Source organism: Nuphar pumila, chromosome 2 (assembly GCF_984573655.1).
Source record: "Nuphar pumila chromosome 2, dmNupPumi1.hap1.1, whole genome shotgun sequence".
Classification (NCBI taxonomy): Eukaryota; Viridiplantae; Streptophyta; class Magnoliopsida; order Nymphaeales; family Nymphaeaceae; genus Nuphar; species Nuphar pumila.
This window is the reverse complement of record NC_143250.1, coordinates 58,600,168-58,672,256: the sequence shown is the minus strand read 5'-3', so window position 1 is coordinate 58,672,256 and position 72,089 is coordinate 58,600,168. Positions and strand designations below refer to the sequence as shown.

The 72,089-nt window shown below is 35.2% G+C and overlaps 1 protein-coding gene across 1 annotated transcript; it reads right to left on the bottom strand.

Annotated features, from left to right (window-relative positions):
• Positions 1 to 36,809: 36,809 nt before the first annotated feature.
• Positions 36,810 to 64,813, bottom strand: LOC149845526 (guanine nucleotide-binding protein-like NSN1). Its single transcript, XM_089988236.1, has 9 exons — positions 64,795 to 64,813; positions 64,434 to 64,678; positions 63,533 to 63,644; positions 63,258 to 63,431; positions 61,729 to 61,946; positions 59,827 to 60,091; positions 58,950 to 59,129; positions 58,667 to 58,878; positions 36,810 to 36,977 (listed from the first exon to the last, which is right to left on the bottom strand). The coding sequence occupies exons 1-9, from the start codon at positions 64,811 to 64,813 to the stop codon at positions 36,810 to 36,812; spliced, it is 1,593 nt and encodes a 530-aa protein (XP_089844362.1).
• Positions 64,814 to 72,089: the final 7,276 nt, after the last annotated feature.

Here is a 72,089-nt window from a genome sequence, read left to right as displayed (position 1 = left end):
TAATGAAAATATGTTGGCTTTTCTAGGTTTATCCAGTAATATCTAGAAATTACTGGATTTTGCTAGATATAAGCCTTTTTGCCATAAAAATGATAAAGTATGAAATAAAATTGAATAAACATGAATATAAGATATGAAATTTCGAAATTGGGGTCAAAATGACCAAAATACCCCTAATAACAAGACTATGGTCTTGAAATTAGGGTTTTCAGAAAGATATTTTGATAAAATGCAAGTTTTGAAATTTGAATGGAATAAACTCAAACCAAATATGCTATGACATGATTAAAAATATGAAATTAGGGTTAGGGATTTCGAAATTTAGGTCAAATGACCAAATTGCCCCCGATAGTAAGACTATGGCCTTGAAATCAGGGTTTTTAGAAATAGATTTTGGTAAAAACTTAGGTTTTATGCCCTAAATGAAATCAAATGAGCACAAAATTAAACCTAAAGCATCCTAATATGATTATGAACATGATTAAACCCTAAAAATATATGCTTATGCACAAAAATCCAATAATATCACAAAAACTGTGATTTTAGCAGTGTTTTTGGATCTTTAAGGAACCCGGTTTTGCAATTTTATTAATTCAGAGATCAAATGGATTCCAAAATCCATAAAAATTGGTAACTGCACTTGTTATAACCCTAATGTCGAATTGGAATTATAAAAATAAATTTTTGACATTAAATTAAACCGAAAATTGCATTAAACCCTAAAAATATGCTATTTTTGACATAATTCACCAACCAGTCTCAGTCCAAGACCTGAACCAGGGGTCAAATCTCCATGGAAATTTATGAAATTTTACAGAGACTAACTAAGAAGAAAAACAGAGATTTCCCAATTTACAGATCTGAAAAATCTTCCCCGGTTAGGGAGAAACCCTTCCGGCAATCTGAGCTAAAATATATCACTCTTAACAGGGATTAAAACAGCTATTCCAGATTGAAAATACAGACATAAATAGCAATCTTAAACAAAAATCTCTGAAATTTTAGTGGTGAACAGTAGACAGAAAAATAATAATACTCATTTTTTACAGATCATGAATAGAATCTGTGGTTTGGGATTTATGACTAACACAAGTCTGATTAGGGTTTTGGTAAACCCTAACGAGTTTTAAATTTAAAAACAGATTCTCTAAAAGGGGAAAAATACTAAAAAGTGATCAAAAAATCCGAAAATTTCACATAAGACAGATCTACTCAATGTGAATCCATAGCACTTTACAGATCTAAAATCGGATATAAGATGAGAGAAATATCATCACAGCAAGTTACCTTCTTGATTTTAACCCCGATTTTAAAGCTTTAAAAACCCGATTTGATGTCTGATTTTTTTTTGACAGGGTTCCCGAGATCCAAAACCTCTGATTTTTCTACAGTAACTCAATAACTCATGCATGCATCACATATAAAAAAATCAGAAATAAACAATGAGAACTTCAATTCAGAATAACATCATATTTACTGTTCTAAACCTAAAACACACAGAAATTTAAGAAACTTGAAAAAACATGCATTAACTAATGTAAATAAATAAAATAAACCATAAAACAGTAAATAAAACTTATTTCTATGCTATAGAACGTAAAACAAACATGAATAAACTATGAAAATAAAATAAAAACAGGGAATCAATGGCTGGAATTTGATATCACCTTTAAAACATAGATTTAACCCATTAAAAAGGGTAAATCATATATTTTATTGGTTAATAATGTAAAGAAGCATATTAAAATCAATTCTAATGGATTAAAATCCCTGTAAATCACCCAAAACAGGGTTAGATCACCTTCTTGGATTGTTCTTGCTGATTCTTGATGGTTCTTGAGGTGAAACCATGGTTGATCTTCCATAAGGAGGGGTATCTAAGCCTAGATCTAGGTTTAAAACATTAAAATCATTAAATAAAATATGAAAAAGGCAAAGGAATTCATACCTTGGAGTTGCAGCAATGGAGGAAGGGCTGGAGAGGAGAGAGAAGCTCCAAGAATCCAAAGGAAAGCAAGTTGGGAAAATCGACCCCCCTATGGCTTTCTATTTATAAAAAAAATTTAGGTTAAAAATCAAATGTTTTAAAAAAATTGGACTCTTCTAAGGGGGGGCGATTTTGGGGTGTAAAGACTATCCTACCCCTAGTCTAAATTATCCTATTTAATACCTAATTAACCCCTAGACTCTCCTAAAAAATCCCCAAATGTAATGCCACTTGGCATTTTTTACATTTGGCTTTTTAAAACACCTTTAAAAACCTTTAAAAACACTAGTTTTAAAAACTAACTTTCAAAATGAGTTTTTTCAAAATGGTTTTGACTCTTCTAAACCTCTAACACTAACCAAGACATCAACTAACCCTAGTCTAGCCCTGACTGACTCGAATATGGCGCCACCCCGAGTGGGCCCTACTTGAGTTTTTCAAAAAGCGATTTTAAAACTTGAAATTGAAGGAGTTTTCAAAAGGATTTTCAAAAGCAATTTTAAAATTAGAACTTTTGAAATGGCATAGGGTCCTAACTAGGTTAGAACTCCTCTGGATATGGTGCCAACTGAGTGGGCCCACATCGAGTTTTGGAAATTTTGAAATAAACACTGAAAATGGCTTTGAAAAAGGGTTAAAATCGACATTTAAAATTCAAGATCTTTGAAAATAGGGTCTCAAGCGAACTGGAACTCCGAGTTAAAGTCCTGAACTCTTAGGACTCTGAGATTTTAAATTTTAAAATTCAAATGTAAAAATTTTTGAAAGATTTTATCAAGAAATGATGAAATAAGTCAGAAAACACAGTCAGGGTTAGACTCCTAACTCAACCGAAGTCTAAAATAGAGTCCTGAACTAACTGGACTCTGTAAAATGACCTAAATTTTGAAAATAATCGAAAAAGACTGAAAATGGAAGTAAAACAGACTTAAAAACCAGACTCCTGACCGGATTAGGACTCTGAGACAGAGTCCTGATCGGACTGAAACTTTCAAAGATTTGAGAAATTTGATGAATAGAGGAATTCAGAAGCGACACCACCTCAATGGGTCTCATCTGTGAATTGAAATCGATTAAAATTTGAATTTGAAATGAATCCAGATTGTTTTCTGAGAAAATATTTCGAAATATAAAGTCCTGGGGTTGGAAAATGACAGAGTATTGAATAAAAACCCTGGTTTTGAAATTGATTTTGAAATAAAGCTTTAAAATTCAAATCTGGATTGAATGTTTTGAAATAGGAGTGCTGGATCTCGAAAATGAGATGCAATGACATGCAATGCTATGCAGAATACATGCAATGACATGCAACGATCTGTAATGACACTGGATGAGGGTGAAAATTTGGGGTGTTTACAGCATAACATCGCATGAGCATTCCATATCACCTCACTGCACAGCATGTCATTTTGAGATCCGGAACTCCCGATTTTCAAAATTGTCAATCCAGATTTGATTTCTAAAAAAATTTCAAAATTGATTTTAAAACCCTGGGTTTTCAAAATCATCAATTCTTCCCATTTTACCCCCAGGACCCCGGATTACGAAAAGTTTTCTCAAGAAAACAATCTGGATGGTTTTGACATTTCAAAATTTCGCCAGTTGGAAAGAGGGGGACACAATTTCAAATTCATAAGACCTTATTTCAAATTTTTACAAAAAGACTCTGAATTTCCCTGCTTCTTTCAAAATTTCGCCCTGAAGAACCATCTTCTTCCAAGTTTTTGAAATCAAGCCAAATTTTGCTTCGTGTTTTCTAAACCAGCCTATTATTGTGAAAATTCCAAAATATCTCATTTGGCTCTTATTTCAAATAAAGGACGTGGGACCTGCCTCGAGGTGGTGTCACACTCAAATTCTCAAAATTTTTCCTTATTTCCAAAATAGTGCCCATTCGAAAGTGGCACCGATTTATAAAACCTTGTTTTTAACTCAATTTTAATAAAATAATTAGTGGGCCCACGTAAATGGCGCCCCACTAAGGCTCCTTGCCAAGAAAAGCAAAATTTCTTTTTTTTTTATCCCAAAAAGTTTTCAAATCTAGCTGAGGTGGCACCACCTTAAAAAAAAAAGGGGGAGAAAAGGAAAAATTCGTTCCTTTTAGTTATTACTTCTCAGCCCCCAAAAGGATGCCACCGTAAAAACCCCATTCTACCTAAGTTTTGAAACTCAAAAATATCCTTCAGAAAAGAATGTCGCCCTCTTCCAAAAAACATGGCGAGTTTTCAAAATTTTTCAAAAGTTCGTTTGAAGATTTTCAAATGTTTTCGAAATGCAGTTCGGATGATTTCAAAACACCCGATTTTTCTGTAAAAAGGGTGGAAAATTCTTTAAAAGAGGACCTTGTTGGGAGAAGAGGCCATGGGTGATTGCCTGGGCTCCGGCTTCTCCCATCTCCCAAAAACCCTCTGTTCTTCTTCCCTAACTGATCGCCCATTTCTTGAGACTAGGGTCGATTCCCCTCGTCTAGCAGAGGACCTCCTCCTCTCTTGGCTAACAGGAGACCATCGGCTTCCACCTTCTTGCAAGAAAGTTCCAAAGAACCCGCCAGGCATAAGAAAAAAAAAGCCCTCTTCTGGCTGCCGATTCTGAAGACTGAGGATCTATCTCAACACCTCAACCCGAGAGCCAGCATCTGGGGTGTGCAGTTGGTATATTCAGGTAACGAACTTCTCTTGTTATTTCATTCTATCGGCAGACCTCCTGAGAAATTATACCCTATCGTTGCCATTACATATGCCCAACTCTGCTCACTTAAACTTTGTTAAAACCCGATTTTTTTTTCTTACAGCAGCATAGGGTTACCCCATTACCTATGCCTGCAAACTTGGTAAATACGCATCATATTCATCTCATGTAAGATACAAAACTTAGTTCATCTGTTGAAGCGGCATACATACATGACGGTTTCATGCATTAAGGAGCGATGATGCCTCGCAATGGTGTCATCAGTTCCCTTCAAGATCATATTTCTTTGAAATCGGCATTCCTTTTTTTTTATATATATTTCACAGCACTAAAATGTCAGGGGATGGCGTCGGGTTTCAGTTCGTTATTTGTTTTATATCATGCCATCTCATAGCTCCATTCAGTTTAACTATTTCACAAATCTTCATTTTGGTTTTCCTGCAAATCCCATGAATGAGATATCCCAAGGTATCACTCTCTTACATCCTTTCTCTGCAAAACCTGTCATTGTCCATGCGGTCTCATATGTTTGAAGTTAATATTAAGTTTCCTGTATCCCATCGGTGGGTCCTTAAGAGAGGCATATCTGCATGTCATGGTCTAAAACGAGGTCCCTTTGGGATTCATCGTACAGAAATGGCGCCAGTAACCTGGGCGCAACATCGGCAACCACCCTAAATCCTAACCTTGATACCTTGTGATGCCTTGGTATATGTTGCAGTAACCATTAATGGTTTGTTTTTTTTTATCTGTTTTCTAGAACTCGCTAATTACAGATATTCGGTAGAATGTGTTATATACAGAGATATTGATATGCTTGCATAAATCTGTTTCAATTTTTTTTTCTTGTTAGTTCTTCCACCTGTAATCAAATTTATGAATGTCATTCAGATCCCCCCACCATTTCCTTATGTACAGGGTACTTAAATTTTAATAGTTCATTACCCCAACTGTTATGTTTAAAACCCCCCTCTTGACCTTATTATTTTACATCACCTGTAATGTTCAATGTTCACTAACCTGTTTCCCACCTTAGGTTGGAGCAATGGGTAGTTATAATTGTTTCTGTCATGACCTGAATCATCATTGATTGCAATAAGATTATCTCAATGTATATGAAAAGTTGGATCAATGTTCTAAGGTTTTAGCTGGATCCATTTGATATTTGGGTTCAATCAAGTGTTTGGAGGGTCCTGCGTATATCAGTCCCTAACTCCATATGTTAGGCATTGAAGCGGATATTCCCAGTTGTCGGAGGACTGGAACTCGGGATTTAGGTATGATTATAGCAGGCCGTCCCTTTGCAGAAAGACCCCTCATGTTCTTTTGTAACTGAGCTTTAAGCCTAAAATGGGTCATTATTCAGTATCTGTGTTCAGGTATGACCCTATCTTTGTTTTAAAAACGCTCTATGCACATCAAGGATATCAATCATCATACTGGCAGCTGCAGGGTGCTGTTACTATCACCCGTGGATCCCATGAAAGTCGTCAAACAGGGTCACTTATTTTTGCTTTCATAGCTCACTTGTATGAGCCCAGCCCAGCTTCTAAAGAAATTTTTTTTTCTCTCTTTGTGCTATCTCTGTTGTAGCATTGAACTTCTCTATATGGAAAAGATTGGGGCTGCTATCATTTACGTTAGTGAATGGGGGTGTTGATGGTTTTATCAACTGTCATCTCTTCTGCCATTGTTCTGAACATCATGGGCTGTGCCTTTTGCTTGTTACTACGTTCACTGCATAAGTGAAGTTCGTTGTATCATTATTTGTAAGTGAAACGGCTGTTGCTTTGATCCAGCAGTATCATTTGAATTGATTGCATTTAGGTAGCACATATAGTAAATCATTGGACTTTGTCCTTAGCACATTATGCAAGGCATCTATATGTTATATGTACAGGTGTGATCATGTCTCCTTTTCTCAATTATAAGGATATATATGTACATTTTCTATGCATTGTTTCTCATATGAGTATCATCTTAGGCCTCTATGTAGATGTAATTCCCATATTTACTTCAATGAAGATGTTTTCATACATAGACTTCATTCAATGTAATTTTAGGCCCACATACGTATAACCTCTCTTTAGTTCCAACATGACTTCTAGATACTTCCCTTTTCATCCCTGATCATAAACTTTCCTTTAGCTTTCTACTTTAATGTATGATCACCTATGTCTTGTCATTTACATCAGATTTTCAATTTTCTTTCTGTGTGTTGTATTTCTTGTCCCAATGCTCATTTGCAGGAGAATCTGGAGGATGCTAATTCTTTACATTATGTATTTTTTTTTATTTCCTTTATTTTGACTTATGTCAGAGATGTAACAATCAACCTTGGAATAATATTTACTTTTACTGCTTAGATTAGGCTGCATCTCATATAGTTTGATTTCAGCAATATCCTGATTTTATGATGCATATATCTCAATTTTTAAAATTCACCGTGGATGAACACGAATGGCACGTGCACCAACTCTTAGAGAGTTGATGAACTCGGTGGAATCCATATTTACGGCCCTAGTCGGAATATGGACGAGACCCAGATCCATCATCTTTCTACCAGTCACATTGAGCCTACACTCTTAGGCTATCTTAAAAATGCACATCATATTTCTAATTTTTCAAAGTATTGTGAATTAACTCAAATAAACTCTGAACATATTCATGGCCACAGTCAGAATATGTGAAGGATTTATTTTGGCTTAATCCACATTTTTCCAACAAATTTTTCAGAAATCTTTTCAAAGTGCATTCATTCATTCAAATCATCTGCATCATCTGTTTTTCTCAAGAAATTTTCACTTCATGGAAATCGATTTCTCAAGAAACTACGAAGATTTTCGAAGTTGGATTTCCCAAATTAAAGTTTTCCCGCGATTTTCCTTGAAAATATTATTTTCTTAAGATGCTTTCAAAAGGAATTTCCCATCTTTCTCAAGAATCCAAGTTGATTTTCAGACATTTCAAAAGATAAGATTCTCAGGAATTCAATTTCCTAAGTTTTGAATTTCCTTCCTCAAAGAGCTTTCCCATAAATTTTCTATCATTTTCCTAAGAAAATTCTCAAAGCCCGAGTTTTCCAGATAAGTGTTTTCCTTTTCAAATGTTCATCTTTTCTCAAGAATTCCTTCCATTTTTCGCGATATTCTCATTTCTTCATGGTTTTCCAAGTCTTTATAAATTTTCTCAAGGTTTTCCCCAAGATTCTCATTTCTTTATGGTTTTCCAAACTTTCCTGAGATTTCAAATCTTCTTCGTCTGAGTTTCCTAAGGGATTGATTTCCTGAGAAATGCTTTTCAACTTCAAATGTTTTCTAAGCATACATCATATTTTCCAACTTACATTTTCCAAAATCTCATAGCACATGCCTGAATTCTCTGTGCATTTAGGATAGAACACAATTTTGATGATTTAACTAAGTCAAGCACAATTTTGGTCCTTGGTTTGATTACCCCTGTTAAAGGCGGCAGGAACGGTCGAACCTCGTACCGACAGGTCGAGCCCCATCCCATGGGTTTTCCCGCTATTTTCAAAACGGAGGCGAGTATTTCAGAACATTTTCCAAAATCCGGTCAAGTTGGAATCGCGAAAGCGTTTCCCTCTTTCTCTTCCGCGAGGAAGGGAAGACGGGAAAAATTTCGCGACGATAACAAGTCTCTGCTCCCTCCCCTGCCTTGTTGTCTTTGTCCCTCTTGTGCAGGGAGCTGAGCTCCCTGCCTACCCTAGTATTTGGGGTCCAGTACCATTGCAGGTCTTACCGGACCCGTTCCTCGTGGTATTATGGCATATTGATCCTTTATAGCTTTGCAGGTTGCACCACGGAGCCTTTTTGTGCTATGCGGTCCGAGATAGTGATCACTTATGCTCACAAGTGTATAGACCCTCGCACCCCTTTTAGGTAGGGGTTTGCGTAAAAAGAAACAAGAACAATGAACTGCTAAAAACAAAGGACTTAACTAATAAATTAAAACATTTACCTATAGTATATATGTACGTCCTTTTCTGCACTTTACTTTTCCTGTACTTTACTTTTTCTGCACTTTACTTATTGTTGTCGTCGCACTATATATGCCAAGGCTTTCCTTTTAGTGTACCTTTCTTTATTGCCTTTTACTTCCAGGATGCGGTTTCGCGATCCTGGTCCCGTTTCCCTTCTATACTTTACTTTTCGTTGTTGTCGTGCTATAAGTGCCAAGGCTTTTCTTTTTGTACTTCTCTTTCTTGTCTTTTACTTCCAGGACACGGTTTCGCGATCCTAGTCCCTGATGATTTCATTTGTTGTTGCTTCTGCTATTTCATACATGTATATATGCCACTCTTCTTTTTAATGTTGTAGTCTCAACCCTACCGTGGATTGGTAGGGTTCGACAGTAGAGCTTAGCCTAGCATAAGAGTGCAGGTATCAATGTTCGAACACTGCAGTGAATTACAAAATGAGATACTGATTTTCCTAACTCGAGACAAGTGCCTCGTTGCACGAAGGGCTGTTGTTTCTTGAGTTTGGGCAAACGTTTGGTTCTTTTGGTACTATTACGGCACTAATATAGTTGGCACAATGCAATGAGTACTACGAGGCATATTAGGCCTCGATCGTGCAATGATACTGATTTAGAATACACCTAAAGGGTCTCTGGCGCCTTCACAGGCAAGATGCTCATTTGGGTCTAATGGACCAGGGCATGAAGAATGAGGCGGCGATTAAGAAACCCCTATCGTGCTCAATTCGACCTAGATTCGCCAAGAGAGTGAACAAAGGGTACCAACTCTGATGGACATGCCATTAATGGCTATTTATGGGCAAAAGACTTGGCTTCTCCGGTCAGCGGAGATTAGGGGAAAGAGGCTGCACTAGATAGCCTAACACTTCTGCAGAAGTTGGATGCATCCCTACTGGGCCTTTGGGGGCTTGCTCTCTCGACCACCGGTCGTACCCTTAGGATAGGATTCAGTCAGTCAACCGAGGTATCTTAAGATACATAGCATAATAAACCCTCGGATTGGTCTCGACTGTTTCGGCTCATGTGTCATGTACGTACCCACATGGTCGGTTAACAAGTGATAACTAAATTAAGCATGCTCATCATTCAGCTGTTGTTTTTACTTACTTGTGGTATTACGTGCTAGTATACTGGTGAGTTTCCTGTGCAGTATATCTTTTCTCATTGTTGCTATTGTGATATGCTTAACTGCTTTACCTGCTAGTTGTTCTTGTTCTTTTTGCACTCCTCCTAGTTTTTCGCGAGACTGACCCATTTTATGGGCAGGTGACGAGTGGCGGTGACAGGCAGTCAATGGTGTATGTGACGTGGCTCGAGGCTATATTTTTCCTTCTAGACTTCTAGCTGTCATTGCAGGGTTTTGAGTTTTGGGTTTTTGTTTTCACTGGGGGTTGGGCTTCCTGTTAATTTTCCTTGTACAGTGACTTTTTATTAAGAATTTAGTACTCTTTTCAGTTGTCTGTTATCTTTTGTCGTGGTCATGTTTGGATTGTCGAGCTAACATGCCTGAGATTTGCAAAAAGTTGACTTCCAAAATAAAAAGATACTTTTTGAAGGGTTTTCAAAACAACAGAGTTCAAACTTTCAGGGATTTTCCTCAGAAAACTTTAATTGCCAAGTTAAGAAATTTTGGGGCATTATATGCAGACAGCACACCACGAAGAAGAAGCACTCCTCAATGGTTGCTTCACCTGCACAACACAACCACAGTTAGGGGTTAGCACGAAAATGGAGGTTGGAGAAGAAGATAAGGCGAAAATGATAAAGAACAAGGGGCGATGAGGAAGAAGATGACGAAAAGGGGCAAAAATGCAATGGAAGGATGGAAGAGCAAGGGGAGGAAGGCTGGAGAAGAGGGATGAGAGGAGAGGGCATCTCCTGGTTGGCGCAATTCCCAAAGCAAGAACCCTCTCTTAGGGTTTCTTCTTCGATTTTATTGTGAACAACCACTTTTCTGGAAATTCCAGAAAAGAGATTAAAATGATCTTTTTAGCTGGGCGCTTCTGAGGGGGTATTCAGCAAATATTTTCTAAAAATTGTGAATGGGCTGAGGTGGGTTGGATCTTGGATTTTTAGCATTGATCCAGGGCCCAAATGGGCCATTTGGGTCCGTTTTTTACCTGGTTCACCCAAAATGTGATATCTCTCTCGTTTTAAATCTGATTTGAACGAAATTCAAATCGTAGTTCAATGACATCTATATGCATCTAAGTGTGGGTCTTAAACCTATAGATGATGTATTTATGCAATAAAAATAGATTATCATTACAAGTAATTTATGCAACATCAAATACCATCATGCTAGAATAATTGCTAGTCCCTAGCAATACACCCTACCTTTGCAATGAGGATACGGACTACCCGAATAAAATGCAGGCTCTTATAAACTAACTAACTCACTTTCGTAGAAATCACGGTTGCATTTAGCACATGCAACAAGCCCTTTAAACCCCTGGGTTACCCTAGTGGATGAGAAAGGTCTCGTGAGGGTTTGTAGAGATGCTACCCATAAACATCATAAATCATGTAGAAATTCAAAATTTTCTTTTAAAATGCTAGGCAATTCCAGAAATCATTTTTAGCAAACATTTTATGTAGTTTTCATTCTCAGAACACGATTAGAAATTTTCGTGCCTCTACGATAAAACTTTTCCTTTCACTCTTCTAAAAATTGCATTTATCTATGATTGTTTCTCAGAAAATAATGTATTGTCATGCTATTGTTCATTTTTCCTCACTTGTATCTTTTTCTGCACAGCCTTTCATTCTACTTCTAAGCAATGAATTTTTCTTTTCATTAAGCTCACATTTTCTTTTTCATTGGATTTTCAATTTTTCTAATTTTTCTTTTCTTTTCTTTTCTTTTCTTTTCTTTTCTTTCTTTTTATTCATTTTCTTTTCATTTGATAGCTTGTGTGTGGTCTGCTTTTGTGCCATGTGCAATGTTAATGCCTTCTTATACCACTATTTGTATGTCGAGGGCGTTAACTAAACACAAAAGTGACTTCCTTCATTTATCCCTTCGTCATGAGGTTTAGACATTTCAACTTGTATTTGGTCTTAGCTTTCGAGGTGCACGAAGTTTTCACTCTCCTTTTCGGGTGGAATTCAAATGCTTTAACTAACATCAGAACTCATCTTACTCGAGATTGTGAAATTATCCAAACAACCTAACGCAGGCTCTTTTCTTTTGAGCTCGGGCTTTTTTCTAAATGTTTTTCATTTACTTAGTAGTTTATTTCAGATTGTGCTTACTTATACTTTGTGATTCAAAATTATCTTTTCATATTCGAATACAGTCTTTTCTTTGAACTTCACATAAATACTCTCTTTTTAGCTTTGTTCAGAAAAAAAAATCCTCATGGGACTTCTAAAAATTTTTAATATGTCAGATTATGTCAAAAACATACATATATGCTAAAAAAAATTGAAATTGATCATGCATATATTTTAGGGATATTTCAGATAAAATTATGCATGATTTCATGAGAAAATGATTTAAAAACCCAATTTTATGCTAGTTCTGAGTAAATGAGTTAAAATTAGAAAATGCATGAAAAATAGCTTTATTTTACATTTTTAATGCATAATTTAGTTTTTGACATAATTGTAGTTGTTTAGTTTTTGAAAATAAAAAAAAATAGAGTTAAAATAGACTTAGTTTTGTATTTTCTAAAACATAGTCATTTTGAGTTGTTTTGTAAATAACTTTTTGAAGAGAGGTTTGAAATGCAATTTTAAAAAGATGGACTTATGGACAAAAGTTCAAAATTATAAATAGGCTACGTAGGGAGAAGAGAAGTTTGTCTTATCGTTATTGCCCAAGCCTTCTCTTCTTCCCCTTTCTCTCCACCCCTTCTTTCCTTTTCTTCTCCTTCTCCCTCTTTTTCCCTTCTTTTTCTCATCCTCTTTCTCGTGGAGAATTCTGGCAATGGTTGAAGCAAGAGAGAGGATTCCAATCTCTCTTCTCAACCCAAGCAAAGTGTAAGATTCTTCTTACTCTTCTTCTTAACCTCTTCTTTCTCTTCTTCTAATTCTCTTCTTCTTCTTTGAATTTTTGTTTTCATGTTTTAGAATTCATATTCCATTATAAAAAAACAAAAAAAAACATGTTGATTTACTGCATATAGATTTAGAAATTTCCAGTTTGCAAAATTCTCAAACTCTTTGAATCGTTTAAGTGTTTTTACTGTATTTGAATTTTTTTTGTTGTATTACGTTGATTTTTTTTATTGTTCCTACTATTTTTACTGTATTAGGATTGTTGTTTTTTACTGTATTAGCATCAATTCATTAACTCGTCAGAAAACAAAATTCTGATCAATTAAATTCATGCTTTGCTCTGTTCGAAATTCATTAGATCAAGCATCAAAAATCTGGATAGATTCTCATTTGTTTCCGGCGATTCTCGGTTTGAAAGCCTATTAATTGATTTCTGGAAGCAAGGGAAGGTCTGGAGAGAAATCCAGCTGGCGTGCATGAATCCTCTGTATCTGTCGGCTTGCTGGAATCCCCTGCTTAAGCCAGAATAAATTCACATTTATCGAGAAGAATCCAGTGGTTTCATTCTTGATCCACCATGAAATTCATTTCACAATTTACTGTTTCCGTCAATGATCGAAATTGTGAAGATCTCTGCCGATGCTATTATTGTTTTTCGATGACTCATTGTTGAAATTTCTTCAAGGGATGATCTGATTCTATCAAATATCGATCGAATGGTTGAAGTTTTTGATAAGCAATTTTTGTCTGAGTGTTTAGATTTCTGAGTGTCATGTACTTGAGCTCCGGCTGCTGTTTGAAATTTTGGTGGATGTCTTCTGCTATTTGAAATTCCAGTGATTATTTTTGAAAAAAAATCAATCGAATGTCTGAATTTGATGTGAATGTTAAGAGCCACTGATTTTTGAATCAGTGATCTACGGTTTTCTGTTCAAAGCAATGAGCTCTGAGCATTGTATTTTCATTGATTTCCGGCAAGGGGACTGTTCTCTGATCGCCATTTGAAGGCCAATTGATGTCTTCTTTTAAATCGTTGTAATTTTGAAAAGATTTTTATATGTAAAACATGTGAAAACCAGACATCAAATAATAAAAACCGGTTCTCACTAGTGGATGAGACCGGGTCGAACTATACTAAAAAAACTACTAATTAAGTGCTAGAAATATGAAAGAAATGATAAAAGACATCTAAATGACTAATTATAATTGAAAACCAATTCTAATTAAATCTACTAACCACTAACTAATTAGAAAACAATTAACTAACAATTACTTAACTAATAACTAATGCTTACTTAACAAAAACAAGAAAATGAACTGAATTTACACTCAACATGAAATCAAAAGAGACTTAAACAAAACATGAATTTATACTGAATTGAAAGCAAACTGAAATAGAAAGACAGGAAAATTAAATTTTCAGAAACAGTAGTTAAAAGAATTAAAAGAAGACAGGACAAATGTAAAAAACAAAACTAAAAAAACAAAGCTGAATGTAAAAACAAAACAGGAAATTAGAAAAAACAGAAAATAGAAAATTACTGAAAGACTAAAACAAGAACTTGGAGATTTGTAAAACAGGAAGTGCTGAATGAAGAAAAGGAAACTTAAGAATTTCAGAAAACAAAAAATGTGCAATGAATGAAAAACAGGAAAAAAATTAAGATAAAAGAAGAACAGTAAACAGAAATAAAGAAACATAAAATGAATGAAAAAAAAATTAATAACAATGAGAATGAAGAAATCAGAATTACAGGAAATCAGAATTTGCAGAAAATTAAAAAAATGAAAGAAAATCAAAAGCTAATAAGAAATTACCATGATAAAAACAGGAAATGTAACAATCAAGAAATTGCAGAACTGATGAATCTAAACTAAAAAAAACAGGAAATCATTAAAACAGGAAATGCACGAAAACATGCTGAAATGAAATAACAAAATTCAAGCAATTAACCTACCGAATGTTATAAACATAAACAGGGAAAATGACAGAGCAAAACAGTAAAAAAAACAAGAAACTCAAACGAAATTGCAGACAACGAAAAACAGGAAGCTAAAAAAAAAAATATAAAATCGGGAATGAAGAAATTGAATCATAACCTAATGCTAACATTTTTCCTTTTTTTTTCGTTTTTCAGAAATAACAAAGCACAACAATCACGATTTTTCTTTTCTTTTCTTTTCGTTTTTCTGTTTTTTTTTTCATTTTCGTTTTACAAAAATAGCAATAACATGAATTAGAAGCTGAAGAAGAAGAAGAAGCTGAAGAAGAGGAAGAAGAAGAAAATCTGAAGATGCAGATTGGAAGAAGAAGAAGAAGAAGAATTGGAATGCTTACCGTAACTGGAGTTGGAAGGATTAGAGGAGAAGTTGGCGGCCTCCACCACCATGCCGTCGCCGAAAGGAAGAGTCCACCACCACCGACTGCTGGAGTTTCATTAGAGGAAGAGGGAGAAGGGGAAGGTAGGGAAGGGAAGCACAAACCGGTTTGTTATTATAATTTTTTTTTTCAGTTTTTTCAGTTTTCAAAAATCACAAACCATGTAATGGTTTGTTTTTATTTTTTATTTTCAAAAATCTAAAATAAACTATTTAAAAGTTTTTATTTGCTAAAAAAACTGAAAACCTCATTTGATTATTATTTTTTTCTAAAAAAAATATACCTTTTCTAATCTATATATTTAATATTTTTCTTTTTTCTTTTCTATAAAGAAAACCAAAATTATTTTATTAACGAAATTGCAAAATAAAGCTACTTTTTCAAGCATTTTCTAATTTTAATTCATTTTAGCTCATTTACTCAAAACCAGCATAAAATTGGGTTTTAAATCATTTTTTTATGAAATCATGCATATTTTTTATCTAAAATAACCCTAAAATATATGCATGATCAAATACCCCCATGCTTATGTTTTGCTAGTCCTCGAGCAAACTAGAAAAATGCAAGAAATCAAACTATCACCTAACTCACTTTCGTAGGAATCACAGTTGCATTTAGCTCATGCAACAAGCCCTTTCAACCCCTGGATTACCCCAGTGGACGAGTAAGGTCTCGTGAGGGTTTACAGTGATGCTACCCACAAACATCTCTGCCATGTATGCATAATATTACACATCCTCACAAGTAGTAGGTAATTAAAGACTTTATTTTCACAAATATTTCCTGTTATTTCAAAGTCACAATATAATTAGATTCTTTTATATACCACCACAGAAAAGAATTTCTTTCACTTTTCTAAATATCACAATTATTCATGTTTTATTCTTAGAAAATCCAATAAAAACAAGTTATTATTTACTTATCCTCACTCATATGTTTTCTACACAGGTTTTCTCAATCACACTTCTAAGCATTGAACTTTTCTTTCTTTTTTTCAGCTCTTTTCTCAATTTTTTCATTTTTTCACGTTTTTTTCTTTTTGCGTATTCATTCGTCTCTTATAGCTTGCGTGTGGTCTGCTTTTATGCCTTGTGCAATGTCAATATCTTCTATACTTTTTCAATGCATACCAAAAGATATCAACTAAGACATAAAAGTGACTTCCTTCATTCACCCTTATAACATGAGAGTCAAACATTTCAACTTGTATCTGTTCTCAACTACTTAGGACCATGAAGTTTTCCACTCTCCTTTTCGAAATGGAATTAAAAGTTTCAACTTACATCTAAGTTCCATCTACTAAGGATTGTGGAATTATCCAAACAACCTAACGCATGCTTCTTTTTTTTCACTTTTTGAGCTCTTTTTTTACGCTTTTGTTCATTTGCTTAGTTTTTCAAAAATAGAACTGTGCATATTCATATTTATGATTCAAAATAAATTCTAACATGTATCTATCATCATTTCTTTGAAATCCGCATAAACAACCATAATTTTTAGATCTATGTCAGAAAAAATTTTCTTGGGGCTTAAAAATCCTCTAAAAACATCAGATTTGAAATAACATTCATATAAGTTCAAACTCTTTCTTTAAAAATCTACTTTTCATGAGAGATGTGTAAACATGTGCAAGAACGTAAACAGAAATATACAGGTGTGCAAACTACACCCTCCCCCATGCTTGAATGACACTGTCCCAGTGGCACTCCCCCATGCTTATATGAAACTAAGTGAATGCACATGAGAGGAAATAAATGAGGGAAAAGAGTAGAATGACCTGACATGAATTAAAAATGCACGTTCTATGAATGTAATGAATGCAATGTATACATGACAAAACATGAAAACCATGAATGAAACAAAAAGAACCTGAAAAACTCATGAATAAAACGAAAAAGTAAAAACAAAATAAAATCTATAAATTCTAAGTAAATCTAATAATATACAAGATATGGGTTGCCTCCCACAATATGCTAAGTTTCACGTCCCCAGCCAGACGGATCCCTGGAAAAAAAAACCTTCATCGTCCATGAGATCAATGGACATGAAGTCAGGCTCAACCAAGCTCTATGTAGAAAAGTGTGTCATCTGTGACACTGCGCACTGTGTTTCCATCCCGTCTACCTCTAACTGTAGGATCATAACTCTCTCGATGTGAAGAACAAAGATTAGTCTCATCTGAGAAACTGGTCAAGAAATGAGAGTCTAGGACCGACCGACTATCAATGAATGCAACTTCAGACAAGTGGTGAATATGATCAGGCTTGACTTGGTCAAGCACCTTCTGCATTTGTACCTCTTGCTTACTGAAAACAATCGATGATCCCAAAGGCTGAGAAAATGGGGCTTTATATGATGATAATGCATGCTGTGGGTCAGGCCCCTTCTGTTGAGGTATCATGGAGATCGACTCGTCAGTAGAAATGATATGGGATTCATGAGTCGATTTCTGAGTGGGGTGACACGCCTTCCCATACTGAAGGGATGTAACAGATTTGACTTGCTCATGATGTGAAGTCGTGGGTTGCAAGTCAAATGACATGGAATCTTCTCCCTTGGATGTGACAACAGACTGACTATGAAGGTTCCCCTGGCTTTGCCTACTGAAGGTCTCAACCAACTATCCCATTTGAGTCTCTAGCTTTGCTATTGACTGCGTATGGGAGCTCAGAACTTGTAATATCCTATCTTGAAAGGATTGACTAGATAAAGGCTCATAAGAATGGGGTTGAGTATAAACAGGTTGGGCTGGGGGATGAACCTGTGGAAAAATGGGATGCGAATAACCTTGTGAAGGGCTACTGGGTCTATACTGTGTCTGGGAGGGCTGATGGGACGGGGAAATAGACCGGTTTCGCCAACCTGGGTTATATGATGATATAAATGAATCAGGCATGGGTTTAGCGAAACCTTGGGCAGCATTTACCTGCTCCTGAACGAATTCAGGATATAATGGCGCTGCCGGACAATCTGAAACACAATGTGCAGGGCTAGCACATAGCTCGCACACTCTTCCTATTGAACTTCTCGAAGAATTGGCTAAGAATTGATCTAACTTCCTAGTCAACTGGTCAACCTTGGTATGCAATTCTAACTCGGACCCAACTTCGGAAATCCCAACTTTCCTAGGACCACTAAACAGAGATGTAGTCCTATCGAGCCGTGAAGACAAAGCATGATGCATTGTGTTTTCACTCAAAGTCTCGAATAGAGACCACGCCTCGTCCTCACTCTTGAGCATAAAAGTGCCCCCACAAGACGAATCAACCATTTGACGATGCTTCTCAGTAAGCCCGTCATAGAAATACTGCACCAACTGCCAACGAGGCACCTGGTGATGGGGACACTTGCGGAGAAGATCTTTCAATCTCTCCCAAGACTCGTGAAACTGTTCTCCCTCAATTTGAGAAAAACTGGTTAGAGCTTTACGAAACTGATTCGTTTTACCAATTGGGAAGTACTTTTTGAGAAATTCGCGTTGCATTCCTTCCCAAGTAGTAATACGAACCGTCTCAAGAGATTTTAGCCAGTGCTTGGCTTTATCTTTGAGAGAGAACGGAAACAAAGTCAACCTCATAGCGTGGTCTCCAAAATTTTTGATTCGCACAGTCGAGCAAATCTCAAGGAATTCGTCGAGATGACGATATGGGTCTTCATTGCTAAGGCCATAAAACAAGGGTAACATTTGAATCACACTGGCCTTAATCTCAAAATGGCTCGCTCCTACATCAGGTCTCGTGATGCAGGAGGCGGGAGTATACGTACTTGGCATAAAGTACTCCCTCAAAGGACGGATCAATTGATGATCGTCAGCCATTGCATACACCTTGGAGTAGACCGGTGTAGCACATGTCCTAACTTTGGGTTTTCTACCTAACTAACACACTAAGCGGCCAAACCACGCAAACCACAAAGCGAGTAAACTAAAAAAACAACAAAAATTAAACAAACACCACGCAGTTACACATAACAGAGATTATGCAAAGAAATATGAAATCTATGTGTACGGTACCAATCGTACACAGTCACCTCTAAGGGAATCCTAATAGGTGGGTTGTGCAGAAAAGTAAGCTCGTCTCTAAGATATGCACATATGTGGTTCTAAACCTAAATGCAACACAAACACTAGGCAATAACGTGAATACTAATATTACGCCGTTCCCCGACAACAGCGCCAAAAATTTGATGTCTTCTTTTAAATCGTTATAATTTTCAAAAGATTTTTATATGTAAAACATGTGAAAACCAGACATCAAATAATAAAAACTGGTTCTCACTAGTGGATGAGACCGGGTCGAACTCAAAGAACGGGAATATTTCGTATTTAAACACACAAATCTAAACTAATCTTTATTGCCGAATTATTAAAATGTAAAATGTTCAAGACAAGTAAAAACAACTAACTATTACAACAAATGAATACCCTTCACAGAGGGCGTAAAGTGCAATATTTACAAACCCAATCGAATTCCTAATTCTAAAAATAAAAGCAAAAAGAAGCTTTATTCTTCGTACTTCGTGTCACGTAATCAATTCCGCTCCACTCCTGTGCTATCCCGCACAATTCAAATGAACACGAGCAGTACTAGAGATAGAAGTAAAATTATACTAAAAAAACTACTAATTAAGTGCTAGAAATATGAAAGAAATGATAAAAGACATCTAAATGACTAATTACAATTGAAAACCAATTCTAATTAAATCTACTAACCACTAACTAATTAGAAAACAATTAACTAACAATTACTTAACTAATAACTAATGCTTACTTAACAAAAACAAGAAAATGAACTGAATTTACACTCAACATGAAATCAAAAGAGACTTAAATAAAACATGAATTTATACTGAATTGAAAGCAAACTGAAATAGAAAGACAGGAAAATTAAATTTTCAGAAACAGTAGTTAAAAGAATTAAAAGAAGACAGGACAAATGTAAAAAACAAAACTAAAAAAAACAAAGTTGAATGTAAAAACAAAACAGGAAATTAGAAAAAACAGAAAATAGAAAATTACTGAAAGACTAAAACATGAACTTGGAGATTTGTAAAACAGGAAGTGTTGAATGAAGAAAAGGAAACTTAAGAATTTCAGAAAACAAAAAATGTGCAATGAATGAAAAACAGGAAAAAAATTGAGATAAAAGAAGAACAGTAAACAGAAATAAAGAAACATAAAATGAATGAAAAAAAAATTTAATAACAATGAGAATGAAGAAATCGGAATTACAGGAAATCAGAATTTGCAGAAAATTAAAAAAATGAAAGAAAATCAAAAGCTAATAAGAAATTACCATGATAAAAACAGGAAATGTAACATTCAAGAAATTGCAGAAATGATGAATCTAAACTAAAAAAAACAAGAAATCATTAAAACAGGAAATGCACGAAAACATGCTGAAATGAAATAACAAAATTCAAGCAATTAACCTACCGAATGTTATAAACATAAACAGGGAAAATGACAGAGCAAAACAGTAAAAAAAACAAGAAACTCAAACGAAATTGCAGACAACGAAAAACAGGAAGCTAAAAAAATATATATATAAAATCGGGAATGAAGAAATTGAATCATAACCTAATGCTAACATTTTTTCCTTTTTTTTCATTTTTCAGAAATAACAAAGCACAACAATCACGATTTTTCTTTTCTTTTTGTTTTTCTGTTTTTTTTTCATTTTCGTTTTACAAAAATAGCAATAACATGAATTAGAAGCTGAAGAAGAAGAAGAAGCTGAAGAAGAGGAAGAAGAAGAAAATCTGAAGATGCAGATTGGAAGAAGAAGAAGAAGAAGAATTGGAATGCTTACCGTAACTGGAGCTGGAAGGATTAGAGGAGAAGTTGGCTGCCTCCACCACCATGCCGTCGCCGGAAGGAAGAGTCCACCACCACCGGTTGCTGGAGTTTCATTAGAGGAAGAGGGAGAAGGGGAAGGTAGGGAAGGGAAGCACCGGCGATGGTGGAAGAGGTTGAGAAGAGAGGGAAGAGAGGGAAATAGGGGAAAGAGGAAGGGCTTCAGCCGTGAATGGGGGAGGCGCCCTTGAGATTTCGTTTTTTTGGGTTTTAAAAACAAACAAACCAGTTTGAACCGGTTTGTAACAGTTTTGAAAGAAATGCAAACCGGTTAAACCGGTTTGTGATTATTTTTTTTTCAGTTTTTAAAAAAACCAAACCGGTTAAACCGGTTTGTTATTATAATTTTCTTTTTCAGTTTTTTCAGTTTTCAAAAATCACAAACCGTGTAATGGTTTGTTTTTATTTTTTATTTTCAAAAATCTAAAATAAACTATTTAAAAGTTTTTATTTGCTAAAAAAACTCAAAACCTCATTTGATTATTATTTTTTTCTAAAAAAAATATACCTATTCTAATCTATATATTTAATATTTTTTTTTCTTTTCTATAAAGAAAACCAAAATTATTTTATTAATTAAATTGCAAAATAAAGCTACTTTTTCAAGCATTTTTTAATTTTAATTCATTTTAGCTCATTTACTCAAAACCAGCATAAAATTGGGTTTTAAATCATTTTTTTATGAAATCATGCATATTTTTTTATCTAAAATAACCCTAAAATATATGCATGATTACCAATCAACTGCATGCGTGTTTTGATTGACTGAACTTGAATAGCTGAAGTTGAACATAGCTTATCTGAATAATAACATTTCTGAGTTTTTTTTACTATTTCTAAACTCTGTTGATTGTTGTATCCAGTTTGAATGCCTAGTTGTTGAGTGTTGTATCGGTTTGATTGATTGCTTTACTATCAGATTTTTGAGCATCTAACTGTTGGTGAATGAATGTTAGTTAAGTGATTTGTTAGCTGATTAGTAGAATAATTTTGTTAGTTGTAGTTAAGTAATGTGTAATAGTTAGCTTAGCTATTAGTTAAGTGAGTAATTGTTAGTATAATCGTGACTTCATTTACCTAGTTAAGTAATTAGATTTACTCAATGCTATGTCATTAGATTCACTTAGTTGCAAAAGAATGATTAGTTGTTTTAATATTACATTTAGTGTTTAGGTTTATGGTTTGACTTTTGGAGATGATATTTTTAAAAGATTATTTTTCAATGAAAACAAAGGAAAATCGTCAACCAAAGATATAAAAACCAACTTTCCACAGAAGTGGCGAGTACGGGTCGAATCCACAGGGAACGGGATACTTCTGAATTAATTCTAAAATAACACTTTATTAATAAAACAAAGGTTACAACTATGTCAATATTACAATTTAAATCAAGTTATAATCTAAACTATAAAAATAAACTGCAATAGGCGGCTAAGTCTTCTGCAGGTCTCCAGGGGCATTTCTATCTTTTCATAACAAGTGCAGTCACACATCACAATTGAATTACATCTGTGAACCTGTTCTAACTTAACAACCTACATAATAAAAACATGAAGTTAGTAACTAAATCAAGAATTAATATAAATTACATCTATAACTAATTCTAAACTGAGTCAGGAATTAAATTAACTTAAACAAATAAATAAAACTAAAATTACACTATCTATCTGAACTAATTAAGAACATCAACTCTAATTACTCTAAATACTGTTAATCTACTGACTACAATGCTAGAAAACCCAAAAACTACACTAAATCAGACAAATGGTTAAAAGACTGTTTTGTCCTTAAAGAAGGCAAATGTGGACTCTGATAGCTTTTCGCAAAACGATTGTTTGAGGGGTCAAACGATTTCCAAAAATCCAGAAATCACTTCTATTCTGTAAAAGACAGATCCAAAAAACTGACACATTTTAAAGAAGTGAAAAATACGTTCTGGATCTTCAGAACTAAGAGTTTCAAAATCGGGATAATCTGGGAAATTGCTGGACCCGAAATTTCAAAATCCGAAAAAGTTGTTTTCATAATACGCTTAAAACACAGACCAAATCAACTCGGATCGAGCTGAAATTTGGTCTGCAGACAGTTAACATACAGATATAGAGAATAAAAAAATAATTTTCAGAAAACTCACGAAAAATTCTCATGAAATGACTAGTGCACGATCGGGTAAAAATTAGGGTTTTGGTTCAGTGCACTATTCATCTCTTTGAATCCACTAATGACATTTTAATTTGAAATCATAGACAAATACAGTCCTAAATAAACCTAAACTACTGCTAAACTACAGAAAACAATAACAATTAAATTAATTAATAAAATCTAAGAAATTAGTTAAACAAACTAAGATTAGTTCTAATCTACACCACTAGTTAAACCTAAACTAACCTAGACTCACTAACTAACTATCTAAACTATAGTTAATTCTAACACTTAATTAAAACCACTAATGACCTACAGTTAAACTAACTAAGGTTAGGATCTAAGATTGGATAGGGTTAGTACTAATCTAATAACTAACTATAGTTAGTCTACTAGGGTTGTTACAATTAATTAATCACTAGGGTCGGCTAAGGTAGTTTCTAACTAAGGTTCTAGGATATGGTTGGGATTAGGTATCTAGGGTTGGTTGACTAAGGCATTTGGATTCTAACTAAGGGGGTTAGGGTCTAACTATGATTGATATGGGTCGGTTAGGGTTAGTAACTAGACTACGGCTAAGGGTTAGTCTAACTGGGTTCAGTTGTGGTTACTAGGCTTAACTAGGGTTTGACTACCTAGAGTTAAGTATTAACTATGGTTAGTTAAGGTCAACTAGGTTAGTTACTAAGGTTTGACTAAGGCTTTAACTATGGTTAGGTTAGGATTTAACTAATGTAGGACTTGGTTAATAGTACTAAATATGGGTAACTAAATATGGTCAAGCACTAAAGGGTCGGTTAGTGTTAAACTAGGGTTAAGTAAGGATTAACTATAGTTAGTAGGGGTAGGTTAGGGTTAACTAACTAGACTATTAACTACCTAGGGTTAGTATCCTAACTAAGGCTAGGGTTAACTAGATGGCGGTTTAGGGTATGATTTGAATAGGTTCACGCCACCTATGTTAGGTTAGTTAACTATCTAATTAATTAAAACCACTAAATGAAATATAAACTGAGGTTAATATATACTAAATACTAACTACTAAAAAATATACAACTAACATTAATAGAACCTACCTAAATGGGCTTACACGAATTTACAAAATCTAAACTATTACTACCTAAATTAATTCATTAACACCTAATTAATGCAAACTCCTAACTAAGACAATACTAAATAGGGCTATAAATAAGAAGCCACGAATTTGGTATGAAGCCAACTCCTCCACTTCTTGCCTTAATTACACTTTGGGGAAAGGATAATCTTCAAAAACCGTCCAGCCTATTGATTCACACGTTTTTCCAAATTTGTATTAAAAGCAAGTCATTTATTTTGAAATCTTTCCAAAATAACAATAAATAGCATACTTGAAATCCTTCCCAATTCGTGTGAATCATTTTAGAAAGACTTTTGAAATTCAAAGCAAAAAATCGTTTTAGAACATTTCTCAAAGCCTCTTAAATTTCAAAACTGTCCAGCCAATGGAACCCATACATTTTTCATTGTTTCACTCCAAAAATTAATTTCTTTTTGAAAACATTTCCCAAAGCATCACACGTTTTTCCTTCTTTTCATTAAAAGTATTAACTCCTTTTTAAAACATTTCCCAAAGCATCATACACGATTTTGGGTTGCTTTAAATGAAAATTTGGAATTTCAAAACTTGCCCAAAACTCATGTAGATACCTTTAGAAGGACCTTGGGAATTCCCAAGGGTTTCCAAAAATCGTGTAAACCTCTTTAAAGACTCCTTGGAATTCCAAAGGGTTTCCACATTGGAGAGGGAATTCATTTATGACTGGGCTGGGAAATCGAATTTTCCTTAAATGCAATTCACGATTTTGGAGGGATTGGCCTTATACCAAAAACGGATATTCAATCACAAAGACCCATGTGCCCTTTGACTAAAATGCAAAATAAATCAACTAACTACATTACTCTAACATTGCTCTACTAAGTTAAAAACATACACAACTAACTCAAGGGCATACAGAGGAAAAACGAATTAGAAGATTATAACTATTCTAAATGCTAAGTCAAAATCGACATACTAAATTACTTCTAATTTGGATAAAACGAAAATCAGAAAATGAAGTATACTACTTACCCTATACCTAAATCTAGAAGCAACTATATCTAATATTAAAATCAATATGCTATTTCGTATAGAATTTTGAACTAAAAAATGAATTAATCAAAACCTAAGATGAAATATACACTAAATTAACAACTAAAAGGTAGGAAACTCATGACACTATTCAAAATCTAAAGTAACTACATGACTATACGGTTATGAATGAAATTTTAAACTAAACAACATGAAAAACATCTAACTACTATGCTATACAGAAAATAAATTCTAACATATTCCTACAATCGGCTAGACTAAGAAAAAAATAGAAATTCATATACTAAACTACTACACGATTTAAAATCTAGTAAAAACCTAAACAATAATTGACAAACTAAAATTAAAATAGCAAACTAAAAAAATCACAAGCTGCTGGACGTCCTACCTAAAAAAAATAAGAAAAACCACACTCGACTTAGACAACCTACACAAACATGAACCACGCATAACTCGACTCTTACTTTTCTTAAAATCTAAAAACACCTAAGACAACAAATGACATCTACACGAATCCTAAAGTATCAAAATCGATCAAACAACATATATGAGATTGGGACATACTGAAAAACGCAGGCACCTTTCACATTGTAAATTAAAAACACACGCACACTCAACTATATCCAACGTTGGAATGAAAAACATTATTTTAATAACACCAAAACCTAAACACTCTACATGCTAGTTTATGCATGACACTTTCTACACTAAGGCTGACGAAAAGTACAGAAAATGCAGCACATAACTCACGCACATGATTAGGTTTTAACTAGAAGAAGGGGATGAGACGACCAACCTCCAGGGCGGTCCGACGACTGAGGGGGAGAAAAGAGCGGACTTTGCTTGGCTTCGCACCGTTCGGAACCTCGTTGCTGCTGGAAATACATCATGGTACCATGTCCTACAGCTGCAACATGTTGGAAATCCACCAAAGATGAAATGTGAACCGATTCTCGATCGGGGGGCGTAGAAGACCGGATGGAGGTAGAGCCGGCCCTTCTCCTTGGAGTGTTTCGCACTTCCACACGAGAAAGATGTTTCTCACCTCTGCTGCACCTGCAAAAACACAACAACATGAGATTAACCAACAAGGGAGATTAAAGAAATGAGAAGATTGGGAAGGGAGACAAAGTAGAAGGCTTGGTTCTCAAGCTTTTCGCCATGTCTTCAATGGAGATGGAAGGAGGTAAGGGTTGAGAAGGGGGCTGGAGTTAGAATTGTGCCCCTAGGGCACGAAAACCAAAGCAAAGACAAAGCATCCATGGGCGCCCCTCTCCCTCTTTTACACGATTTGTTGTTTTGGGCGTTTTTTCAGAAAAACTGTTAAAATAAAAATAATTGTTGGGCGCCTTATGCAGGAGGGGTTTTTGGAAAATATTTTATGAAAACGTGAATGGGTTTGCAGTTGGGTTAAAACTATGTAATTTAGTCCAGATCCAAGGTCCATTTGGACGTTTAGATCCAAATCTTCCAATTCTACTCCGAAGTTTGACCTGTTACACTGTAAATGCATTAATTCCTTCAATTTAACTCCGATTTCGATGAAATTCGAAACAGAGCTTCCTAACACCATTATGCACCTAAGTGTATGCTTTTAACCTATAGATGATGCATTTATGCAGTGAAAACATGTTACTAAAACGTATATTTTATGCATCATCAAATACCCCAATGCTAGAATAATTGCTAGTCCCTAGCAATACACTCTACCGTGCAATGAAAATATGGACTACCCAATTAACCTGAAAGCTCTTATTAAATAAAATAAAATAAAATAAACTAATTCACTTTCGTAGGAATCATGGTTGCATTTAGCACATGCAACAAGCCCTTTAAACCCCTGGGTTACCCCAGTGGACGAGTAAGGTCTCGTGAGGGTTTGCAGAGATGCTACCCACAAACATCAATATCATGCATGAATAATTTTTCAATAATGCTAGGCAATTAAGAACTCATTGCAAACAAATATTTCATGTAATCTACATTTTCAAAACAAATTCAGAAATTTCTATGCCACCAAAGTAAAAATCATTTTTCTTTCACTTCTCTAAACTTGTAATTATTTATGAATTTTCTCAGAAAGTCAAGTATTGTCATGTTTTACTCATTTATCCTCATCTGTATATTTTCTGCACAATATTCAATAATTATTCATAAGCAATGACTTTCTACGCATTTAGCTCATTCTTTTTCTTTTGATATTCTATTTTTTACTCTTTTTCAAACTTCTAACTGGAGCACTATTTCGAATATCAAGTCTCATGACCCGTGTAGCGAGCTTTAGGTCAGTGACTCCCAGGTCAGACAACCTTAGGGCACCAGATACAAAGTATCTCTCAGACTTAGTTGCTCGAGTCACTAAACCTTCTATTCTAATAGTTTATGTATAGTTTTCCTCTCATCATGTGCAATGTCTCTATCTCTTAGGCTTTCTATGCAGTCCATGTAACAAGTTTTCGAATCGGTGGCTCCCAAACCAACTGGCTTTAGGGCACCAGGTGTAAAAGACCCTTCAGACTCTACTTACTCGAACCACAAAGGCCACAGATATCGACTAGATAAGAGAATGATCTCCTTCGTTATCCATTTCGTAAGAGACTCAAACATTTCAACTCGTGTCTGAGTTCTACTACTAGGATTCACGAAGATCTCAACAACTAAACGTAGCTCTATTCTATTAAGCTCATTTTTCAAAAACATCATTCAATTGCTCACTTTTCTCATAAAACACATTGTGCATACTTATACTTAAGTGAATCAAAACTTTCTAACATATCAAATACTATCTTTTCTTTAACTATTTCATAAACAACTACTCTATTTAAATCAGATAAGAAAAAAAAATTCACATGGGGCTTATACATTTCTAAATTGTCAGATCATGCAGAAATACAATCATAAATGCTACAACTTATTCTTAAAAGACCTACTTTTATGAGTTTTAAGGCTATCAGACATAAAGAAAAATTTAAAAATTTGTGCATCTAAACCATCCCCCCATGCTTGAATGACACTGTCCCTAGTGGCATACAGAATAATGCAATCATGCAATGCAGATGCACACTTCAGAACAATAAAATGAATAAGGAGAAAGGATTGATACAACCTGGCATGTTCGAACCTCTGAAGCTATCGATTGACTGGACTCTGCACCACCACTATGCATGTACAAATGCATAGTTTTCTGCTCATCTTGTCAATGTTCCACTTCTGAAGACTTCTTCATATCCGGTTACTTGAACTCATACATTGATGGATCGGATGTTCATACATGTCAACCATGAAATTCAAATGAAATCAAAATAAAATTCAGAACAAAACAAAACAAAACACATAAACAAATACTACTTTATTCTAATGTACATATAATACATCTAAATAAAACAACTAACTATGTTAGAATAATCTACATCTAAATCAGTAAAACAATAAGCAAAGTAGCAGCTAACATATGTTAGAATTAAACTATGATAATCAATCTAATCTAAATCAGCAAGTTAGCAATTACTCTATGTTAGACTATGTTAAAATAATCTATGTCTAAATCAGTAATTTTAATAACTACTCTACCTTACTCTATGTTAGAATAATCTAATTACTTTACGAAATAAAAAGACACTTCTACTCTAAATCAGAAAGTTAAACATTAAACTATTTTAAACTATGTTAAAACTATCTAATTAATCTATGCAATCTATGTTAACAATATTTAAACTAAGCTAATTACTCTATAAAAAATCTAATCTAAAACATAATATCAGTAAATACAGGAAATCACAACTATTTTATCTAAGACTCGCCTGTTTAAGTAATCATTAAAGCATGGAATTCTGTGAATCATCAGAAAAACAGTATATGCATCCTATATTTTTTTAACTATGTTAATTCTACACACTAAAACAATTAAATAAACTAACTAAACTAAACACATATTAATAAAATGAAATCTCAGAAATATTCAGAATATACGTTGTTCCCCAGCAACGGCGCCAAAATTTGGTTTGACTTTTGGAGATGATATTTTTAAATGTAGATACCTTTAGAAGGACCTTTGGAATTCCCAAGGGTTTCCAAAAATCGTGTAAACCTCTTTAAAGACTCCTTGAAATTCCAAAGGGTTTCCATATTGGAGAGGGAATTCATTTATGATTGGGCTGGGAAATCGAATTTTCCTTAAATGCAATTCACGATTTTGGAGGGATTGGCCTTATACCAAAAATGGATATTCAATCACAAAGACCCATGTGCCCTTTGACTAAAATGCAAAATAAATCAACTAACTACATTACTCTAGCATTACTTTACTAAGTTAAAAACATACACAACTAACTCAAGGGCATAAAGAGGAAAACGAATTAGAAGATTACAACTATTCTAAATGCTAAGTCAAAATTGACATACTAAATTACTTCTAATTTGGATAAAACAAAAATCAGGAAATGAAGTATACTACTTACCCTATGCCTAAATCTAGAAGCAACTATATCTAATATTAAAATCAATATGCTATTTCGTACAGAATTTTGAACTAAAAAATGAATTAATCAAAACCTAAGATGAAATATACACTAAATTAACAACTAAAAGGTAGAAAACTCATGACACTATTCAAAATCTAAAGTAACTACATTACTATACGGTTATGAATGAAATTTTAAACTAAACAACATGAAAAACATCTAACTACTATGCTATACAGAAAATCAAAACAGAAAATAAATTCTAACATATTCCTACAATCGGCTAGACTAAGAAAAAAACAGAAATTCATAAACTAAACTACTACACGATTTAAAGTCTAGTAAAAACCTAAACAATAATTAACAAACTAAAATTAAAATAGCAAACTAAAAAAATCACAGACTGCTGGACGTCCTACCTAAAAAAAATCAGAAAAACCACACTCGACTTAGACAACCTACACAAACATGAACCACGCATAACTCGACTCTTACTTTTCTTAAAATCTAAAAACACCTAAGACAACAAATGACATCTACACGAATCCTAAAGTATCAAAATCGATCAAACAAGATATATGAGATTGGGACATACTGAAAAATGCAAGCACCTTTCACATTGTAAATTAAAAACACACGCACACTCAACTATATCCAACGTTGGAATGAAAAACATTATTTTAATAACACCAAAACCTAAACACTCTACATGCTGGTTTAAGCATGACACTTTCTACACTAAGGCTGACGAAAAATACAGAAAAACGCAGCACATAACTCACGCACATGATTAGGTTTTAACTAGAAGAAGGGGATGAGAAGACCAACCTCCAGGGTGGTTCGACGACTGAGGGGGAGAAAAGAGTGGACTTTGATTGGCTTTGCACCGTTCGGAACCTCGTTGCTGCTGGAAATACATCATGGTACCATGTCCTACAGCTGCAGCACGTTGGAAATCCACCGAAGATGAAATGTGAACCGATTCTCGATCGGGGGCGTAGAAGAGCGGATGGAGGTAGAGTCGGCCCTTCTCGTTGGAGTGTTTCGCACTTCCACACGAGAAAAGATGTTCCCCACCTCTGCTGCACCTGCAAAAACACAGCAACATGAGATTAACCAACAAGGGAGATTAAAGAAATGAGAAGATTGGGAAGGGAGACAAAGTAGAAGGCTTGGATCTCAAGCTTTTCTCCATGTCTTCAATGGAGATGGAAGGAGGTGAGGGTTGAGAAGGGGGATGGAGTTAAAATCGTGCCCCTAGGGCACGAAAACCAAAGCAAAGACAAAGCATCCATGGGCGCCCCTCTCCCTCTTTTACACGATTTGCTATTTTGGGTGTTTTTTCAGAAAAAACTATTAAAATAAAAATAATTGATGGGCGCCTCATGCAGGAGGGGTTTTTGGAAAATATTTTATGAAAACGTGAATGGGTTTGGAGTTGGGTTAAAACTATGTAATTTAGTTCAAATCCAAGGTCGATTTAGACGTTTAGATCCAAATCTTCCAATTCTACTCCGAAGTTTGACCCGTTACACTGTAAATGCATTAATTCCTTCAATTTAACTCTGATTTCGATGAAATTTGAAACAGAGCTTCCTAACACCATTATGCACCTAAGTGTATGCTTTTAACCTATAGATGATGCATTTATGCAGTGAAAACATGTTAATGAAACGTATATTTTATGCATCATCAGTTTACTTAGTGATTTGTCATTTAGCACTTGGTAACCATTTCCATTCAAACTTGTCATTTAGATTTCTTTCATATGATCTTTCATTGTTCTAGCATTTAATTAGTACATTCTATTTAGTATAGTTTCACTTTTTCTCTCTTGTGCTACTTGTGTTCGTTTGACTTGTGCAAGATCGCACAAGAGTGGAGCGAAAGTGATTAAGTGACATGGAAGCACAAGAATAGAAGATTTTTGCTTTTATTTTAGAATTAAGAATTTAATTCTGGGTTTGTAAATAATGTCTTTTACGCCCTTTGCGTAGGGTATTCATTTGTTGTAATAGTTAATTAAATTTACTTTTCTTCGTACTTTTCTCATTTTGGCAATAAAGAATAGTTAGTTATTTGTTTGAATACGAAATATTCTCGTTCCCTGAGTTTGACCCGGTCTGATCCACTAGTGAGAACCGGTTTTTATTATTTGATGTCTGGTTTTCACATGTTCTTTATTTAAAAATCTTTTCAAAACTACAACAGATTTCAAAAAGACATCAGAAATGCCTAATTTATGAGTTTTAGCTATTGAAATAGGATAAATAGAACAAAATAGTGTGTATCTACTGACCCCCCCCCCCCCCATGCTTGAATGACATTGTCCCTAGTGGCATGCAGAGATATAAGAATGCAATGTAGATGTACACTAGAAGAACTTGAAATCAAGACAGGAGAACGGATAGATACAACCTGATATGTAAGGCCTCTTAAGCTAATTCTTGACTGGATCATACTCCACCACTAAGCATACGTTGACACTTAGTTCTCAGCTGATCAAGCTGATTGTCTGTTCTCAAGACCATGTCTTAAATCCAGTAACCTATACTCACACACTGATGTCAGATAAGCCTGCATGAATCAAGGCAAATGTAAGCTCATATGAAATCAAATAACGAAACACAAACAAATGCTAAACTAAAACTTCTACTTCTATTATGTACATATAATACATCTTTCCACTCAGACCCTATTCTTTGCCTTTAGGGTTCATCACAGCCTAACCTGGCAGGCTTCCCTCAGGTCTCCTGTTTAGCGCTTCCGCTAATTGTCCCATTTGTGATTCTAATTTTGTGATCGACTGCGTATGGGAACTCAACATCTGGCTAAACTGCTTAAAGGCATTCTGGCTCAAGGTTTTCACCTCGTCGAATGCTTGGAGCAGTCTCTCCTCGAAAGAAGTCTGCGAAGAAGACTCTCGTGAAGGCTGGGGAGGATAAGGAGTGGATTGAGGATAGATCGGCCTCTGGAGTGTCTGAGTGAATTGAGGCGGCCGAGTGGGTTGAGTCTGAGTGGAAGACTGTGGGTTCTTCCACAAAAAGTTAGGGTGATTACGCCACCCCAGATTGTATGTAGAAGAATATGGGTTGTTCTGGGGCCTGGCATAATCATGAGCTACCTGAACGTGCTCTTGCACAAATTCAGGGTACTGAGTTGCCGAAGGGCACTCAGTAACGATATGTGACAGACTGGCACAAAGAGCACAAACCTGATGGATGGGAGGTGGGCCCGTGAGAAGTTGATCCAGCTTCTGCGAAAGTATATCCACTTTGCTTTACAGCGCAGCAGTCAAATCAATCTCAAGAACGCCACCTTTCCTAGAGGTGCTGGGTGCGACTGTGGCTCTCTCAGAGCGAGAGGTAGAGGCATGGTGCAATGAGTTTTCGGCAAGAGTATCAAATAAATGCCAAGCCTCATCCTTGCTCTTCATCATAAATGTCCCACCACATGAAGCGTCGATCATCTGACGATTCTTGTTAGACAATCCATCGTAAAAACTTTGTACCAGCTTCCATCTCGGCACTTGGTGGTGGGGACATTTTCTAAGGAGATCTTTCATCCTTTTTCACGTCTCATGAAACTGCTCACCATCCAATTCTGAGAAACTGATGATGGCTTGCCTAAACTGGTTCGTCCTACCGATGGAAAAGTATTTCTTCATAAACTTCTATTGTAATTGATCCCATGACCCTATAATGATTGTATCTAAGGATTTAAGCCAATACTTGGCTTTATCCTTTAACGAAAAAGTAAAGAGGGTCAACTTCAGCGTGTCGTCCTCAAAATTTTGAATTTTCACTGTTGAACAAATTTCGAGGAACTCATCCAAATGCCGGTTGGGATCTTCGTGACTAAGGCCATGGAAAGATGGGAGCATCTGTATTACACTGGCCTTAATCTCGTAATGAGGCACCCCAATATCTGGTTTGTGAATGCATGACGCCTGGGTGTAATCTGTGGGTAGGAAGTACTCCCTCAGAGGGCGCACAGGAGCTTTGGGTTCTAAGTCCCCCATTTTGGATCGGTTCTGAGAAGAATGTATAATTCTCTCTGGATCCTCAACGAGCGGTTGGAGCGGGACACCCAAATTCCTGCGCCCTTGCATACACTGGAATTAAGTCCAGATGTGTGCAATGTAACCTAACTAACTAGGCGACCTAACTACGTAAAATGAAAAGAAAGCAGTAAACAATGAACAAAATCAATAACTTAAAACTAAATATAATTAAACTACGCTAATCATGCTAAAAGGGAAATTTAACTACAAAATTAAATCTATTCTAAATATACTTAAGTACAGGAATAGGAATTCAAACTATGTTATCTAGGACTCACCTATCTAATCGCTCCAGAAGCATGCAAGTGTGTGAATCCTAAATGCACAGAATGTGAATCCTATATATACTTACTACATTAATCCTACATTTACTAACTAGTCTTACTATCTAGAACAATCAAAATACGACAAACTAAACAAATATCAATAACTTGCAATGTTAGAATCAACAAAATATATACGTTGTTCCCTGGCAACGATGTCAAAAATTTGATGGCTATTTTTGTAAGTATTATTTTATCGTTAAAAGCGTTTTGAAAATCACTAATCAAGTAATAAAACTGATTTTCCATGTAAGTGGTGAGTCGGATCGATCCACAGGGAACAGGATATACTCAAATTAAAACTGAAATTTGCATTTAATTGATATTGAACTTGTTCAATTACAGAAAATATTACAATGAAAAGTAAATTGAACAAGAACACAAAGAAGTCACACAGTGACTTAAGCCCGTGAACACAAGGGCATTTTCATCATTTTGCTAATGAAATACGATACCGCTTGGATGAGAAGTGCTTTATCCGCAACTTAATATCACCTGCACGACAAAAAAAACAAAGTTAGTAAAACTATTTATAGAAATGGAACCGACTATTTCTGAATTAATTCTAAAATTAATCGCTAACCTAATTCTACGTAAAACAAGAAACTACCAGAGCTAATTCTCTAAACTAATTATCATGACGCTACAATTAACTCTAGACTAATGTTAGAAACCTAATAAAACACTAAAAATCAAAATTAGAAAAACTACATAAAATCACAAATGACTATTTTGCCCCCACGCTACGCGAAACCCTAATTTCTGATAGGTAGTCAGAAAATGAATTGTAGATGGCTCAAACAGAGTTCAATTGGAGTGATTTTTGTTTTGTTGCATTCCTGACAGAACCAGAAATTCAGCGAAGCTTTCAAATTTCAAATCTCACTTTGGGAGCTCCGGATATAGATGTCACAAAATCAGACAGAAATACGTGAAAAGCCTATTGAGAAAAATCAACTACTGCGAGGGGCAAGACTATGCGAAAATAAATCCTAAAACATTAATTATCGAACTAAAACCTATACTTACTAATTCTAAACCTAAGTAAACTATTATTCTATCAAAATTACTAATTACAACAATGAATCCGATGCTCGCAAGCCGACAAACCCGACTAGACACGGGGTTCTAGCCGGTTTTGATGTAGGAGTCGAGATTCGTTGCGACGAAGATTTAGAATGCCATTAAAACCTAATCTAACTTTACTACACTAACTAGTAGATTTAGAATGCCATTAAAACATTAATTATCGAACTAAGTACTAACTAACCAAGATGAAAAATATGCGAAAAACAGATATTGAACAACTATGCTAGAGTTTATGAACTACTCTCAATCGACTAGAGTAATTCTAGTCAATTAGAGGGATTTACACTAAACAAATGCTAAAAAAATTACTAACACTCACTAACCCAAATTATCTAAATTACTTAATGTACTGCCTACTAACTAATGACGACCTGACCATGTGCTGCAAGTATAAATCTAAAAGAAAGTTAAGAGGACTACTTAACTACGCATGGCTAATCATCAATTAATATGTAATGAATTATAACACTTCCTAACACCCTAGCTAATTAAGCCAAAATGAAGCGAAGCTAAGAATTCTGTCACCTGTTAATTTACTACAAAAGCTTATAGAAAAACTACTAAAAAATTGTTGCTAGATACAATCTACCCAAGTATCCCTAAGTACACTAACTGCCTAACTCGGCTAGATGGAAATTAATTCAATTAGTACTAAGACACTAATCAACTACTCCACATAAGTAAAACTCAAGAACTTAAACTTATTAACAACAATTCTACAGAAATTGCACACCTAAATCTACTGCTTAAGGTAATCAAATTATCTACGGAAGGCTAATTTGTACAAGAAGCAAGATACAAAAATCGGGTAATAGGGAAACGACACAAGTGAATTCTTGAACCCAATCAAACTAAGTATCTCAACAGAACATAGTGAAACAAACCTAATAACACCTACTGATTACAGAAAAAGTAGCAAAATCTAATGCTACAAACAAATTTCAGCAGATTAAGATATGTTAATATAAAACTCATAAACCGCAATACGTCTAAAACCTATCAAAACAACCTTGAACTAACATTTAGCTAATGCTATACTAATTTAACCTAACTAAACTCATTAATCAACAGTGCAATACCAGCATAAAGACTGTTAACACAGCTAATAACCAAACATTGCTAACAATGAAACTAATTAAGTATACCCTATAAACTATTTGAAAAATCCACGCAAATCGGTTAGAGGACTGCTAACCGATTATGAGCATGATGAATGGAACAAATCTGAGCATGGATTTCAAATTAAACCATAGCAAGTTAGCTAAATCTAACTTTTACTAAATGCTTAGAACAACACTACTTTACACCTAATAGACAGAACTAAATGCTTATGTTAATCACACCACGACCGGCTAGAGTTCTAACCGGTTTAGAGCAAATAGCTAAATCGATTCAAATGAATCCCAACAGTGCAAAACAATCCAAAATATCAAAAGACAATCTACTTAAACTCGATCTAAGGTGTTGTTCTAAGCACGATCAGAGTTATACTAAGGCTGGAAAACAGAATAAAACGCAAACAGTAAAAGTAAAAATAGAAAATCACACGCACACTATGGGTTTTAACTAAATGAAGGGGAAAAGGAAAATGAACCTCGTGAGGCCGTCCGACGAGTGAGGGGGTAGGGGGTGAGGGGTTCAAGCTCCAAAAAATGTGTTTCCCAAGCTGCTAAGGGTGCTGCTATCCCTGTCTATGGTTGCACGATGATGGAGTTGTTGCTCAAGAGGGCAATGCCAAAGATGGAGGGCGATCTAAGCCTATCTCGGTTGGGGAAGGAAACCGGCAAGAAGAGACTAGTCTTCTTTGTGATGCAGACAGCACACCACGAAGAAGAAGCACTCCTCAATGGCTGCTTCACCTGCACAACACAACCACAGTTAAGGGTTAGCATGAAAATGGAGGCTGGAGAAGAAGATGAGGCAAAAATGATAAAGAACAAAGGGCGATGAAGAAGAAGATGACGAAAAGGGGCAAAAATGCCATGAAAGGATAGAAGAGCAAGGGGAGGAAGGCTGGAGAAGATGGATGAGAGGAGAGGGTGTCTCCTGGTCGGTGCAATTCCCAAAGCAAGAGCCCTCTCTTAGGGTTTCTTCATCGATTTTATAAAGAAGAGCCTCTTTTCTGGAAATTCCAGAAAAGAGATTAAAATGATCTTTTTAGCTGGGTGCCTCTTCTGAGGAGGTATTCAGCAAATATTTTCTAAAAATCGTGAATGGGCTGAGGTGGGTTGGATCTTGGATTTTTAGCATTGATCTAGGACACAGATGGGCCAATTGGATCCGTTTTTGACTTGGTTCACCCAAAATGCGATATCTCTCTCGTTTTAAGTCCGATTCGAATGAAATTTGAATCGTAGTTCAATGACATCTATATGCATCTAAGTGTGGGTTCTAAACTTATAAATGATGTATTTATGAAATAAAAATAGATTATCATTATGAGTAATTTACGCATCATCAGTATAGAACACATGCTTATTAATTGGGGGTTGTGCAGGGTACATGGAGTTGCCATTGAGTTGCCTCTTATTGCAACTTGCAGCGAATATCGTCGCCAAGGCATGTGTTGCCAGCTTATGAATTCTATTGAGGAGGTAATGCACATCCAGGAGTCCTTTCATGGAGGGATTGAAATTTCTTACTTTGAACATGACATACACCAACAAGTTTCTTTTCTTTTTTTCTTTTTCTTTTTTGTTCTCCTAAGTCTAGATCTTTGTGTCTTGTTGTGCTGGCTGGTTGCATAAGGACATTGTAGTTAAACTTGATAGGCTAAAGGATCAGTAATATGCAACATGTTAAATAAATACTGAATAATGGAAGGGTACAGAAGTGTAGAAAACAATTATATAATTATGGTAGAATACATGTGTAATGCCCTGAAAAATTAAAGACTTAAAATTTTCATAAATTTTTTTTAGAATAAAAAATCTGCTCTGATCTTCAGTCCCGTCACAAGTTGAAAACCAAACCACAATAATCATTTAAAAAATATTTTATTCTATTGAATGAATATCAAAGTTTATACAAGCCAAAAACACAAAGACTTAAAAGACAGTTCAAATTATCCTAATCTATACAAAAATTCCAGTTGAGTCCTTGTGTATTGTAGCATTCATCGACTCATTTCTATAAACCAGAAATTTTTTAAATTATGTATGTAACTAAAATAATTTAATCTAAATAATCAATAAAGAATTGTTTACACAATCAATTTAAGCAAATAATTAAATAGATAATTGTGTATTTATATGACTATCCTGTATGCATGAACCATATTATTATCTTTCAAATTAAATTACTTTTGCATTAAATGTCATGCTAGCGAACATTTTATAGAATTAAGTGACTATCCTTATTCAATTACCAAGGCACCACTAGCTCTATCAAAACTACATGCCTTGAAACTTTTAGGAGATGTTTATTCAAACTTTTTATTTTCATATTTTACCCTTGTGTCTGCATCAAGTGTCCTCAATTCCTTCATCAAGGATTCACTCAATTGGTAAGTCACAGTGCCACTATTAACACACATGTACATGGTTGGACTTTCCAGCTCTATCAACCGAGTCCATCCCCTTAATCAGCCGTGGTTGAGGGACAAAGTCTTTTTTAACCTTTAAGTGTCCAAACTACCTAGTGTTGAGAATTACCCTTCATAGAGATTACTAAAAATTTGTCCATACTGCCTGGTATTGAGAATTACCCCTCACAGAGACTGTTGAAAATTCCATGAGATTAATGTTAACGCCAGTTCACATTTGACCGACTCACTCGTTCACCATTTGTCAATGTGACAAGCTTCAAATCATTAATGCAACTTTTCTTATCTTTTTGAGATCATATTCTTGATTCATGTCATTTTTAAAATAAATACAACATGCTCAAAAATTCATAATAGTTGAACTTTTGGGTCAATACCCATAAAACTTTTCATACTATTAAAAATGCATCATGTAGTCATAATATTTGCTACAATTGCAATTAAACACAAATAGCGTGAACTATCAATGTGAGGCATACATTCAATTACTAATGGATCTTCGGACAATTCTAGACTCCTAGGTTAGTACTTATGGCATAGCCGCAATCTTGTATATGAATATTGATCTCAACATATAAATTACATACAAGTCTCATAAAATTATTTAATTAAATTAGGGCTTTGAACCCATAATCCCTATAAATAAGAGTGCTAGATGTTTTCAATTATCTTAGAAAAAATTGTATCAAAACCTCATAGCCTACGATTTTATTTTACATCCTCCATAGTATATGATCATGCATAATTTTTATGCATAATTTCATACATTTTTATGCATGATCATGCATAATTTTTATGCATAATTTCATACATTTTTATGCATGATCATGTGCGATAATTGCTTAAAAATACTTGTTTGCGAAGGTTTTCATTATTTTTATCAAAAATATAATTTGAGTAAATTAAGCCTTTTCGGAGTAATTTGGGGTGAATAATTAAGTTTTTAGAAATTACGTTTTAAAAGAGAGGTCTTTTTAGAAATATTAAAAAGCTATTAGACTCTTTTTGAAAAATGATCTAAAAACCTAATTAGACTAGTATAAAAAGAATTTTTTGGAGAAAGAGAAAACATTTTTCTCTTTGTAGCATGTGCCCCTCTCTCTCTCCTCTATGCCTCTCCTTCTTCCTTTCTCCACATTGTTTGATCGACTGGTTGCCTACCTCCTTCTTCTTGCTTCTTCTACTTTTTACTCCTTCTAAACCTTGTCATCGTTGGTTCTTCTCATAACTTCTGTCGGAGAGAGAGCAGAGTTCGATCGATTGCAATGAAAAAGCCAACTTCTTCTTCTCAACCCTTCTGTCGAAGGTAAACCGCATCAAAAATATAATTTGAGTAAATTAAGCCTTTTTTGAGTAATTTGGGAAGAATAATTAAAATTTTAGAAATTACTTTATAAAAGAGAAGCCTTTTTTAAAATATTAAAAATTTATTGGACTCTTTTTGAAAAATAGTCTAAAAACCTAATTAGACTAGTATAAAAAAATGGACAAAGATAAAACATTTTTCTCTTTGTAGCCTACTCCCCTCTCTCACTCTCCTCTCTGCCTCCCCTTCTTCCTTTCTCCCCCTTGTTCGATTGACTGGTTGCCTACCTCTTTCTTCTTGCTTCTTATGTTTTTCACTCCTTCTAAACCTCATCGTCGTTGATTTTTCTCATCCCCTCTGTCATAGAGAGAGCGGAGTTCATTCGGTTGCAACGGAAAAGCCAACTTCTTCTCAACCCTTTCGTCGGAGGTAAACCGCAAGGTATACTTCTTCTCCCCCTTGTCCATACTATCTAGGAGCTTTGCATGCATCATGATTAGATTCATTGATTTTTTTATCATCTTAATGGCATCTTGCATGCATTGATTTTATTTTAGTTTCATCATATCATATTAGATAGTTATTGGTTATCGTTTAAATATATATATATATATATATATATAAACAATAGTAGTGCAGTATAGGCTATTTTAGACTTCGTTAGTATTTTAATTTTTTTGTTTCTTGCTGCCATTGGATGTGATTAGATGATCAGATCTGTCGTTGTTGATAGATCGGATTGCCAATCTGGTTAATACATGACATACTGTGTGCCCTTATGCGATTGAGGTTAACCGGATTTCGATATGGTAGCAAGAATAGTCTATTTCGTGTTAGCAAGTTAATCATGTTATTTGCTTAAATCGCTTTATAGCTCAGTTTAGAATTGATAGGATTATTTCACAGCATAGAGTAAGGTCTATTTTATATATTTTTTAGATTGAATAGTGTGTTGTTCATTCACGTGAGTATTAGTTAATGGTTAATTTTATTTTCAGATTACAAGTCGGTCAACAGTAGTTAATTAGTGTTAGTAATCAAGTTATATTCACATTTTAGTTGCTTAGAATAATACATTAGTCTAATTAGGCATAAACTGTATTCATGTTTTCCTCTGTTAGTTAATTAGTTTAGTTACTTCTTGTTATTTGTTCTTAGTCAATTCCATAACTTGTTTCTTGTTAGTTAGTTAATCTGTTATGCTTATTTGTCTTTTAGTTTGTTTGTTTCATAACTTGATTCATGTTAGTTCATGTTAGTTACATAGTTATACTATTTTGTCTTTTAGTGTAGTGGGTTATTTCATGTTAGTTAATTTCTTGTTTTTGTGATTTTTGCTTAAACAAACATTAGATTTTTTTGTAGCTTTCTTTCTCGCTTTTGTGTTTTGTGATTTTTGCTTTATAGAGAAATGGTTAGACGTGCGGTGAGCCCTCAAAAGTATCCTAAAAGAGCCATCTAAGATCCCAAAAAGGTTCCCTCAAAAGGCCCTTCAGGCCCCTCAAGGAGCCCATAAGAATCAGTAAAGGAGAAATACGGGAACTATCAAGGAACTAGAAGCTAAAAGCACTAAAGACCTTTTCTTTTCTTTTTAGCTTAGCCTTTTATTTTATTTTATTCAATTCAATTTGGGTTTGTAATAAGGTAATTATTAATTTTATTTGTTTAATCCCTCCATAGAGGGCCGCACTTTCTTATTTAGATTAATTAATTAATTGTTTCTATGTTATTTGGTAATAAAGAGTAGCTTACTTATTTGTAGAATACAAAGTATTTTTTCCGTTCTTTAAGATCGACCTAGACTCCACCACTCGTGCGAGCCAGTTTTTATGATTTGATGCACGGTTTGCACAAACGTTTTTACTGAAAATATATCTTGAAAATATTCTATTAAAAAAGTTGCATCAAAGTTTTGGCGCCATTGCCAGAGATCGGCGATTGAAATACAAGTATTCACTTTATTGTCATTGTATGTTCTCGTTTACTTAGGTTGCTAGTTTTTTTTTTGTTCTTTGCTTAGGATTGCTAGTTTTTTTTCTTGTTTAATTGTTTAGGATTGCTAGTTTCTTTCAGTACTTAGGATCTAGAACCATGTGTTTGCAAACCTTAGATACCAGCTTACTTTTCTTGCACTACCTACCTATTAGTCTTCCTCCAGGAAGTGACTGTGCATGATTGGTACCGTGCGCTTAGTTTATTTTTTAAAGATATTTGTTGGGTGCAAGTGTGTGATGTTGTGTTTACTCTTTTTAGTTTTTTTTTCTTTACCTGCTTTGTAATTTGCTATGGTTTGGCCACTCTGCACATTAGGTAGATAGAAAACCAGATCCTCAGTATGATTGCTACATTGATCTACCCTCAGATGCATGCAAGGGCGACACTCACTTGACCCCGGGCTTGCTGAGTTAGTTGAGGACCCCGAGTCCCTTATTAGAAGAGCCTGTTGATCCGTCCCTATGGCAGAGGATCAACAATTGACTCATCCTCTCAAAGAGTACTTCATTCCCAATGTTTACACTCTTGCCTTCTGCATTACGAGACCTGATGTAGGAGCCAATCATTTTTAAATCAAGGCCAGTGTCATTCAATTGCTACTCTCTTTTTATTGCCTTAGCAACGAAGACCCCTACTGCCATCTCAATGAATTCCTCGAGATCTTCTCTATAGTGTGGATCAATAATTTTAGAAATGACACATTGAGGTTGACGTTGTTCATGTTCTCCCTTAAGGACAAAGCCAAGCAATGGCTGAAGGCCTTAGATATAGTTTAAATTACTACTTAGAAATGTATGCAGTGAGAATTTCTCAAGAAATACTTCTCGATTGGTAAGACGGGCCAGTTTTGAAAAGCCATCACCAGCTTTTATCATATTGAGGGAGAATAATTCTATGAGACTTGAGAGAGGATGAAAGATCTTCTTCAAAAATGCCCCCACCACCAGGTACTTCATTGGCAACTGATGCAGTACTTTTATGATGGCCTGATCGAGAAGAATAGGTAGATGGTTGATTCTTTATGTGGGGGCACGTTCATGGTCAAGAGCGAGGATAAAGCATGGGCTATGTTCAAAACGTTGAGTGAAAATGCTATGCACCATACCATGTCCTCGAGACTTGATAGGACCACATTTGTTCCTAGTGGTCCTAAAAAGGGAGGGATTTATGAAGTTGGGTCCGAATATGAATTGCAAATCAAAGTATACTAGTTAACCCAGAAAGTTGATTAATTACTGGCCAACCCAACTTCATTGAATCACGTAGGAAAAGTGTGTGAGCTATGCGCTAGCTCTGCACACTATGTTTCAAATTGTCCGGCAGCACCGCTCTATCCTGAATTCATTCAGGAACAAATGAATGTTGCCCAAAATTTTGCCAGACCGGTGTACGATCCGTATGCACCCACCTATAACCTAGGATGGCGAAATCACCCCAACTTTACATGGAGCAATCCACAAACCTCACCCCATCTTCCTTTTCAGACACAACACAAACCGGGTAACTTCTCACAAGGTTACCCACATCTCACATTTCCTCACACCCCTCCCAGCTTAGCTTGCCTTCTTCTCAAGAGCCCTCAGCGAGTCAATCCTTTCAGGAGAAGCTTCCTGAGACCTTCTCTGATATCAAGGTCAACCTCAATTCTCATACACAATTGATAGCCAAGCTAGAGACCCAGTTATGACAGTTGGCTGAAGCCTTGAGTAGGCGAAGCGAGAGAAGCCTTCCTAGTCAGTCTGTTATCAACTCGAGGGGTAAGGAATCTATGCGTCACGGCCTGCATCTCACAGAGTCTCATCAAGAGCAGACCAATTCTGTTACAACCCTTTAGAGTGGAAAAAAATTCTACCCTATTCAGAAGAAGACTGAAGATCCTAAAGATAGACCTATTAACCAGTTGATTTCTCCTATCAGGCCCACGGAAAGCGGGCAGGGCCCATGGCATGTGCCTTCTTCTTCGTATATTCCTAGAGCCCCATTTCCTCAGGCCTTACTAAAACTGAATGATTTTGGTAAGCAGGGGGCTAGAATGCATGAAATGCTTAACATATTCAAGCATGTTCACATAAACCTCCATGTGCTTGACGTCATCCAACAAGTGCATGCCTATGCAAAGTTTCTTATTTGTTCTATGGGTACATACCTTATTTTGAGAATTTGTGCAGTGCTTCCATAGTGCATTCTTAAATTTGCCTTAAACGTGGCAATTTTGACAGTACTTCTATAGTAAGATCTCAATTCTATCTTTAAAAAAATATGGTTTCCACTATCAAACCATAAATAATTGACTTTTTGATGGATAGCATGTATCCTAGTTAAGCAGGCAGGGTTCGGGGGTTATGTAGAAGGAGAAATAAGAAAAAGAGCATAGTTAGGATATTAAAATAGGAGAGAGAGGATTTGGAAGAGAGAAGAGACAGAAGCTTTGAGGGAGAAGGGATTGAAGTGAGAGAAACAAAACTTGTAGGGGGGGTATTTATAGCCCCAAGGAGTGTCGCCCTCTGAGTGTCACTCCCAAAAAAGAAGGTTTATATGGAGGCTATCAGATATTAGTTGATGCTTGATATTTTCTTATTTTAATAATTTTTTAGTAGCTTTTTAGACAAATTTCAAAAGTAAACTTTGTATTTTTCAATATTTCATATTAATCACCTAAAGTTTTACCATTTTACCCATGGTCAATTTATTTATAAGTATGCCCTTGAAATATGGATCCAGATAAATATCTAAATCTGCTAAAAATATCTATTTGGATAATATCTAGATCTATTTGGATAATATTTAGATCCATTTGGATAATATCTAGATTCGTTAAAGGATCCATTTGGTTATGGGTTCAGATCGATATTCAGATCCGATAAAAGATCTAGATCCAAATATTATTTGGATCAATCTTCTAGACTTTGGATCATGTCCATATCTAGTTCAGGATCTATAGGGTTTAATTTTAATTAATTTATTTGACATTTATAAATTGCAGTTATTCAGCATGTCATAGTTTTGTTTATATCTTTGGTTTGTAGTTATTTTTGTGTGGCTAAGTCAGTTGTTCAAATATTTGATATTAATATTCCATGTAATCTTGTATCTTAAGTAGGTCAACATTAGTCATTCTCTTAATTAAGTCAAAGTTTAGGAATAATAAAACCTATTATTTTATTAACTAATATTCAAAGTTCTAAAACAGTTGTGGTGTGCCATTGTTAAGAAAAGAATATTACACATCATATCTTCATCATTGTTAGTATTTCCTTGTTATGCTTCTTTGGCTTAGATGATGCTGAAAATGCTCAAGCCTCTATAATTATAAAGTTGATGATGCGTCTTTTGTTTCTGTTTTTGTATTTTTTAATATTCTGAATATTTGTTTGAGAAAAATTTTGTTCACCATTTAGGTTCTTTGATCTCATGTGTATGTTTGATATCATAAACAAATCATGTTTTAAATAAATTTATTTATGGAATGGTGTTAGTGACAGTCAAGAATGTGACAAAGGTTGATCAATAAGGTTCTTCACTCCTTTTCCCTTTGATGTAATTTAGTGCAATAAAGCTTTTTGTGTTTTATTTGATTCGATTATCGTGTGGTAATTTGTCATGAGGCTGACAAACACCTTTTTAGATGGACAAGGGTAAAACTAGGTCAAGTTTGTTTAGTTCTGTGTGAACAAAAATTATTGCCTGACAAGACTAGTGAAGACCAATGTTGTCAGAATTGGTTTTAGAATCGAATTGGATTTCTGAAAGAAAAAGAAAACCCAAATTGGCATGAATCATTTTGAATTGGTCTATTTAAAAAATAGTTAAAATTGAAAGTCAAAAAACTTCAGAAAAATAAAAAAAATAGCAAAATTCAGAAGAACCGGAAATTGGAAGTTGAAAGTTGAAAGTTCTTGGATATTGTTTCAGATTGTAACATTCACTGGTTTTTCACTTATTAGGTGAAAAACAGTCACAAAATGGTACATATCCAAATGCACTCTGAAATACGTCTCATGAGCCAAGAATACAATGTAGTTAAACATATATTCATAATAAAAATACTCATAGAACACAAGATTTAAAAATAAATAATTTCATTAAGTATGAAATTTAAATAATATAAAAAATAAAAAATTATAAAAGCGCTTCACTACAACACTCAAAACTTAAAAAACTACCCATCACTCTCTCACAAATACAAAGGCACATACCCACCCTTTATATAGAGAATAAGAAGGAGAAGAGAGAGATTAAAAGGAGAGATAGGGGAACCAATCTAGCCATTGGACTAGTTGTCCAACAGCCAGCCAGCCCCAAGTCAACCAATAGTTGACTTGGTATAATATATATATATATATATATATATATATATATATATATATATATATATCAACACCCCCCCCCCCTCAAACTTACATAAGTTCGTAATTACAAAAAAATCTCATTACATAAGATATCAACATGTTCTTCATAATATAAATTCTTCAAGGGGCTTCTAGAGCAATATACTCAGATTGTCTTTAGAAATATCAATGCTTCCAATATTTTAAAAACCTGTAAAGAGATCAAAACAAGAGCAATCTAACAAGAAGTAAAATTAACATTTTTCAAAAAATATTTAAAATAAGAATTAGTGTTGAGAAATTTCAAACATGATAGTCATTTATCACTTTAATTATTCATGAAAATCATGCACACATTCATCTATCATAAAAGGCATATTAATATATAACAATCATGGATTTTCATCATTATTAATACTATGAAGCAATAACTCACAAAGGAGTATAAATAACAAATCATTTTTACACAGCAGAAGATATAAATAAACATGGATCAATTAGAAGCAATATTTAAACCAACAACTAATGCATATATAAATGTCATATATGAATAAACCATGCAATAATTTAGAACCAATTCTGAATTGGATTTGGAAGAAGATTCGAATCGGAATTCGACTCTTCTAGACCAATTCTAGAATCTAGAGGAAAGAAAATTATACGAATTGGATTTGTAAGAAAATTCAAGTCGGAACTTGGATTTTCTAAACCAATTCTGAATTAGATTTGGAAGAAGATTCGAATCGGAATTCGACTCTTCTAGACCAATTCTAGAATCTAGAGGAAAGAAAATTATACGAATTGGATTTGTAAGAAAATTCAAGTCGGAACTTGGATTTTCTAGACCAATTCTGAATTGGATTTGAAAGAAGATTCGAATCGGAATTCGACTCTTCTAGACCAATTCAAGACGTTTAAAGGAAAGAAAAGTTGATAAGTATAAAGATGACATTTGGGACTAGTTCAACTAGCACGAGCATCAGATTTTGGAAGAGTACCAGTACAAGCACTGGATTTTGAAAGATTACCAATACGAGCACTGGATTTTTGAAAAATTACCAGCACGAACACTGGATTCTGAAGAATTACTAATTGATTTTGATGGAAAATTTTCAGTCTTCACCCTTACGACAACTTGGGCGACTGTCGGGGCCTCAGGATTTATCCCTTATCCTGAATGGGGAGTTCAATGCAAATTGATGTAGATGAATGCAGATGAATGCGAATGAATGCATGCAAATGCAAATGAATGTAGATGGGTGCACATGTGTGCAAAATGAGAGATTTGTTTGATCCTGCCTGCATACAGAAAGTTTTGAAGCCAATTTTCAAAATAATGCCCCAGTATAACTGGGGAGTGAGAGTTTGGATGAAAGGATAAGTATTTGATATTTGATGAGAATTCTCTGAGGATAATGAGGTAAAAACTGACAATGAGCTTCTTGGTTGATCAGAGAGGCACTTTGAAAAAGGTTACCCCTTATAAGAAGACATTTAAACATTTGCAAATGAGGAATATAAAAGATGACGCCAGGCCATAAGAAAGATTGACAAATTTATTAATGCATTGAAGAAGGAAATAACAAATTGATAGAAGAACTGGGACTACATTGTCGCTTCAAAATGACAAAATGATGAAAGTGACATAGTCTCGACATTGTCAATTTTTAGAAAACTTGCTCAGGATGGTCGACTGGTATCTTCCTCATCTTCAATAAGGATATTCTTGTCGATGCAATCTTGAATGATATTCTTCAGGACGAAACAATTCTCAGTGTCATGTCCCACTGCCCAATGAAATTTGCAAAATTTTCCTTTGAATCTGCCCATGATTGTTGCGGGATCAGCTGCTTTAGGTAAACGGATCATATCTTTCGCGAGCATGTATTCCAAAACACTCTCTAGTGTCTGGTCCAAAGGGGTGAACTTTCGATTCGTACTCCAATCCTTGCGCTTTGGCTTTTCTTGATCTTTCTCTTTATGCTGAGGACTAGATTGAAGAGGCCTATCATTGTTGGAGAACTTTCCTTTTTGGCCCTTGGATCCCTCTGAATAGTGATCATGATTCTTCTTATTGCTTTTTCTATCATTGGCAGAAAGAGTGAAGTGAGCCTTTGGAGATCTTACTGTATCTTTCGCGAGCATGTATTCCAAAAAGCTTTCAAATATTTAATCCAAAGGGGCCATCTTGCGGTCCTGATTTCGATCATCATGTTGTACCTCTTGCCGAGTGCTTGATTTCTGCTGGGACTTGGCAAAGACAGTCGACTGGTATTCTTTCTCACCCTTAACAACGAAATTCTTGTCGATATAATCTTGGACGATATTCTTAAAGACGAAACAATGTTCAATATCGTGCCCCGTTGTTTGGTGGAATTTGCAGAAGCGGTCTTTCCATTTCCCTAGGGCGACCAGAGGATTAGCAATTCTTGGAAGCTTAACCATTCCTTGGCTCAGCATGTATTCAAGGACCTCTTCGAGGGGCTGATCTAGAGGAGTGAATTCGCGATCGTAACCCCAACCGTCATGCTTTTTCTTCTCTTTCTGTTGACTCAATTTTTCACTCTGCTTTAAAGATTTCTCTTTCTGACTTGTATGATTGCCTTTGTTATTTTTGCAATCACTGCGATTGGCATCAACGAAGAAGATGTGTTTTGTCTTCTTTTCTGAATCTTGATTATTCCTGACGGAGGTGATGCCATCATGGAAATCTTTGTTCCTGAAGACCTTCTTTCCCTTGTCATGAGCTTGTAAATCTTTAATCATCTTGGCCATTTCCTTCAGCTGTATTTGGACTGGATCATCCATTGCTTGATCTTTCAATTTATAGGTTGTCCCTTGTCTATGAGAGGATCTTTGAAGTGCTTGCCAGACTTCATACTCTTCATCAGTGCCAACTACTGATTCTGATTCATCAGATGTATCCTCGTGTTGGATATGTTTCTTGGATAGTTTTAAAACTTTCTTGGCTGACCGGCCTTTTGCCCTCTGCTTGACCTGGATCTTTTCTGTACTAGCTTCAGCTTGTTCTGTCGACATTTTGGTCATCATCTCTTTGAACATAGCATATATCTGGGGATCAACATCATCCTTTGCTTGTTGACCCTGACTTCTAGCTGATCGAGGTGAGTCCATTTCCTCTTCTGAAGCGATCGAGTATGCCACACCTTCGATTGATGAGGTTTTCTTTCCGGATCTTGTATAAACCATCGAGTATCACAAATGTTCTCCTGAATGTTGCTGATGCTCTCTGCAAGGTAGAACTGATGATTAGGCTTTTGAAGGAAGTTTGGTTGGAGAAGAATATTTGTTGAGAATTTTGGTAGACAATTGAAATAATATCCCATTACTAGGGATTGAGTCGTCGCTGGAGTTTACGACAATTGCGCTGCTATTCTTTGCAAAATAAACAACTGAGAATATGCCTTGTTACCTAGGCGAGGTCGTCAAACCAAAGTGAAATGAAGATTAAAGGAACTTTATTGAAAATATGATTTTAATAATACACTTGACAGAGGGGAGGGGGACAGACAATTTTCCACCACTCTGGAAAATCAGAAGACACATGAGGACCAGGAAAAATAGTAAGATTGACAAAGGAATCTCAGCCATGTCTGGCAGAATGGTATGCTCCGGACCACTGATCTGATGCGAGGTCGAATTCTGGCAGAACCCCTGCTAGTGGACGAATCTCTACGCGCTTCTGCCTTTGAGAGAACTGCCTGACACACCGCTCTGGATGATAGTATGCGCAGAAGAAGGGGCCAAGTAGCCTGAACCGCTTGCCATAAGCGTAAGTATATCTGGGAGGTGATTCCTGATGATCAAAGTAGTCCCATACGACTTCTTCCTCCTGAAGGTTGTCGATCAAGAATCGGTATCGCGCAACTGGCAGAAGCTTTTTACCATTGTATCTAAAGGAACTGGCTCGGGCTGGCACATGCCGGAGGAACCAAGACTGCAGCGCGTAGGTGCACCCTTCGACTAAAATTGATTCTCCGAGTGCGAAACGAGTCAACCCTCGGTATAGAAAGGCGAGTGCGGCCATGGCAATGGAGAGGCGGCTGGTCTGTCGACTTCCCCATCTCCTTAGAAGCTGAACTATCTATATAATTTCGTCCGTCGGGAAAGAAAGTTAATCCCACCGTGCACAGAACCATCGCATGCTGAATTCTTTCTCGAGCTGTCCTGGACAACGAGCTGACTTCTACGAATGTCCCATACTGTCTGTAGATTTCGAGCAGGTCCACATATTCGTTTCCATCCTCCTCTATCAATGGCCAAGACTTGCGTCCTGTCATGCGAGCTAAAGCATCTTTAGGGTGCAGACCCTTAATCAAAAATTGTTTCTCCAGTGGATCTCCAGGCTGACCGACTGGCTCGGGCAATCCCATAATCTTTGAAAATTCATCTATCAGTACTGTGATCTCTCCCCATGGGAACCAGAAGGTAGAAGTGCTCGGATTCCACCGTTCTGCTAGTGCATGGATCAAATTGCGGTTGACCGTCTGTTTTCCCACTGCGGACGCCAGTTCTAACCCACAACCGTCCAAATGGTTCGGAAACATACGAGAGAAGTTCTTGAGCCAGGAATAATACCACCGAAGAATGAAGGATCCGGTGCTGAGGACTCGATGTTTTGGAAGACCTTGTCGCACCTCGTAGGAGATGTGACACTCAGGGAAGACTGAATCAAGCTGACTGGATGCCATCAGACTGGAAAACATGGAAGATTGGAATAAGACTTGGGAAAATATAGAGACTTTGAAAAAAAATGCAGGCAGGATAAAATGAAGTAGGAGATTCGAGATCCAGAGGATAGGAAGATGGGAAATCACCAGGAGTTTTTAGGAAAATGGAGGAATGAAAATCGTCCAGGGTTTAATGAAATATAAGGAAGTACTTCATAAAATGGAGTATTTTGAAAATCGTCCAGGGTTTAAAACATGGACAGTACATGGACATGGATTGGGGATTTTTGAAAAGTCGTCCAGTATTTTAGAAAATTGGGAAAATATGAAAAATAACAAAGAAATGACTATAACACATTCAATTACAACAAGTATGCACATACAGCATTCCCTAAAAGCTGACTCTAGATGCATAAATTTTGAAATAGCTGTAGGACCTTAATCCTAACTCTAAGGTTCAGATCATCTGTGTCCAATCATGTTATGCCTATATACTCAAGCCAAGGCTCGATGTACGTGGCATAAAATCAATTCCTCCGGTTCTAGGTTCAAGTTTTCCAACATCCTTGAGCACCTGCCGATATACGTTGGACTATGGCCCTTGGTACGTGGCAGGGGGTTTTCACCCAAATAGGTGGCCCAGTTGTGAGGCTCTGTCCTGAACTATGGTTCTGGAAGAGAACCCAGCAACGTGAAGACCGGGACAATATAGGTGGGGTGATTTTTTGAAAATATGATCACATGCAATCAAATAGAAGGCTCTAAGTCCTAAAGAGATAGAATTTTGAAATATTTGAAGAAGCAAACATTGTTTTCATACAATTCCTAAATTGAGGAGTGTTGTATTAAACCTAAGTCTATGTGAGCATGAATAATTCTCCTCAATATGGTCCTACCAAACCATACTTAGTCTATATGCATTCCATGTCAGCTGGGTTCAAGTCTAGGCTCCTAGGTTCACATGATATCATAAAGCAAAGCTGACATTCCATGGAAATCGATTTTGACAACTTGAACTAAGTAGAGCATTAGATTGATCAGGCGAAGACAGATCCCATCACGGTCACCAAACCTGTTATCATCGCAAAATTTTTACTTTTTGTGAGTCAAACTGACCTTTGAAATAGTTTTTGAAAATAACTCGCCTCCGTTTTTAAAATGCGGGATAATTCCGAAGAATGGGACTCGCTTGTCGGTACGAGGTTCGACCGTTTCTGCCACCTTTAACAAGGGTAATCGAACCAAGGATCAATCTACTGCTCTGCTCTATTCAAGTTGTCTAAATCATATTCTAATTTCTAAATTCACATAGAATGAGGCATGTGCTATGAATTTTCTAAAAATGCATATTTGAAAACATGATGTTTGCTTTGAATAACTGAAACACTTAGAATAGATATCACATGGAAAATCATGAATTGGGATTTGAAATGTACTTCTGAGAAAAGTAAAAATCGGTTTCTAAAGAAATCTTGAGATTTTGTGAAAATTGATTCTGAGAAATGTGAAATAACTTTGAAGAACTTGATTTCTTTGAATTCAAACTTTGAAATTGAAAATATAACTTTGAAAATCGAATTTGGAACTTGGGAAATACTTGAAATATCATTGGCAAATCAATATTTTGAGAAAATCGATTTTTGAATAAGACTTAGAGGATTTTGAGAAAATGAACTTCTTTGAATTGAGATTTGAATTGGAATTGGCAAATGCATGAAATGAATGAATATGGATTTGAGGAATTGATAAGTACTTTTTGTATTTTTGAGAAATGCAGTGCATTTTGAAGTTAGCCTAAGAGTGTAGGCTGAATGTGGCTAATGTGAAGATCATAAATCTGGGTATCATTCATATTCTGACTATGGCCATAAATACGAATTTCACCAAGTTTATAAACTTCATAAAAGCTAGTGTATGTGCCATTCGTGTAGACCATAGTGAGTTTGAATATGCATGAATCATCATCCATCACACATTAACATTATTTAAAAAAAATAATAAACTATATGCAATGCTGCCTAAGCTAAGCTGAAATTTAAATTTTTATTCCAAATTTAATTTAATTTACATCACTATTGAATTTAAATACATGAAAAATAAAGTCTTCAATGTACCTGCAAAACTAGAAAACTTTGTTAGTGATGATATGTTGGCTTTTCTAGATTTATCCAGTAATATCTAGAAATTACTGGATTTTGCTAGATATAAGCCTTTTTGCCATGATTCCCTTAAATCAAAATGATAAAGTATGAAATAAAATTGAATAAATAAGGAAGATAAGATATGAAATTTCGAAATTGGGGTTAAAATGACCAAAATACCCCTAATAACAAGACTATGGCCTTGAAATTAGGGTTTTTAGAAAGATATTTGGTAAAATGCAAGTTTTGAAATTCAAATGCAAATAAACTAGGCTAAAATATGATATGACATACTTAAACACATGAAAACTAAGGTTAGGGATTTCGAAATTGAGGTCAAATGACCAAATTGCCCCTGATAACAAGACTATGGCCTTGAAATCAGGGTTTTCTAAAATAGATTTTGGTAAAAACTTGGGTTTTAAGGACTAAATGAAATCAAATTAACATCAAATTTGACGTAAAGTATCCTAATATGATTATGAATATGATTAAACCCTAAAAATATATGCTTATGCACGAAAATCCAAGAATATCACAAAAACTGTGATTTTGGCAGTGTTTTTGGATCTTTCAGGAACCCGGTTTTGCAATTTGCTTAATTCAGCCATCAATCAGATTCCAAAATTCATCAAATTTGGTACCTAGACTTTTTATAACCCTAATTTTGAATTAGAATTATAAAAATATTTTTTTGACATTAAATTAACCCGAAAATTGCATCAAACCCTAAAAATGTGCTATTTTTGACCTAGTTCACCAACCAGTTTCAGAGTTAGACCCGAATCAGGGGTCAATCTTTCATGAAAATCTATTAAATTTTACAGAGACAAACTAGGAAGAAAAAAGAGATTTCCCAATTTACAGATCGGAAAAATCATCTTCGGTTAGGGAGAAACCCTTCCGACAATCTGAACTAAAATCTAACAAATCTAACAGGGGTTAAAACAGATACTTTCAATTGATAATTTCGGGATAAATAGAAATACTGATCTAAAATATCTGATATTTTAGCAGTAAATAGTAGATAGAAAAATAATAATACTCACTTTTTACAGATCATGAATCGGATCTGTGATTTGGGATTTATGAATAACACAAGTCTGATTAGGGTTTTGGTAAACCCTAACGAGTTTTAAATTGAAAATCAGAATCTCTGACAAAGGAAAAATACTAAACAGCAATCAAAAATTCTGAAAATTTCACAGTAGCTAGATTTAATCAATATGAATCCATAACACTTTACAGATATAAAATCGAATATAGGATGAGAAAAATATCATCACAACAAGTTACCTTCTTGATTTTAACAACGATTTTAAAGTTTTAAAAACTCGATTTGATGTCTGATTTTTCTGACAGGGTTCCCGAAGTCCAAAATCTCTGATTTTTTTACAATAGATCAATAACATATGCATTCATCACATATAAAAAAATCAGAAATTAACAGCACATATTTCAATCCGAAACAGCATGCTCTTTTCTGTTCTAAACTAAAAAACACACAGAAATCTAAGAAACTTAAGAAAATATGCATTAACTAATAAAAACAATAAAATAAACCATAAAACAGTAAATAAAAATTATTTCTATGCTATAGAACGTAAAACAAACATGAATAAACCATGAAAATAAAATAAAAGCAGGAAATCAATGGCTGGAATTCAATATTACCTTTAAAACATAGATTTAACCCATTAAAAGGGTAAATCATTTATTTTATTGGTTAATAATGCAAAGACTAATGCTAAAATTGATTCTAATGGATTAAAATCCCTGTAAACACTATGAAACAGAGTTAGATCACTTTCTTGAACCTCTCTTCAGGTTTTTGGACTTGAATCCATGGTTTAATCCATGAAGGGGATGGCACCAATGGCTAAAATTGATTTAAAACATGAAAAAGTATTGAATAAAACTAAAAAAATATTAAAAATATTACCTTGGTGCTTGCAGCTGCAATGGAGGAAGGTGGAGATGCTGGAGAGGAGAGAGAACCCACGAAAATTTGAGAGAGAAAAGACCCCCTTTTGACCCCCTTTAGGTCCCCTATTTATAGTTTTCAAAAAGTCACTTAATTAGGGTTAATTAAGAGGTTTTTCATTTTTTCATGACTCTTTCTAATAAATCCACTAAGGGAAACGATTTTTTGTGGTTTCCTAACCCTAAATGAACTCTAATTAAACTCTAATTAATACCTAATTAAACCCTAAAAAGTCCAAATGTGACACCACCTAGTATGGACTCACATTTGGTTTTTAAAACCTGAATTTAAAACCTTTAAAAACCAATGGTTTAAAAGTTAAATAAAATGAATTTTTAAAATTGATTTTGACTCCTCTAAACCCCTAACCTAACTAGGACAATGACTAACCCTAGTCTAGCCCTGACTTACTCGAATATGGCGCCACCCTGAGTGGGCCCTACTTGAGTTTTTTTCAAAAAGCGATTTTAAAACTTGAAATTGAAGGAGTTTTCAAAAGATTTTCAAAAGTAAACTTAAAATTAGAATTTTTTGAAACGGCATAGGGTTCTAACCGAGTCAGAACTCCTCTGGATATGGTGCCAACTGAGTGGGCCCACATCGAGTTTTGAAGAATTTTGAAATAAACACTGAAAATGGCTTTGAAAAGGGGTTAAAATCAGTATTTGAAATTCAAGATCTTTGAAAATAGGGTATCAAGCAAACTGAAACTTCGAGTTAGAGTCTTGAACTCTTAGGACTCTGAGATTTTGGATTTTAAAAGCCAAATGAAAGAGTTTTCGAAAGATTTTATCAAAAACTGACGAAATAAGTCAAAAAAACACAGTCAGGGGTAGACTCCTAACTCGACCGACCTCTAAAATAGAGTCCTGAATTAACTGGACTCTGTAAAATGACCTAAATTTTGAAAACAATAAAAATGAAATAAAAACAGACTCCTGACTGGACTAGGACTCTGGGACAGGGTTCTGATCGGACTAAAACTCTAGATTTTTGGTATTTTTCTGAAAAACAAATAAAAGAACTTGTCAAAACAGTGAAAACAATAACGGAAATTGAAATAAAATAGAGTTCTGATTCAACTAAGACTCTGAGGACAGAGTCCTGATTGAACTAGGACTCTCAGATTTTTGGATTTTTGGGGAAATCAAATGAGAGAATTTTGAAAAACAGTTAAACACAGGATAAAATTGAAGTTTTTGTTCAGAGTCCTGATCTTATTAGGACTCTAAGCAAGAGTCCTGATTCGATCAGAACTCTAAGAATTTTGGTTTTCTGATAAGCAAATGATGAAATTTGGGCAAAGCTTTTGAAAACCAGTGAAAATGAAGTGAGAAAATCAATTTTGGATAGAGTCCTGCTTCGATCAGGACTCTGGGGTAGAGTCCTGATTTGATCAGGACTCTGAGATAAAACCTCAGAATTTTGAAATTCTTTGATAAAAGTGTAACAAATTTGATAAATGGAAAGATTTTTGAAAGATTTTCTCAAAATTGAAATCAGGATCAGAGTCCTGATCCAACTAGGACTCTCTGAACAGAGTCATGCTTTGATTAAAAGTCTGAGTTTCTGACTCATTTTGAAAGATTTTGAAAGATTTGATTGAAAATGGATAAAAATAGTTGTAAAAGATTAGAGTCCCAATCCAATTGAAACTCTGAAGAAGAGTCCTGATCCGACTGGACTCTTGAAGAAGAGTCCTGATTCAACTAGGACTCTAAAATTTTGGCCAAAACAGAAGATTTTGAAAGGTTTTCTTCAAAAATGGGTAAAAAGGTAGTGAAAATTAGAGTTGTGATCAGACTAGGACTCTGGAAAAAGAGTCCTGATCCAATTAGGACTCTAAGATTTTTGAAGGAATCCAGAAGCGACACCACCTAAATGGGCCTCATCTGAGAATTAAAATCAATTGAAATTGAGTTTGAAATGAATCCAGATCGTTTTCTAAGGAAGTATTTCAAAATATAAGGTCCTGGGGGTTAGAAAATGACAGAATGTTGAATAAAAACCCAGATTTTGAAATTGATTTTTGAAAGAAAAAGTTTTAAAACTCAAATCTGGATTGAATATTTTAAAAACAGGAGTGTTGGATCTCGAAAATGAGATGGGATGACATGAAATGCTATGCGATGCAATGAAATGGTATGCCGAATGCATGCAATGATATGCAATGACACATGAAATGTAAGTACTGGATGAGGGTAAAAATTTGGGGTGTTTACAAGGTGCGACACTTGGTTAGCGAAATCCCTGTGACAGATCTCAGATATTGATAAAATATCAAACTCAAAAATATATCTAAGTCCGAATTGGGACTTGTCCCAGTTTGCAAAATTGATAGAAACGATGTTCTGAAGAAATTGTTTTTTTTTTTGCTCTGAAGGGGTATCGAAACACGATACTGGACTGGTTCAGACTAATTTGAACTGGATAGGATTGAAATAAACTAAACCAGAAGTTAGTTATACTAAGATGAACTAAATTTGGAGCTAAAACACTAGCTCAACCGACTGAGGTTAGCTCAATTTGAACTGAATTGAGCTCAAGCGAGCTAAAATGAAGGTCCGAGAGTGCAGAAAGTGACTTAGAACTAAAACTGGACCATTCAAACTCCTGATGAACTCAATTTAGACTCATGGAGATAAGATCTAATGGATTTAACTTACTCGAGAACAGTTTAGCTACGATTCGAGCTAAAATAAGCTTATTTTGCCTGAAATAAACTAAATTTAGCCCAAGTGGACTGACACTGCTCATCGTGAGCTCCGTGGAGCTAGAAATGATTGACATTCCAACTCTTCTAAACTTAGAATGAGCTTGGCTAAGTCTGACTGATGAAGTGCTAAGGGTGACTTAGGGGTAAAATGGTAATTTATTGACAAAATGGGGGTAGACTGACCTCTAGACCGGGGTAAATCTAGAAGTGAGACTCTAAATCGCCCTGCAGAAGGTTGGCATCTGTGAAATGGGGGTGTCCGAAATGGACCAAAAAAAATTGGGATGTTTACAGTATGCCACATGGACACAACTAAAAAAGCATGGAACTAGGGCTGGGAAACAAGCTGAGCCACCCGTGCCTTGGCTCTTGTTCGGCTCATAAAGAGCTTGTTCAAACTCGTAAAATAGGCTCGGCAAGCTGAATATGAGCAATAAGTACTCGGCTCGGCTCGACATGTAGAAGCTCGTTAGGTAGTAAGGAATAGATTTTAGATATACATTACACATTTTACATATATTTTTTTGTAATGTTATTTCTTTGAGCTCTAAAACAATGTATTTTTTCTGTAAACAAGCCAGCTCAAACATGGCTTGTTTAACTTGGGCTCATTACGAGATTGAATTGGCTCGGCTCGCCACAAGAATGAGCCAAGTTTGAACACTTCAAGCGTGGCTCATTCAGCTAGTTTACCAGCCTACATGAAACACACCATTCTTGAATTATTTACTGCTAAGATAGTGTCTATAAAGGGCATTAAATGGGAGTGATTGGAGTGTTCCCCTGACAGAGAAAATAAAAAACATGAATCCATCAAGCAACAGCAAGCATAAAAAAACTTACCTCTAACATTTGATCATCCAAATTCACAGGAGAGCTGGGAGGGACTTCAACATGAGCAGAATCACCAATAGATACAAGGCTTCCAATAAAAGATGACTCCTCTCCATAAACCTCGTCAACATTGAACACTTTCCCCAATTCTGAGACTATGGCAGATTCCAGTTTCTCGCCTTGGTCTCGGACAGGAGGGAATGTATAATATGGAATTTTACCTGAAGCAACATTCCAAATAAGAGCCTTACTATATAGTGAAAAGCTACAGGAATCAGCCTAAAGCACACACCTTCATTCCAATCATGAAGAACTATCCTGGCCGCAGCTCCCACATCCAAACAACCACCCTTTTTCAATTTTCCTCGAAGAGAAGCCACTTTCTGCAGGAACTCATCAGCTGAGCTAAAGTTTGGTAACTTATATACGGCCATCAACTTCTCAGCAGGGCAAAGCTTCAGAATCTCAGTAACTGTGAGATTCAAACAGAACAGCATCTGAGATTCAGAAGGGTTTAAAGAAAATGGGCAGCTTGGTCATGTGCATCCATACACTGGAATATCAACACATAAAATATCAATTTACACAGGTTACGCAGGTGCATGTGCATGTTAAGACTTTTCTTGCCCTCTAAAGTATCTCACATGACAAATTTATCATCTCCTTATTCACCACTCACAATCTATACTATCAGAAATAGCATTCAGCAACTGAAGTACAATAATAGACAGGTATACAAGAACAACACATTTGTGCATATCAGGATAAGCACAAATAAAAGCATATATGCTAGTATGAGCATATGCTAGACTGCTGAGCTAATGATTTCCACATCACACGTGCTGTTCCTTTAACATCCTTTGTTAACTTCAAAGTAAAGAATAAAGATGCATCTCACATGATCTAAAGAATCACTTGATTTGGGACCAACTAGATTTGCGCCCATTGGGTGAACCACAATGTAAATGAATAGAAATGTTTTTATTTTATTTTATTTTATAATCATGCAAGACTAAGATCCTTCTAGATGCTTAACGTTGAGCCATGAATAAAGGAATAATGTACACAAAAATTACATTTTCCTAATGGAAAGTATACATCGGATTACCACAAAATAGGTTATATTCTTCTTGCAAAATCAGTAAAATCTGTGAACCAAGTCAAACTACCTGGAGACACTGGATCATCTAACTTTTCAATCCTTTTGCAATTGCGAAGTGCTATAGATACACCATTCTCTCCAGGCTTAAGCATTACAACTCCAGGGCAATCCAATAGCTTCACATTCTTATCTAGCTGAACTTCTTGCATCGTCCTTGTCAATGCAGGGGTTGCACCAACATTGACAACATGTGATCTTTTCAAGCTATTTATTAAACTACTCTTTCCAACATTTGGAAGCCCAACAACACCCACAGTGATTGACTTTTTCAGCTGCCAAATACAAACCACAATGAACTTTAGCCTCAGACATGCAATGCACAGTAATTGACTTATATCAATAATCTAATCTTATACGGTACCTAACAGCAACTAGCATTAGTGTGCTGGAAACTTGCACAAAAACAAAGCTAAGCTGCATAAATGTGCTCAGGAATATATTTCTTTTACAATTTTTTTACAGCATCATGTGACAAAAAAGAGCAGCAACTAATGAGGCTTCTAGTCTTCTATGATGGATTCTCAATGTAAGCAGCCATGCACACAACAGGAAATATTTCAAACACATAAGTATAAAAACAAGTACAAGAATGCCGACTTTAAAGCCAACAGTTTCCACCTTTTCAAAATCACCATAATCTGTTTTAATCTTAGAATGAAAAAACATCCCACTCTAGCTAGGTGCACACAACATATATTTGAAGTGTAAAACAGAAAGAGCAAGAACCATAATCCAAACCTATGTCACACGGACTCGGCTCCAAGGTCGTCGCACCCGCATCGACACGGGTGCGGCTCGGACTCGGTCAACCCGACCCTGGGTGCGGTCAACGCACCCAGGGTCATTTTGGTCCATTTTTTGGATTTTTTTTCTTGGCTACAGAATTTAAAAAAAAAATTCTTGGGGGGGGGGGGGGGGGGGGGGGGGGGGCGCTGCCCCCCTATAACCCCCCGCCAGGGGCGGCCCCCCCTGGACCCCCGCTCGCTGACCGCAGCGGGACCCGCGTCGGGGGGAACCCCCCCCCCCCCCCTCCTGTAAGGAAAAAAACCCTGAATCAGGCTTCACAACTCATCACCTATCCCCTAATGGGCACAACTTTGACCGAGTCTTTTATATATATATATATATATATATATATATATATATATATATATATATATATATATATATATATATATATATATATATAGAGAGAGAGAGAGAGAGAGAGAGAGAGAGATAGATAGATAGATAGATAGATAGATAGATAGCCGAGTCCCCGTGTCCAAAAATTTTTAAATTGCGCCGCACCCGTGTCGCACCCGCACCCATGTGACATAGATCCAAACCCTTCGTTCTTCGTGATATAACCTCAAAGTTGATAATAAAAAGCAAATGACCTAGTTTAAACAACCAAAGAAAGATCGAGGGCGTAGTCAATAAATAGGAGGTTAGGCACCAATCAGCTAAGTATCATTGTGCATACCAGAGAACTTGTTGGAAAGAACATGCAGACAGCATAAATGTAATTAAAATTGCCTTCTTGGTACATAAATATGCTAGTCATCTACCTTTTTAACTAGAGTATGGTATACATCCTTTAATAAAGACTAACATAAATATCAACAAACTCAGACAGGTTCTAAACAAGTAATGATCCATGTGGTTGGAGAACTTAATAAACTGATCGATGTGGTTGGGTGTAAGACGGGGATTTTACCGAGACAGCAGGAGCTAAGAGGAACATGCAGCATGGGGTTGCGCTGTGGGTAGCGCACACAGAAGTGCCATGTGACAGTGGGGAACTTAGTACCCAGAAGTATAGTTTAAAAGGAACTGAACGCCTTAATAAGGCACTTTTATAAGACATAACTTGCACAAACAAGAGGAATAACCTTGAAATAGTTTTCTACTACAGAACAGATGATACCTCATGGCTTCTGGAGTAGTTCTTCAGCAATTTTATAAGAGTTTCAGCTCCAAGGCAATCACTTGTTTGCAGTAAGTTGCCTGGCTTCGAAGTTTTTGAAGCAGATCTCCACCCTAAATTTGATCGTTGTTCTTGTGTGCTGCACTTGAAGGCAACTGCAGGTAGCTCTTCACGTAAATACTTGAACCATTTCTCTGCTGCTTCTCGAGGAATGAGATCTAACAAAGATGAATAACAATAAATAAATAATCTAGAGGTATATACAGAGAACAAAGGTGGTTTTCATATAATATATCTTATCATTAGGCTAATATATGTCACATACAAAGAATGAAGGTGTTTATCAAATAATATATCATTTCATTAGGCTAAAATATATCTTTTCACTAGTTCCAGTTGCCAATTGTTTATACACTAAAGCAACAAACAAAGAAACAGGTAATCAATTAATGACTGCTTGTGGAGACAAAGACCCAGAACTTAATCAAAAACTTTGACAGGCAATGTCAAGACAGTAGTCCACATAAATCCATGTTAAAGGACAAAAGACGTAGAGAAAATTATAGACAAGAAAAGTGTAACCGAAATTATCCACAGCTTGTGTTACATGGAAGTGGGTGTGGATATGTAAGGTATGACAAAAAGAATTTCCAAAAGTATGGGTATGGGGGCATGCACACACACATATCAAACACCATACAAGAAGGGATGAAAACAAACCTTTATGCACCTTAAAGACAGATGAAAATGAACCAATATAATAGATAATGGGTCAAGCCAGATCTAAAACTGGTCTGAACCGTACCCATGAAGTACCAATAAAGGTACTTGTGTGGACATGGGTGCGGCACCCTTCCAGAAGTACCCATGTTACATAGTCGATAACCAATCTGGAATTGTAAGGGGAAAAATAGGTAAAGAATATACAGTATGTGCCAACATACATAATCAACAGATCAACTGAAAACAGATGGGTAGTTCGTTCAGATTATATTTGACTGGCCAATGCAGTCAAAGATCCCAAAGCAAGTATTTGAATTCAATTAGAGATAACTTGAGGCTCCCGACTATGTCTTTCTTTATCCAAACTAAATTAGCTTCTTTACAAACTGAATTGACAATTATTTGACTATGTATCTCATACAAATTAAGGCACAAGAAGTGTCAATTGTGAGGATAACTGGTGATTCAAACAGGAGTTGGCAAAAAAACAGGAAAAAAAAGATTTAATATGCAGCAAAAATATTCACTCTGCCCTCTGGCCCCTCTCAAAAGAATAGCAGCTAAAATAAAAGATAGGCTGATGGTGGAGCTCATGTAGAAGTTATTCAAAAGAATATCACAATGTGAAAATAATTGAAATGTTGAGCTATTGCCTAGAAACTCCCCAACATTTAAACTTAACCACCCAAAAATGCATTATTCTATTAAAATCTCTTCTCTAAATACATAAATTAACAGAATCTGCATCTACATAATCATAGAACTTTCAGACTATGCATCAAGTTATTCATCAGTTATGTCCTTACCAATCTTATTAAGAAGCAAAACAAGATGTTTCTCAGGACCATACTTTGTAACCATCTTTTCCATCTCAATACATCGTGTCCCAAGAGGATCATGAGCATCAAGAACCTCCAGAATGACATCTGAAAGCTCAATGACTTTCACCAGCTCCTTATAGAAAGCCCTTTCAAAGTTGTCTGAAACATAAAGAGAACTTGTTTACGCATAAGGAGAACAACACAAGGAATTATAATTATATTTATTGTACCAAGAAGAAACTAGAAAACAAGCAACTCACCGTGGATTTTGTTGATTCCTATGTCATCCTTCATAAAATTGCCCTCTTTAGCAGATGCTGCACCTGCTTGCTCATCACCCTCTGCTAGCAAACCTAACTTCCTCTTTTGAACCTAGAAATGACAACAAATTAGTTCTCATGGGAAAAAGATAACCATAATGTAGCTTAATCATTCCAAATCCAAACTATGTAATTGCCAATTCAACAATCACAAGAAAAAAGTAAATGAAGAAATCATTTCCATATAAAAGTAATATCCTCAAAATATGGCCAGGTAAAACAAATAAAGTTAGTCAGAAACTTTCCTTATATACTAAATGTAAGCATGAAAATAGCCCATTATTTTTAAATACAGCATGTTCTTAATTTAATGCTATCCTAATTGATAAGTTGATAACAACAGTAGTAAATGTATTAACCTTCCTATAAGTTTAAAAGCTATTAGTTATTACAAAACATTTCTTAAATTCATTATGGTTGCATTGCCACTAGACGTTATCAGAATTATATTTTTATCCTATTCACTATATTAGTGTATATCCAGCCCTCCTGAAACTGTGAAACCAATTCCATTTCATATATGAAGATATCTTTTCACTGTTCCAGTTTGATGGGCGCAATTAGAATGGTTTAGAAATCCTCCAAGGGGAATAAGCTCTCTCTCTCTCTCTCTCTCTCTCTCTCTCTCTCTCTCTCTCTCTCTCTCTCTATATATATATATATATATATATATATATATATATATATATATATATATCATTCAGAATTAAGACTTAATCTTTTTTTTATGTTCATAAGTTGTAACTAATAAACGAAGAACATTTCAAATGAAAAACAAATATGAGAATCCCTAATTGGAACCAAAGATAATTTGAACAAGAAAAGCAAAAGATGGGCATACCCTTTCTTTCCTAAGGGCCTTCTTCTGCTCCAACTCCTCAATTGCACGAGCACGCCAAACTTCCAGAGCCCGGAGTTCCTGCTCCTTGAAAGGCCAATGATTGGGAATCCCAGGATCCTTTTCAACCTTTGGCCGACCCTTCAATCCGAGCTTCTTTGCTTCTTTGGCCCTCTTCTTATGGTGCTCCTTGACCTTCTTTAGGATCTTGTACTTCCTACTCAGAGACACTCTCTTACTCTTGCTCTCTACACACAAAAATCAGTAACAAAACTCAGTAAAACAGAATCAACGATGAGGAAGTAAACAACAATCGAGATATCAAAATCTTATAAATTCCCAAAATAAGACCAAAATCACTTACTCTTGCTCTTCTTCACCATTTCCGCTACTCCCACAACCAAAAAACCTACATCGAAAATGCACACAATAGTTAGGGTTAGCATTTTCCAGAACAATGTCCCTAAACTTACCAATGAACTTCCCTATGATAGCGAAAATGAGAAATTAATTGGTAGAATACATATCATCTATAATCGACCTAAATAACTGAAAATACGAAAATCGAGCAATTACAACGATTCAATCAGTTGAAGAGAAAAAAAGAAGAAGAGGAAATCTGTGAACAGTTGAGTCAAGTCAATGGCTGGTAGGGTGGTCATCACTCATCAAGCTTGCATGAACCAAATCCCATATAAGCTATACGTGACTTATGCTTGCTAGGAATTCCATAAAGCTGCACGTGACTTTCTACTTATGTGACAAATATGCTGATATTTTTATACACCAGTATAATCCCAAAAATATTGTGATATTTTTAAAATAGCTCATTTTTTATGTATATTGATATTACCCCAATAGTAACCACTTTTGGATTTTTTTTATTTTGTATTTCATATATTATTTATATTTTATATGAGAAGTGGAAACATGAGAACTAGAGTGTGAAGCAAGATTTTTATGGGGTTTTTTGTTTTTTTTTCTTAAAACTGGCTGTACGGACGTGATCTACATGCTTGATTTTATAAGAACTCGCTTTTGAATCATCGGATTTTTTAAGGCTTGAAAATTGATGGCTCAAAATTTTTGAAAATATTCAAGAATTCAAAAATCATATTTTTTTGTCAAAAAACATAATCCGATATCGATTCTTAGCAAATGGACCATTCCGGACACATCTGTAGGGTCAGATTTGCAAAAAAAATGTTGGAAATGCCTAGTTCACACTCTACTTCTCATATTCTAGTGGTCCAGATATGCATATCAGATAAAGAAGTTTACAGTAGCTGATATCTGTCCATACATACATAACAAGCACTAAAGTAAATGAACCCATTTTTATAAAGTCAGACTGTTGGGGAAGATAGCATGACAAAAGTATAATGCAACTTTCAACCAATGATGGCAACACTCACCAGTTCACATTGAGACTCTGCTTGGCAGCCTTGGATCGGAGGTGTGTTGCAATTTCCCCCAATGCTCTCATGCTCTTTGCTGTTTGGCAGCAGTGGTGTTGTCACAACATTGCATTGAGAATGGAGTTGGCAGCCTCAACACCATTCACAAGGGGATGGTTTTGGCCATTCCATCTTCAACACCACATTTTGGCAACATACCAAAATGGTGTTTCCATCTCAATGTAAAGCGCTCAGACAGATCCTAGATGGATGCAGAAAGCAGTTGAACCATGCTTTGTAGGGATGTAAACTGATCGGATTCGAATCAAATGTGGCCGATACCAAATCCAACTAATCAGATGTGGCCTAATCAGATTTCGATTTGGACTAGGATGGGAAAAAAAAAACTAATACCAATTTCGAATCCGACAGTTATAATAGTACTCGAATCCAAACTAAAATTCACTGAGCATATCCAAATCCGAATTCAATTTGACCATGGACAGCCATCATCCGAATTCGAATCCCAAAACTTGGCTTTAAAATTTGCAGGGTATAACTTGTTAATGCCTATGTACGCAGCCATTGAAGTCAGCAACCTTTCTATTCTATGTGAATGTGTGCCTGTCTACTTTTAAGCATACAGGCATGTGGAAAGAAATATAACTCTGGTTTCTGGACAGTCCCTTTATTTGATCAATAATGAAATCATGTATAAGTTTTTTCAGAAAACGTAAAGAAAGACTATTTTTTCTTGTGCCATTATGATGGCTATAGATCAATTTTCTTCCATTACCGAAACCTTTATTCGAATGAACAGAAAACATAGCGCAGTAGTCAATGCCACTGGATTAAATGACAATTTAGTGAAGTTGTTCATCCATTCCATGTTTTGTTTTACTTAGAAAATGTATATTAAAAAACATCATCATGTGCTAGAACTTGGAAGTCAATCTGATCACCTCCATCATGAGAAAGGATCATAATATATTAGTCAAATTCCAACGCAAGGGTAACAACATTTTTTTGAGACAAATCATGAGTCTTGCAGGAAGGGCAATGAAATACTGTAGTGCTTTGGGGATTCAACTCTTACAAAACAAAATTCATAACTGTCTGTCCTTTTTATTCATGTAGACTGATCGGTATCTGCAGTCGATGTTAGAGAAAGAAGGTGAAAAGACCCTTAGCTGATTTGACCCATAACTGTCTGTCCTTTTTTTTTACTTTTTATAATATTTATTTGCCAATTTGATTGTTAATGCATTAAATGCATATTTTAACGTTTAATTGGAACTCATTCATAATTTGTCTTTCTAATTTGATTGTCTTTGTTTAATTGACCCTAATCATGATTTAGAATTTAATCGGACCATGTTCATGTTTTTCTGTATTTTTCATAATTTGTCTTGGTTTTTTTTGTGATTTTTTATCATTTTTAAACAATCATAAATTTTAAAAGGATTATTGAAAATCATTCAATCCAATTTTGAATCAGTTAATCGTATAAATCATTTTGTAAAATAATCTAGTTTATAAATCGATTACAATCTACTGTTTTATTATTTTCTTATCCACATCGCTAAATAACAATTGGAACTAATTTAATTTTTTGAATAAAATACATTACTAATAAGGACAAATATAAATGTACACAAAAAAAAATTGTCTGCATAAAACAACATCGAGTGTCTTGTTTATTTCCACATTTAATCAATGATGCCTTTCTAGTTTCCTTTTAAATGGCTTGATGTTTAATTTTTAGATACTTAGATAGTAACCATTCTCTTATCAAGATAAATTGTATGAAATTAAGAGGCAATCATTCATTTATATTTTTGCTTAATGTGGACATTTATTAATCTACGTAAATATCCTTATTGTTTATTTTTTTGCATTATCATAAATTATTTTATTTCTATGATTTTTATCATTTTAAAATATAAAAATACAAAAAGGTTGATTTAAAATTATTCAATTTAGTTCTAAATAGGCCGATCATCAAAATCATTTCGAAAAACAGCTTAGTTCAAAAAATTAATTTTGGCAAGTTGCCATTTAGTATTTACTTATTTACATCACTAAACAACAATTAAGACTAAATCAAATATTTGAATAAAGATATATCAGTTAGGAGTGTAACCGGGTCCGGTTCGGTTCGGGTCTTATCATACCTGTTTTTGAATTGGGTCAAAAAGTAAGACCCAAACCCAACACAATCTAATTCTATACCCATATGGGTTAACTGGTTCAGGTATATATCAGGCCGGGTATAACTGGGTCGATCTCTAATATACCCGTTTTTATTCGGGACAGGTTCAAGTCTGGGTATGGCTAAAAAAAAAACAGACCCATACGCATTAACTGGTTTAGGTATGATCGGGTCAGGTCTTAACAGGTTTAGTTTTCAGCTTGGGTCTTGATATATTTGCTATTTTAGACCTAATTACCCACCAATAAAAAAATATTTAAATTAATAGAATTAACTATTCATTGAGAAGATTACATGCTAACAAATGAGAAATTATTAAAATATTTTAAATAATGTCAAGATTTAAATATAAAAATTTTATTTTCATACCACCCAATCATTTCAAGTTGAAATAAAAAAGCATTTATGATATATCATATTCAAATTGTATGGAATTCAATGCGTTATTGAGTATCACAATACGAAGTATCTACACAAAAATGAACAAAAGTTTTGATTAGTAAAAGGAAATGCATTTTAATTATAAATTTATCATCATCTTTAAATATTTAATTGATGTTATAGCATAATATTTACCAATCATTCTATTTATTTTCTCGTACTTCCAATTATAAAACGGGTTTGGGTACATAATTGATTCGGGTAGAAAGCCGGTTCGGGTTGGTTCAAGAATAATACAGGTTGGGTTTTACAATACGGTGAACCATTTGGGTGCAGTATAGAAAATGGGTCAGGTCCAAACGGGTTTGGGGTATTCATTTATAATACCTAGGATCCAATCCATTTTCATTATGGGTTTATATTTACATCCGACCGAAACCCATGGGTCTACTAAAATTGGGTCGGGTCAGGTATAATCAGTTTGAGACATCAGGTATGGACTGGGTATACCCGACCTAGATATTAGTATTTACAATTGAGTACTCCAGATTCGGTTGGGTACCCAGACGGGCCCGAACACATCAACTTCCTTATAGACTACATTTTTTCTTATGTCAAAACCTGGGGATGTTGCATCATGCATGATGCTGTTTATTTTGTTCATAGCCTGAATTTCACAGACAGAGTGAAATAGCTTGATTGAAAGACCGACTTTTTTTCAGCTGAGGAATATTGGGTCCAGATGAGAGGGTGTTGTGTGTTCTCCCTGAAACACAAATTTGCGTGTTCCGGTGTGTACGGAGGAATATCTTGAGACCCATGATAATTCATATGCCAATGATGCCCATGATGACTTTATAATAAAATAACATATAAAAAACAATAGATATACTTTTGACGGAAATCTCCTCCTGTAAGATAGATATGCGTTGGACAAAAATGTTCTCCCGCTCCCCGTAAACAGATTTGCACGTTCCGCCTTTGTTTTTAGCTTGTGTTACAACACATGACCGCCTTCTCATTTTTGCCTTGTGTTAGATAGAAATCATTTTCGGGTTCGTTCCTACCTCATGAAAATAACTATAAATCGAACGACTGGTTCGATCATTGGTGGGAGTCATAAGGGGATTTGTCGGTCATCTCTTTTTACCGTCTTCTCTTCTTATTTGTTTTTGTTAGGCAGTATAGAAAAATGCAATGATGCACAAACATTCCAACAAGTGCCATTAAAGCATCATGAGTATTTTTCCATGTCATCATGCTATTGTTGAAGAACGTATGTCATCGTGAGTATCATTAAGGCATTGTTTTGTTATTGCAGATAGAGTTTATCGTTTCAACGTTTGGAAACTTGAAGATATTTGTAAGACGGTGGGATCTGTTGACAAGAATGCTGGTTACAGATGCGAGCAAGGGCCTCTACCCCATCCGGTATCGTTCATTCACTCAATATATGCAATGTAATACAAATCGCAATTGTAGTAACATGTATATCGATTTGTGAAATATTGTTTTGTTTGTTAATATCGATTTGTAATATATTATGTTGAATTGTCGTATATCGATTTGTAAGATATTATGTGTTCTCTAGTGTCGATTTGTGAGATATTATTTTGTTTGTTAATATCGATTTATAATATATTATGTTGAATTATTGTATATTGATTTATAAGAAATTATGTGTTTTCTAGTGTCAATTTGTGAAATATTGTTTTGTTTGTTAATATCGACTTGTAATATATTATATTGAGTTGTTGTATATCAATTTATAAGATATTATGTGTTTTCTAGTGTTGATTTGTGAAATATTGCTTTGGTTGTTAATATCAATTTGTAATATATTATGCTGAATTGTCGTATATCGATTTATAAGATATTATGTTGAATTGATGTATACCAATTTGTAATATATTATGTTGAATTCTCGTATATCGATTTGTGAGATATTATGTATTTTCTAATATCAATTTATGAGATATGGTTTTGTTTGTTATTATCAATTTGTAAGATATTATATTGTTGCTTTGATAATATGATTCATTCAATCATTTTTTTGACTTGCTTAACTAATCGGTAGCCATTGTTATATGCATCTTGAATAAATTGTAGTAAATGTATGTGCTAGCTAACGCAAATTGATATTTTGCTCATGACAGTGTTGAGCTTATCAACTAGTTGCAGTGAAGATGATGTATCTCAATCATTGGAAAGTCATGGAGCAACGAACATTCATACTATCAATGCACCTGAAGAAATGAATATATGCACTAATGATGCACATGATAAGAAAAGTGGAGACATAGGATTCACTCTTGACTTGAATATTCTAGCAGACGAAATGCAATTCGATAATGAGGTAGATGATCATGACAGTGCACTTGACAAAGGTGTAGGCACCTCAAGTCTACATGATAGTTGTAAGACCCACAATTTTTCAGAAAATATCTGAATAAAATTCATGAGGCATTTACCGATCAAAATAGCATTTTTTTTTCAGAATGTGAAACGAATCAATTCTTGCGAGCCAGTTATACTTAGGATATTCGTTGATTCACGAATATATGCTCAAATACTCTGGAAGCCATAACTTCCTACCTTAACGAAATCAAAGGATTTCCTCGAGCCAACTTTCTTAGTTACGTCAATGCGACGAGAATGGCGTACTAAGAATTTTTTGGAAAAAAAAATCACCGAAAACCCAAAATTTTTGCGGGACTCACGAAAATATTGGTTGGACCCACAAAAATATTTCTTAGAAAAACATTTTAGAATATTCTAGAATGTTCCAGTACCTTTCAGGACCTTCCAGAGCCTTCCAGCATGTTACATCACCTTTCATGGAAATAATTCTCAGAAAAGCCAGAGGCATTTGGGTAAATGGGGTTGCTTAGCCCCTAAGCAACCTCCCCTATAAATAGAGGACCCCTCCTCCTCCTTTAGAAAATCGCCAACCCCTCTCTCTCTCCTCCTCTTTCTCTCTCTAGAACCTCCCCTACCTAGCCCACTTGGTCTGAGCCTGCCTGACTTAGCCTGAGCCTGCCTGATCTGGTCTTAGCCTGCCTGACCTGGTCCTAACCCACCTGACCTAGCTCAAACCCAACCGACTTGACTTGAACCTGGTTTGGTTCAAAGTTAAAGTCAAAGTCCAAGTCCTTTTTTGTCCGAAGTTCGAAGTTGATCATTTTCGAAGTCGAGCCTCGTTCGAAGCATCGAACCACCCCGGAGTCGTTTCTTCTTCAAATCGAAGTAAGTTCGCTTCATTGATCCATCTCTCTCAAGTATTTGATTGTTTGTATATAGCATATACTTTCTGAAGTAGTATCTTGCTTTAGTTCTTGATTGATCCCTTTTTGGACACTTCGGTGTTCACCCGCTCGTCACGTAACTATCGTCGGATATATATATATATATATATATATATATATATATATATATATATATATATATATATATATATATATATATATATATATATATATATATATATATATATATATATATATATGTTCAAATACGCAGTATATGCGTTCTTCAAAATGGTATCTTGCTTTAGTTATTGGTTGAGCCCTTTAGAACACTTTGGTGTTCACCCGCTCGCCTCGTAACTATCGTTGGATGCTGATCTAGGTGTATATCTGTTGCTTCTGCCGACACGTCCTATATCGCACA

Excerpts from the sequence above, each read along its gene's own strand:
- LOC149845526 (XM_089988236.1), bottom strand. Across the intron at positions 63,432-63,532 it reads AGGAATCAACAAAATCCACG|ACAACTTTGAAAGGGCTTTC; the intron begins GTGAGTTGCTTG and ends TTTATGTTTCAG. Across the intron at positions 61,947-63,257 it reads TTTGCTTCTTAATAAGATTG|ATCTCATTCCTCGAGAAGCA; the intron begins GTAAGGACATAA and ends CATCTTTGTTAG.